This window comes from Zeus faber (genome assembly GCF_960531495.2).
Source record: "Zeus faber genome assembly, chromosome: 11".
Lineage (NCBI taxonomy): Eukaryota > Metazoa > Chordata > Actinopteri > Zeiformes > Zeidae > Zeus > Zeus faber.
Genome location: NC_137205.1, coordinates 31,041,483 through 31,113,571, shown reverse-complemented (window position 1 = coordinate 31,113,571; position 72,089 = coordinate 31,041,483). Strand labels below are relative to the sequence as shown.

The window sequence follows — 72,089 nt, the reverse complement described above, 5'->3', positions numbered from 1 at the left end:
TCATATTTACATGGAAGTCTTATGTACATTTATTTTGTCATATTACACAAGTGGTGGTATAAGTAAATATGTACTTATACTTCAGCTGTAAAGAGCAATTTCTCTCTTGCCTTCGTCAGTGTCCAAACGCCACTGAAGTAAAACCAAAGTACCAGATATTTTACAATGAAATGACATTTTAATTATATTTTGCCTTCATTTGGCACCAAATCATTATATTCTAAGACATCTTCTGTAAAGCACTTATAACCCAGTTTACACAACACAACAGTGAAGCATGGTCCTTCCCACACATCACTATAATTTGTGTATGAATCAGGAAAACAGCTGAAACAACACTGATGGGATTTGAGGAAGAGCACAGCAGCAGCTTCCTTTTGGGTTTTACACAAACTGATTCACTTCAAGTTCCTCCTGCAGATTTATCTGATGGCGCCTCAGAACAGAACGGTGCTCATAGGGACTCTGAAATGATCAACCCCTCCAGAGTGTGCACCACCCTTCCACGTTCTCTTGCGTCGATCCCTCACATTCCCTAAAAGTAGTGCAGCGCCTCAACAAGCCACTGAAACGGTTCCTCTGCGTGTTTTTCCATTGAAAGTGACATTTAACACCGGTTGTATTGAACGTTCCCACTTTGCCCGCACGCCTCAGGCTCCTTTGAAATCCATGCAAAGGATCTCATCCCTTGGAGCCTCACGGGTGTGAGACCGTGTCAAGGATCCAGTTTACCAGGACCCTTCAGTTTGTAAAGCAACCGAGCTCTGAGGGTTTCCTTTTAATTCTCTATGATTCCAATTTCACTAGATTCTGTACCGACACTATTGTCCTGATGTAAGAAGCATGGAATGCATATTGGATTAGTTGTTAAACTTGACCTCATGTTGCCAATTCTATGGAGGAAGAGTGTGAATGGGATTTAATTGACACTTTAATCTCTTCATGTCTGCTTTTATTCTATATCATGCATTTTTCTGTAAAGCACTTGTGCATGAAGCGTTAACCTTGCCTAGAACTTTGTAAGTACACCACCCACCCACACTCCAAATGTCACAGTTCTGATTGAAGGTTCAAGAAAACCACCATAAAGTAACAGGAATTGATCAGCTGTGTTAAACCAGGAGCCTGGTTCTCCAGTTTCAACAGCGCAGTGATTTCTGCCAAAATCGGTTTTGCAGGGGATCATTCCAGGTCCGGAAAGTTAAAAACCCCGTTTCAATGCAGCCGTGTCCCACTGCGATAAATCCACAGGGCCGACTTGAAACCCCGAAGTGAATTTTCCCCTTCTGAACCTAGACCTTCTACTTGTATGAAAGTTGAATCTGATGAACACACTAAAAATCCCACTCTTTAGATGAGGACTCACCTCGTTTGAATGAAATGAGACTTCCTGTCCACCATGTAAAAATGATCCAGATGGATTAAAAAAAGCAGCCAATACTGCTTTAACCTCAAAGTTCCCCACCAAATAAGTTAACACCAACCGGGTTTGGTTTAAAAAACACATTTATTCAGCAAACCTTGAACCAGGCGACTTGTTTTGGATGGTGACTCGTTCTTTTACTTTCCGGGATAAACCATGACGGGCCCCAGGGTCACAGAGCCACAAAGCCCCTTTCCTGGAAGAGAGCGGTCAGAGGATCAGGGCCCAGAGCGCCGTGCCCGGTCCGGTCGCTCGGGGCAGAACTCACCTTCCGGGGCTCTGTTCCGCAGGCGCTTGGTCAGGCTGCGCGGCGGAGACGCGTCGTCACAGGAGCGTTGGCAGCAGCGACACGCCTCGTCGCCACCGTCCATGTTGCGCCACCTGGAGACACAGTGGCACTGAACCAGATCTTGCAGAGCGTCCGTTCCACTGTTGTCACTCAATAACAAGTAATTGCCGCCGCCACACTCACTCATTAAATACCAATTTTATGCATTTCACTGAATAAACTTATATTCTGGAGTTATTCATATTGTTCCCATATTCATGTACATGTGAATTCTGAGCTGCCGCAATGCCTGAATTTCCCCAGGGATCAATGACATGCAATATCAGTCACAGCATTTATGGTTAGTTGTCTGGTGCATAGAGCACATTCAGTGTGTTGTATCATTTAGATATAAACACGAGCGCTCCATTACCTTTTATATGAAAATGTACACGACCCAACAAAGTCAGATTCCACCTCAAGTTGTAAATACTTAAACTGAATGTGATCATTTGTTTACATTCCTGTGGATTTTCCCCTAAAACCAAGCCTCCCCCGTAAAATGAAGTGCAAAATGTCAGAGTGAAAATGCTCCTTATAGGAAGAAGGTTACCAATCCACTAGGAACCAGAACCTGCATCGTTCCAAACTCATGTCAATAAAAACGTCCAAACTACCTGGACTGGGAGTAGTTGCAGGACTTCCTGTTGGGGCCGCTGGTCTGTGCAGCCACAGCAGCTGTAAGCTCACATGTGATGTAAATCTAAAATAAAAAAGGGATTAAAACCTGCTTTTGAAAAATACAAAATCATTGATTTGCTGATGTGACTGATTTTAAAAAGTTTGCTGACATTGTTGCGCGGATCCTCTCCAAACAGGAAGGAGTCGAGCTGCAGCCTCCGCACGTCCACCCTGGTTTGGTGCAGAAACAGGGAGTTCGACCCCGGCTCCGTGGAGTCGGTCAGGCAGCTGAGGAGGTGGAGCGCAGCCACGGAAAAAAAAAAACGGAACAGAAAAATTGAACTGAACTTTCCTTCCAAGAAAAAATTTTTTTGCCACAATGAATTTGACTCAAATTGTACCTGGACCCAATTACAATGAAGTCAACATTCAGCGCAATGCATAACATACTATATTAAGAAATACAGCTGCAGGCAGCAATGCATGGAGTCCAGCTTAGTCGCTTCAGTCACAAATGAGTTTTCAGAGTTTCCATGAAACACATCACCTCGCTCTGCAGGCTGGACCGGTAATAATAATTCATACCCGTGGTTCTCAACAAAGTAATATCTGGGGGTGGCTGCGGTGCTGGGCTCCAGAGTAGCAACACAGTTGTCGATGAAGACCCTCCTTGGGATCTCGTTTGGGTCCACGTACGAGGCCTCGATGTGCAGCATCTCTCCCAGGTAGTAGACATTGGAGGAGCGCACCGCCGTCCAGTCATCTGCACAGGAGTAGAACAGCAGCAGATTGACGGCCATGATGGCCCAAACTGCACAAGGACAGACACACACACACACACACCAGTCATCAGCGCCAGGAAGAAACCGGACTCCTCCACGGTGGCGCTGGGAGGGACGGGCAAAGGCAGTGTCTGGACATGACTGGTCACAAAGTGGTTTCTGTTGTGAGGGTTCAAATCAGAACATTTAAAAAATTAGCATGGGAACTCAAACCAAAAAACCAAGCAGTTCAATCCTCATGAAGAATTAAGTGAAACTGAACATCCCTCTTGTAGTGGCAGGACACAGGCACCTCAGCACTGGTAACCCTGACAATGCTGTGGTCACCCTGCACCGGGGAGATCATCAGCTTGTTGGCGTAGACCACCGAGTCCCCAGAAACCTGGAGGTTGGATTTTAAAATGAGATGTTTGGAAGTGACCATTGTACACAACAGATTCACCTTCTAACCCATCATCACTCACAGAGAACTGGGAGCCACACTCGTGCAGCGCAGCCCTGATGACCAACTCCCGGTCGTTCAGTGCCACAGCTCGGCAGCGGGGATCCGCCGCATTGCCGGCCGCGCCCAGGAAGAGCTCATCCGGGGAGACGCGGCGCCCATTGCTTAACAGGTCAGATCGTATCAGGATGGTCATCATTGACTCGCTGCACTCCACATGGACCACTGGCTCTTCCGTGTTTTCGGCCTCCAAGTCGAGGTTCTGGAGACCGGCCTTGTATTCCCGTCCATCAGGGTCAATCATGGGCCCGCCCTTTAAAGACCTGATGGCATCTACAGCGACATACACCGACGCTAAAAGCAACACCACAAAGGCCACGCTATCTACCCGCACCATCATACTGTTATCAGCTTTTCTGTTAAACACCAGGACGGCGTTTAAAGAGATCCTCTCTTCACCAGACAACTGTTGATCTTTAACAGGCCAAACAGCCTCAAATCACCGCTGGACTGATTTGCTAAACAACTCCCTCCCCTGCATCTGGGGCTTGGTGACTCAGGCCTTTTAAAGTCACATGGACAAGGCAGCTGGAGCCAATCAACCATCAACTCTTCTGCGGCAGAAAGAGTGAAAAAGGGCGTGGTCAGATAATAGAAAATTTCAGAGAGAGCTCATCATTGGTCCATGTCTCCACCTTTAAATAGCAGGAAGTGACCGCTGGAAAACACTACACAATAGAAAATGGTGTCTTGAGAAATATCCACAGAGGCCATATCGACATAAGTAGTGAGGGCTCTGCAGAGCTCACTGGATCCTGTGTGTTCAGCATAATTCAAAAACATCTGGGGAGGAAGATGCTGACTCTGCCTCAATTTTGAAGCCAGTTTATGGAGGTTCTGTCCTGAGACTTACAGTAAACCAAGCTAAGCATGTGTAGTTCCCATCAGGCTTAAACACTAAATCCTATGGATTTAAGTCAACCACATGTTCAAATGACAAGGACTCATCTTTATCATGCAGGCAAAGTGAAGGTTTGTTAGAAATATTTTGCTGAATGCCCTGTTTCCTAATAAGCAAAGAGGAAAAGTTATTGTACAAGGGTTGGATCAGAGATGTGCTTAAGAGCAGCACTCTGAGTCAGAATATTGTCAGTTTGGCATCAGAGTCAAGATAAGGCAAAGGAATGAATGTTGCGCCCCTTTAGATGGTTCAGTTTGTACTGTGTGGGAATTAACACTGAGCTCATTTAGTTCCATGATTGAGTTATCAAAGCCTGGACAAGCATCCCCCAGAAGTTTAATACCATCATCCTAAATGCAGGTTGTTTGCTTTACCAGGTAAAGTTATGTGCAGTGTCAGTTGTAATGTTGAAAAGCAATAAAAGCTTCAAATATTAAACATTTAATGATGCATTCAATAATGTGCAGCCAAGTTCATGCCATTCAGAACACTGAGCTACTTTTCCAAACTGAACAGATGCCTACAGGAAGCCACGAAAGTACAGCGTTTAAACTTTTATTTTTTGGGTGCAATTTCATTAGAAGAGTTGTCGGTGGTTTCCTCGGCTGTAGTCATGGCAACCTCCGCTCGCTTGTCCTCGTGCGCGGTGGGATGGACGTCACTCGCGGACACGTCAGCCTTGGCTTTGAGAGACAGGACTTCAGGCGCCGCCAGCTTCTTTGCGTTGTCGGTCGACTCGGAAGCCGACGCCACAGACTCGTGAGCCTTGGCAGCGTCGTCTGTCACTACAGGAGGGAGAGAGAGTTACACTAGAGGATACTACATCGTGTTTATACACCCCTCCCCAAAATAAATCAGTGACATCACCTTTAGGTTTACTTTTCAGGCCTTCCTGAGTCAGATCAGTGATGTCTCCAGCTTCTGGGGAGGGCAGCAAGGGCTCTGGTACCAGGCCTTTCTCCAAGTCTAAAGATACAGGAAGCCGTTAGTGTGATGCACCGTGCCCATTTGTTTTGATATATTTAGACTTATACCGGTTTTAACGGTCACGCCGCTACCACTTTTAACGGTCATGCCGCTCCGCCATTCGCTGCCATGGAACATTGGCCGGCCGATCTTGGAGAGGATGGAAGGGATCTCGTCATCGGGTATGATGCCACTTTTCTTGGCGGGTAGAACCAGCATAGGGCCCAAGCTGGCTTCCTGGCCTAATTAGTTAGCAGCACACACCATGTCACTGCATAATATCAATAAAGCCTTTTAGTAAAGATCCTCTAGGCCTTGCGCCACCATACCTCCCTTCCAGGAGGCTTCAGGCTTTCCTCGGCTGCGAGGGTGAAGGGCGCTGTAGCTGCTGGTTTTGCTGAGTGTTTGGGCAGCCTCATTCTGATCACCACAATACCCACACAGGTAGTCATGTCCGTCAGCTGACCGCCATCTGTTTTGGGTGGGGGAAGAGGAGATTTTAGGGATGTCTCAACATTTGAGCACACCTGGGGAAGGGAAGAGAGCAACTTGCCTCCCGTTGATGCTGGTGCAGGCCTTGTTCTGTGGCTCAGCTGCCATGGTGAGGGGAGCAGCGGTGAGCTCGCAGGTGATGTAGAGCTGTGGAGACCAGTTTGACAGTGTCAAGCACAAAGCCTTGGGCTTCCAGATAATATCAATAATAGGGGCCACCATCCACCCTCACCTCTCCCCTTTCCTCCTGGTGGAACCTGAACGCGTCGATGACCAGACGGAGCTTGTCATCCTGTGTCCTCGGCAAGAACTGGGAGTGGGAGCCTTGGAGCTGGGAGTCAATCAGACACCTGAAACAGAGAAGGGAACTCAAGACGTCAGGCGGTGTTCCTGGGCACTTTGTACGTCAAGCTGCAGCTGAACATTGAGAACCTTACCCATCATTCTCAATAAAGACATATCTGGGGACTGAGTGTCTGTCTGGGTAAAGAGTAGCCACACAGCGGTTCATGAAGACCCTGAGCCCCATGTGATGGCCAACCCTGACGGACGCCTCCATGCAGATGGGTTCCCCGAGGTAGAAGATGTTGGAGCTCCTCTCATACAGCCAGTCGCCTACATAGGAAACAAGGGCATCAGAACATAAGCAGTATTGAAGCGCAAGAACAAAAACTGAGTTTAAACAAACCCACTTGTCATGATCCTGAAGTTGAAGTCCAGGGTTTCCACAGCAGCCTGGGTGGAGGTGTACTGAATCCAGGTGGGAGTGAGGGAAGCACTGGACAAGCTGTATTTCCTAAGAACCAGAACACACTCAGGTCAGTGAGGAGACTTCAACATGCAGCGATACTGAACCGGGAGCGTGAAGGCAGACCTTCCATAGTGACACTCAATTGGGATCACCGCCTCCTCCATCCGGATTAGTCCATCCAGAGAGGCCACCGGGGAGTACATCAGGAGGTTGGTGTAGATCAGGGCATCATCATTCATCTGTGGACAGCGGGGAGAGTTACCAGCAGAACATGTACACACAAAAACAAACAACACCCCCAGCCCATTACATCACCCAGTGTTTGGTGCCACAGTCTGAAAGCCCAACGACGATCCTGAGCTCGTCCTCCGACACCGTGGCGGCACGGCAGAAGTCATCATGCTCCACGCCGAGCCACAGCTCGTCTCCGCTGATGGGGGCTCCCACCTCAAACATGTCGGCTTTCACCACAATTTCCATGAAGTCATGGTGGCAGAACACAGCGACCGTGTTCACTTGTGCCGGACGTTCAGACGCCGGCCTGTACAAGGCCTGTGCGGAGGCCTGCACGCCGGGCCAAGAGGGAAGCGCCTGGGCGTAGCAAGGGGCCTGACATCCCCACAAACACAGCAGCACAAGAAGGTGACGCGAGCGCAGCGCTGAGGTTCCCATTATGATTGTCCTGCTCAGAGCTCTTCTCCGACCGACCTGGCAAGCCTGGCTCCCAGACCCAACTTTTAAGGCTGGATGCAGCCTATCACACCCTGCAGCCGCACACCTGGACCCAATTGTCTGGTAATCAGGAAGCAGCGCGTCGATTGTTCAGACTCTGGCGCTGATCCTGATCAACATCCCTCCGTGGTCAGTGTTTGGGACATTTGGGGACATGTTGGGGACATTTTCTGCGGATGTTTGGACCCGGATGCTGCCGCCGTACGGATCCTTCATCAAGACATGTAGAAGTTTTTTTTTTTTTAGAAGTTAAGAAAATAGAAAAAGAGAACTCAGAGCATTGTTTTGCTTTTGCTTCCTAATAGATTCGGTCTCATGGCATAAAACTGAGCAAAGTCACAACAAAACAGCCCAAAAAAAAGTTCACGTCTGTAACATGATTAATTTGTCCAAGTCAGCGTTCAGAATGATTCAATTACTTTTTATGTGAAACACTGAACATGAGAAGGAAGAGTTTCAGAAACAAGTCTTTAAAATTGTTTTTAAATCCTCAATCGCAGACAGAACTGAGGTCAGAGGTCAGCTCAGTGGGTGGGCGTGGCTCCAAATGTGCGTGGCGTGGCAATGCTGTGCTCTGATTGGCTGTATGTAAATGACTTTATCTGCTGACATCATGACAGACGATGAACAAAACACTGAAAAAAGAAAAAAAATATCATTATTATTATTATTGTTGTTTAAATTATTATTATTATTGTTGTTGTTTATATAATTATTATTGTTATTATTATTATAAATGTTATTATTATTATTCTGAATATTATTATTGTTTTGCGGTCCACACATCATATATACAACAGTAAGCGTTTCATTCATATGAAACAGTTTTCATTGTCAGCAGTTTGCGGTTCCACCTCCACGTGGTTGAGCCGCTGCTCGTTCTTCCTGCTCCGCAGAACAAAGAGCGGAGCAGACTCCACCGCAGGAGGCAGAACAACAAGCATGGAGGACGCTGCGCTCTGACACAACCAAGCACCGGCACCGAGGGAGCATGAAGAACCAGCTGGCCTGCTGCCTCATCCTCACCCACACCGCCGTGGGTACGACCCCTTCATCCTTATTTTATTATTCTTATTTTATATGTTAATTGTCTGTCTGTCTGTCTGTCTGCCCGTCTATGGCTTTGTACTATAGAAGTGTTATGTGTCTTTAAACCCCCCAGTGTTTTCGGAGGTGGTCTTCCTGCATGAGGCGGCGGGCGGCTCCGTCCAGCTGTCCTGCTCCCCCGGCCGGGCCTGGCCCGCCCTGACGGGGCTCCACCTGTACCACAGTGGGCGGAAGCACCTCCAGCTCACCCTGCTGTCCCTGGAGGCGCAGGGGTCCCCGGGCGGCGGGACCCCCGGGCGGCGGGGCCCCGGGACGCCCACCCTCAACACCGAGCACCGGGGACGCCTGCTGGTGTCCGGAGGCCTGGACGCCCGCCGGGTCAACGCCACCCTGACCCGACTGGAGCCCCAGGACACGGGGCTGTACACCTGGTGGGAGACCACCGAACCCTGGGGCGACGAAGGCTCCCAGGGGCCCTCCATCTGCACACAGGTCTTCCTACTGGTGGAGGGAGCAGGTCAGTGGTGGAGGAAGTTCTCAGAGCTTTCTACTTAAAGTAAAAGTACAAATACTCCTGACGGTAAAATGACTGAAAAGTCAAAATGCCACGTTTACATTTCTACTGAAGTAAAAGTATAAAAGTACTTGTTGTTAAATGTACTTAAAGTATTAAAAGTACTTGTCATATACAGTGTCCTGATTATAATTTACAATGAATTATTATAGATTGTTTCAGATATAATGGAGGTGAGTCTAGGAGTAGAACTACAGTATTTCAAACGTTGCTCTAGAGCTTCGTCCATATTTCACACGTTGGTTCTGTGGTTTTTATAAGTATTTATAAATATTTAAATATTTTCTAAATACTTCTTCATATTGATTTCTCTGTTTCCGTCTCTGCAGACGGCGGCTGCTCCGCCCGGCGTCCGCTGCTGCTCAGCTCCATCTTCACAGCCGCGGGGCTGCTTCTGCTGCTTCTGCTGCTTCTGCTCTGGCTTCTGAGGCTGAAACAGGTGAGTTGAGCTGCTCCTGCTCCACCCGGATCAGAGGCACCATCCAAAAACAAGAACGCAGGCTCCACGGAGGAAAGCTGTTTTTCAGGAAGCGCATTGAGAATCCATTGTTTTATTATGTCACTGGACCCATGTAGCGTCTTTAATGTGTTTTTATTATCTATCAATATTAGGATCTCAGTGTATTCTGCTCCGTTTCATTGTTTTAAACGTCGTGTTGACGTCACGTTTGTGGTTTGTTGTTTCCTGCCCCAATGTCCTCCACATTTGGTGGCAGGAAACCATTGTTCCGCTCAGTCTTCACGGTCGGGACAATGAAGACTTTTAGAAGAAGAACAGTTTCAAAGCTGTAACAACAGTATCTTCGTCGTTTCTAATGTTTTTTCCTTTTCGAGGCCTCCTTCTAACAGCCTGTCGTCCCTGTTTCACCGCGCTTTGCTTGTCGTGACGTTGCACCGCTCCGCAGGCGGGGCCGGGGCGGCGCCTCAAGCCACAGCCTGCGGTTCCCATCTACGAGGAAATGAGCGGCAAGGGGCCGCGTGGCGCAGGAAGCCCCCACAATGAGCTCCACGAGGGGCCCGCACCCCTGCAGGAAGCCGCCCAACCCATCTACGCCAACCCCGGGACCAGGCACGTGCCGGAAAACTACTACGCCTGCCCCCGGCAGATCGCCCACCGAGTCTGAGCAAACAGGTGGCGGAGCTGCAGGGGGCGGAGGTCCGGTCTGAGGAAGTACGATCTGAAGGTTCTGAAGCGGGCGAGGGGCCCCACAGTCCCGACGCAGGGCCCCGCTGATGTAGTCTGCCAGCGGGGTCCGGCGTCCGGTCCGGGACCGGGTGGAGTGCGGGCCTGGTCCAGTCTGAGGATACAGAGTGCACAGCAGAGGAGTCCACTTTGGGACGCCGCCACTTTGGGAAACCTGTAGCGTAAAGCCGGCTTAACACCGAATCCGTAATCGCACCAGGGAGTTGGAGCGTCCCCCTGGTGGCCAACGGATGAACTGCGTCTGGGTTTTACATCCAGCAGAGAAACAGGAATAGTTTGAACAGTTGAACATCTCCCATGTTCCCAAACAATCTTTATGAAGTGTTTACAAATAACGTACAATTCACTGATATAAAAAGAGACACTGAATTTGGTGAAAGGAGGCGGAGCTTATCCCGGCCCGTCACAGTTTCCCACGCACGGAACCCGACTCTCCACAGGACGTCGGTTGTCGTCGTTTGTCGGATTCGGTGTGAAGCGGCTTTAAATGTGACACAAACCCTATTAGGTCAGTTCACGGTGGAAAGCCGCTGTGCTGCCACCCCGCGGAACAAGGACAAACGACGAGCACAGCTTTTAACAGAGCCTCGGTTCCTTGGTGCAGGGTCCCGGCGGCATCGCTTGGTTTCCTGGATCACGTGACTTGGGTCTGAAATGATTTTAAGAACCTGTTTCTGAATGATCTTGGCGGCAAAACATTGACAAACTGGCCCGTTATTAAAAATGTGTTTCCTCAGTGGAGTTGTTGCCTCATTGTTGTTGAATTCATAAAAACAAACTTGAATAACAACAGATAAATAAAAAGCTCCACAGTAAACGGAGGCGCGACGACGGCGGCCGCTGTGGTGGCTTCTCTCACGGTGACCGACGTGTGTCGTCATCGTAAAGTTGAATCTAAAGGCGGGCGAGCTCCTCCTGGGCGTGGCCCCGGGGTAAACGACAACTCTAGAGCTTTAAGGAGGCTGATCTGAGAGCGGGCGGCGTGGAGCCGCAGCGGGGCGGTCGTCGCCCAACCGACGGATGGAGAAAACAATGAAGGACAAAGAACGCAGAGGGTTTTGTTTTTTTAAACAGCCAAGAAAAAAACTGCAATTTTATTTATATTTGAAAGAAGCTCCATAATCCATGAAAACTTTTTTTTTTTTTTTTTTCCGGTGCATGTCATTTAACAATCACATTCTATGAGGAGAAAGAGATATACAGAGAGAAAAATAAACATTACAAGCCACTGAATTTTTCAATAAATCTCAGTACAGACGCTTTTTTTTTTTTTTTAGTATTTAAAAAACAAAAGACAGAAAAAAAAAAACAAAAAAAAACAGCCCTAGTCCTATAACCCCCCCCCCCCACCCAAAAAACAAAAACAAACTGGAAAGACAAACAGAGCAAAGGGAAGGAAAAGAAAAAGGAGAAAAAGACGGGTTTGAATCCCACAGTGCTTTAAGAGTGAGATACTCATTGGTTTTTCAGGAATACACAGCATGGCGATGCAGCGCTATAGGTCAATCTGAATCAGGGAGGAGGCGGGTGGAGGGCGGGGGTGGAGGTGGGGTGGGGGGGTGGGTCCACACCAGACACCCCCCCCCCCCCCCCCCACACACACACCCCTCCACCTCCGTCCCCACACGGACACACACACACACACACAAACCTAAAAACCAGTCCAAGCCCACAGCCCTCCCTCCCTCCCTCCACCCACCACCCTCCACCCACCACCCAGACACTTGTGCATAGATTCATGATCCTTCCCAAAGAGGCCGTGTGAGAACGCTCCTCTGCGGATAAACACAACCAAGAGCTTTCACCAAAAACAAGTCTGATTTTGCCATTGATCTAATACCCGCCATGAGAGAGAGAGAGAGAGAGAGAGCGAGAGGGAGAAAGAGAATAATGCACAATGCTCCTGATCGCGTCAGGATGGGATCTCATTAAGAAAATACAATAAAGATTCAAACATACAGCACGTTTGCATGTTAGTCACTCCTTTCTGCTTCTGACAATCAAAACCTTTTGACCGCTCTTTTTTTGTTGTTTTTTTTTTAATGTAAAGCAATTTCAATATATAGATTTATATATAAAGCGCTCAATTTTCTTCTTATTTAAAGACTGTTATTTGGTTAATATGTATCTGCTACGGATTTAGAAACAAAAGGGATTCTTCTCTTCTTCTGAAATCCATAACTCTCAGTGCTTAGAATTGTAGTTTTTTTTTTTCCTCCATCATCATCTTTTTTTTTTTGTTTGTTTTTATTTGTTTTACTCATCAAAACATTAAAATGGCGTGGAGTTGGTACTCTGGAACCCTGGCCTGCCTGAGACGAGATCCACTTTTTACTTGTGTGTGTGCAAGATTGTGAGCATTACGTCTTCTTTCAAGAAGGAAAAAAATAAAAAATAAAGTATATATATTTATATAAACAACATAAAAACGTACAGGCTTCTCAGATAGTCCATGAAATCCATATCGACAAAGAACAAATAGTCAAAAAGGTAAAACAGAAAACGACAACACTGTTCCATCCCAGAGTTCTTGAAAGTAGCACAATAAATCTTCATACTTTATAAATGGAAGCATATGTTCTTTTTGACTTTTTACGACATTCCCGTGGTAGAATTTCCTTTTTTTTGTAATTTTTTTTTATTTAACATTTTTTTTGTATACTTTTTATTTTTTATTTAATTTTTTTAGATTTTCATTTTTTTTTTTTTTTTTTTTTTTTAAACACCACAAATAAAAATGAAACAAAAAAAGTGTCTGTAAACCGACTGTGGCCTCGCAGGAAACGAACAACACGAGAGTCTCCGACGTACAAGTGAAAGTCAAGGAAAAGCTAACAAACCCAAAATGTAGGCACCTCTGAGGCGACCCCCGGCCCTCTGCACCGCTACGGCCACAGCTCTGCAAAAATACTTTTTCGCTTTTTTTTTTTTTTTTTGTTTCTTTTCTTAACCTATTTAAATGGTTTTTTTTTTCTTAATTTTTTTACGTTTTTTTTCTTTTCCTGGTTTATAATCTGAAAAATGGTGCAATACTCATAATAATAATAATAATAATAATAATAATAATCCGTTTTTTATCTCGGATTATTTCCACATTGAAAGCCACTAAGGTAGATTATTACACGTCCTTTTCTTTAAAAAAAAACACACTTATTTTTAGTCCTTGAGTAAACATTTACACGTGAACTGTCCCCGTCTGCCCTCAGTACTTCTCTCAGGTTGTTGGATGAGCGGGAGGAGGGTCCAGGCCGACGCTCAGTGCAACCAACGCTAGAGGCTACGACCACAAACACCAGGATCTACTGTCTGCTCCACGGCAACGAGAGAGAAACACCAAATAATAAGAGACGACGGGAGCAAGACCATGGAGAGAGAAACGACACAGAACCTTCCACACACACACACACACACACACACACACACACACACACACACACACACACACACACACACACACACACACACACACACACACACACACACACACACACACACACACACACCCTTGTGCAAACACTCAAATACAACAGACGTCAATTTGCCTTTATAGTGCTCATGGTTTGTTTTTTGTTTTTTTGACAATGCTCGTATTTCAAATTCAGTTCTTCTCCGAACCGACGCGATTAAAAATCTCAGAAGTTTTATGAATTCAACAAAAAGAGAGAAAAAACAAAAACAAAACAAAAACAAAACAAAAGCAAAGCAAAGCAAAAGCAAAACAAAAGCAAAGCACAGCACAGCACTATATGAGAGTGTTCACATTACATTATTGGCGCTTCTTTTGATTCAAGTATTTCTTTGTGTTGTATTACTCTGATATGTTCATGTGGAGACACGGGGAGGGGGGGGCGCGCGCACACACACACACACACACACACACACACACACACACACTCTTGATTGTTGACGTGTATAAACCAGCGTGTGCATGTTCCCTCCGTACGGTTGGGGTTACTCCTGCTCCACCCGTCCCCAGAAACACACTGTTTGCTGCGGCTCCAGCCGCTCGTGAGTTTTGCAACAAAACAAAGAGAAAAAGGCGCAGAACAAAAAACGGGGACTCGTAATTCCAACACTAGACACGGCAGAAGGACCGGTAGATACGAGGAGGGTGGAGGAGGTGGAGGTGGGGCAGGGGGTCTCTCAGTGCTGGTGTTGTGCCAAGTGTTCATGGGGGGGGGGGGGGGGGGGGTCCGTGAAAAGCATAACAGAACAGAACAAAGTGAAACGTGTCTTTCCAGAGAACAGTCTGAAGACGCTGGAAGAGGTGGAGGTGGAGGTGGTGTTCTTAAGACTTGGTACCAGACGTGAGGCTCATCCCTGTTTCTGCCGGTTGGTCGCTCCGCCCGGGCGCGGAGGTCCACAGGTCGAGAGGAAGCGTCCCCGTCGCCACCTTGAGGCCGGAGGAGAGGCGCCCGACGGAACCCCCACCCCCACCCCCACCGGCGGGAACACCACCCGACATTTCTTTTTTTTTCCAAGTTTTGATTATTTTGTTTTGTGAAAAGCGTCACGATAAAAACGTTTTTTTTTGGTTTTTAAAAATATGTACCCGACGTGACCCCTGTCCACAGTGCACAAAGCCACATCGTGTCATCCTCCATTCGCCCAAATGTAACCTTGCTCTCCACTGTAGCCTCGGTGCCCATAACCGATAAGAGCAGCCCCGCCTCTTCGTCCTGCCCCGCCCCTCGCAGAGAGACAGGGTGTCGTCGGACTGTAGATACAACGGGAGGATATGACGACCCCCACCCCCACCCACACGTAGTGTCATCTAGTCCATCTCCGGCAGGGAGCAGGGCTCGACAGCAATGGTTGCCAGGTTGCCCCGGGCAACCAGATTTGGGCCATCGTCAACCATCTTGTGCGGTCTGGTTGCCCCATCGCCAAACCCTTTCGATATCTTAAAAGAGGCGTGGCCCACTGCGCCCGCGCTTCACACGCTGGGACGTTGGAAAACGGCAGCAGAGCAAAAGAGCTTTGAACTTCAACAAACAAATGAGATTTTCGGTCCAGATGTTGATGGTGGCATCTCATCACACTGAAATGTAGGTTTCGAATTATACAGGATCAATATCACCCGATTACAAAATGATTGAAATTTGGCAACAGTCCCTCTTGGCAACCAAGCGCTGATGCCTAGTCGGCAACTCGGCAACCACTGGTAGGAGTCAGTGTCGGAGCCCTGAACCGCGGTGTCTCAGCTGAGCTACTTACATGACACCAAAGCGAAAGGAAGCAGGTAAACAGAGCGGGTCCTTCTGGAGGCGGGGCTGAGAGGTAGCAGGGGAGGGGCCCATGCAGAGTGTGTGTGTGTGGGGGGGGGGGGCCTTCTTTCCGGATGGCGGGAACGCGCACCTCCCCGTCGTTGCATAGAAATGGAGGGCTGCGGTCCGTTGAGGCGGCTTCTTACTGCAACTTGAGCGCTCCCAGAGTTGAGAGAAAAAAAAAAAGAAAAAAAAATCCACAAAATAAAGCACCAGTGTGAAGGAGGCGGAGCTTCAGGAGGTCGAGGCGGCGGGAGCGACACGGGGACATCGGCTGCACCGGTTCATCAATCGGCCAAACGTCAAACCACTTCTACAAACTATTTGCATTTCGGGGATATTTGTGCTCCCATAAGCCGACATGGTTCATTAACTACATACCATGGTGCATTTTGGGTAATTCATAGTGGGCGATGTAGTGTATACACTTTCAAACGAGTCAGAACACCTTACAAAATGGCCGACACACTTAAGTCGCCGGCGGCGAACGAAGGATTGAGCCGGAACGCGGAGCGGCGCGGACGCAGCACGACGGTGCGCACAGACTCCATCAGAGTCTTTAAAACGAGCAGAAAAATAATCAACACCAGAAAACAACAAAAAAAAACAAAAAAATAAAAAACAATGAACATCAACTACATCTTCAACAATAATAACAGCAAAGTGGACAAAAATAAAAACAATCAATCGATCCAATAACAGATAAAACAAAAAAACAACAACAGCAACAAAAAACACTGGCAATACCAGAAGTGAGACCAAGAAATTTAAACACATCTTCCAACTCTGGCTAAAGTGATCCTTGCATGAGAGAGAGAGAGAGAGAAGGACAGAGAGACAAAGAGATAGATTGCCGAGGACACTGGCGCAGTAGTAAAAGCGTTAACACAGGTAGGCCAGTTCTGTAGAAGCTGCACGAGGAGCAGGGGGCCCCCGGGGTGGAGCAGGAGGCCCCCCAGGGTGGAGCAGGAGGCTCCCGGGGAGGAGCAGGGGTGGAGCGGGGTGAGAGCTGCTGCAGAGCCCCGGTCTCCGCCGCAGGCAGGCACTCAGTGACCACACTGTCATACATGTTGGCAGGGACTCCGAAAAAGAGAGAGAGAGAGAGAACGAAACAAAAAATAAAGAGTTTAAGAAAAAAAGAAATAAATAAGCGCCGACAGCGCCCCCTGGCTGTGGGCGTGGCCGGGCGTGTCAGAGTCGGTAACAGCGATGTTCACTCTGACGTAGGAGGAGGAGCAGGAGGTGGAGTCCTCCGTTTCCCTAACGCATGCGGGTGTGTCCTCCCCATCCCTTGGCTTTGCTACCGTTTTTTGTTTTTTTTTGTGTGTGTTTACGTCCTTCCTGCTCCCGTCAACTGGAGGGAAGAAAGGATTCAAAGAAAAAAGAGGAAAAAAAGGTTTGTTTTTGTTTTCACATCCATGTAAAGTTCAAATCATAAGTGAACAGACGTCGCTGAGCAGCTGCTTTCTGTCTTTGCTTGTTCAGTTGGGTTCTTTTCCCCGTTTTTTTTTTCTTTTCCCTGTTTCGTTTCGCCAGCGTCTCCTCCTCCTCCTCCTGCCCCTCCTGCTCCTGCTCCTCCTGCTCCTCCTCTTCCTCCTCCTCCTGCTCCTCCTCCTGCTCGTCGGAGGCGTACGCTACAAAAGTGCTTTGATAAGGATCCGTCCAATCAGGATCCAGTATCCCCTTCCACACTGTGGTACCAACACAGAGCAAAAACAAACGTCGACTGGGGAGAAATGGAAAACCACTGCCGTGACTTTTGGTTTAATGCCGCCACGCTCCGCCCCCCCCGCACACACGCGCACGTTTGCACGCACACACACAAACACACACACAGACACACACACACACACACACACACAAGCGCAAACACACACACACACACACACACGCGCAAACACACACACACACACACACACACACACACACACACACACACACAAGCACACACACACACACCGTGTCCCTCCGACCAGTCAGCAGTGGGGGTGGAGAGTGGACTGGGGAGGGAAGTGCTCGGTTTGAACGTCCTTGTGTCTCTCAGACGGTGGATCAGCGGTTTAGTTGGGGGTGCGTGTGAAATGATTTATTTGTCAGCTCCGTTTGGCCTCTGTATTTGGACGGTAAAGAGTCTGTGGCGTATATTGCACATCACTTGAAATGGTGTTTTGGGGTCGGGCGGCAGGGTCCATCGTCATAATAACAATAACATCGATAATAGCAGTGGTTAGTGTTGCTGATAACGCACCTCGTACAGGATTGAATAACTCTCAGCTTCGTCTGCAACCCCCCCCCCCCCCCAAGTCAAAGTAAAACACTGCAAAAGTAAAATGGCTTGAACAAGGCGGGTGGAGCTGCATCGTTCCCTTTGAGCGTCACCTGCTGCGGCTCATTCTGATTATGCTGAAATGTGGGCGAGCTGCAGTGGCGTGTGCTCTCCCCCTCGCGGGGTTCGCTGGCTCAGAGGTGAGGGCGTGCACGGTCTCAGGTGGTGGGGGGGGGGGGGGGGGGGCGTGCACGGTCTGAGGTGTGTGTCTGTGTGGGGGGGGGGGGGGTTAAGGCTAGAAACAGTGCGGAGAGAGTTCTAAAACCACCGTTATGATCTGGGAGGGGAGGTGGGGGGCGGGGGTGATGCGTTTCCATAGATCTCTGAGATGCACCACAGAGTAGTTTCTCAGGAAGTGAGTTTCCGTTGAGGTGTCGTCCTCCCTCACGACAGACATACAAGTGAAACTTCTGACGAGAGAGAGAGAGAGAGAGAGAGAGAGAGAGAGAGAGAGAGAGAGAGAGAGAGAGAGAGAGAGAGAGACAGGTTGAACAGCAAACAGGACGCAGCTTGGTCCTCTCGTTCTCCCTCGCTCCCTCCCCCCACACTGATTATCTCCACGTTGGGTTGCCAGGTCTGGCTCCTACATGGACTCCCCACTCAGCAGGTCACCGGGCAGCAGCGTATTGATTGGGGTGGGACTCCCCATGACCCTGCCCTCCTCACCACTCGGGGGCCCCCACAGGCTGGAGTACTGCGGCACCCCGCCCCACAGCAGCTCGCCACCCGGCTTGGCTCCGCCCCCTCCCAGGCCGCCGCTGTTGTTGTTGTTCCAGTGGGGGGAGTGGCCGATGGGGTGAGAGGACCCGCCCATCCGCGTGTGATTGGTTCCTGGGTTGGCCTGCCAGCTGGTGGTTGCCCCTAGCGACTGGCCCTGTGCAAAGAATCGGTTGACGTCCTCCTCCCCGGCAAACTCTGCCAGGATGGTGGTGTTGCCCAGCACGCACCTGGAGGGAAACCAGAGTCGGTCGGTCACTTCCTGTTGTGATACTAATTAGGGTTGGGCCGGTGTAAAAATGTACAAACCAGTTTGTCATGACACGTCTTATATTCGGGTCAACGCCGTCATTTGCCAGAACGTCTCATAATGATTAATGCCGGCTCGGTCGCTTTGCACAAAATCAAACCGGTTCAGGCTCGTACACCGGACCAGACCGGCAAAACCGGAGGTCGAGCCAACGCTGATACTAATAATCAGATGAATAATGAATCTATTATGGATCAAAACACATCAAATGGAATTTTCTTGTTCAGGCAATTTTTTTCACTGCCGTGTTCCAGCCCCGCCCGGAAAATGCGTCTGCCCTTCAGGGTCTGGCCTCCGGTAGCTCCAGGTTTACTCGGCGCGACCAGAATCTGCCTCTCGCCAATCAGCGTTCTCGGAGGCGGGACTTGAAAATGTGACGACAGAATCAAGATGTGTGACCAACAGAAAACAAAATGGCGACTCCGACAGCGAAAGGCTTGAGTCTGTTGTCATGTACTGGTAATAGTTGCAGCATCTTCAACTTTCCCCAAGTCCTGCATGACTTTACTCTGGGTCTAGATGGCAGAATTATTCCGACGTCACAAAATCTCTCGTACGAAGACTTTTTTCGTCTGGATAACATATCTTGGCAGACAAAGTTCTCCTTTTAATCTCTAAATCGAGTAATAGAGATACTTTGTGTGGAAGTTATGAAACCATTTTACGCTTCATCAAATACCCCCGTAGGCCCAAATGAGTATTTAATTCCCGTGCCCGTTTGCCAGGGTGACTTGGGGGACCTACATGTGCAGGGACTTCTGGGCCTTGGCAGCCTCGTCCTTGGAGCTGTAGCGCACCACGGCGTTGCCCTGCGTCAGGTTGAGGTGGAATGTGATGAGGGGGCCGTGCTGCATGCACAGCGTCCGCAGGGTGGAGCCGTCGATCTGCATGGGCACAGGGGAGCGAGCGCAGGGTGAGGCAAAAAACAAAAAAAACAAAAACAACAAGACAGACAACAAGATAAAACTGTTTTTTTAAAGATTGCTGCTGCTCGTGAGCGTGTGATACAGAGTACTCGGTCCAACAGTCCAGTATCAGAGACTTGGACTGTTCGTTTTAGCTCATTACAACATTATGATTTATATTCGGTTCACTGGGGCTGTCAGTCAATCAACAGCTAATATTACATTAACATGTGATGAATTACAATTAACAATAGAATTGTCTTTTTTGCCACTATCAGCGTACAAGATTATAATTGTGTATATCTCTCCATATCTAGAAACACCTCATTCACATTTGATTTGATGCAAAATTTTGAAAATTAGAATGTAAAGATATGATTGTGGAATCTAATGGTTTTACAAAAATCTTTTGATCAACTCAAATAATTGCAGATCACACGCGGTTATACCATAACTGTGATAGCTGTTGGGGATGGTAGCTCAGGAGGTAGAGCTGGTGGTCTAGTGATCTAAAGGTTGCTGGTTGGATCCCAGGCTCCTCCTGCTAGCATGCTGTAGTGTCCTTGAGCAAGACAATTAACCCCTAATTGCTCCTGATGGCTGCGTCCGTCGGTGTTTGAACAATTGTAAGTCGCTTTGGATAAAAGCGTCTGATCAATGACTAAAATGTAAATGTAAATGTAAATAGCTCTACAATTACCTTTACTCCATTACGGCCTTGCAACATGCAAGTACCTACTGTACTAATGCAGGGATTCTCAAACTTTTTTGGCTGGCGACCCCTTAAAAAAAAAAAAAAAAGTCTGGCAACTCGCCCATATTGATCTAACAACAGCATAGTTAAGACCGTGTCCGAATCTCCATGTAGTTGGCACCTCAAGTGATTAGAATTTGAATAAAATCATTGCCATTCGTGCTACGTTTGTGCTGATTTGCGCAGTAAAAATGATAATTTGTGATCCTTCTCTCTGTCCTCATTACGGAAAATGTAGCCTACTGAAGTTATTCATTATGCAACTACTGGATAGATTCGCTGAGAATTATAAAAAGAAAAAATATTTTAATTGATAAAAATAAAAATTGAAACAAACAACAACACCAAAAAAACCCTACTACATTTTCCTTATTTTTGTGCATGTTTCAGAAAATCATCTGGCGACTCCCAGAAAACATTTGGTGACCTGTCACCCTGTCTGAAAACAGGCTGTTTCAGTGGGCGGAGCCACCCTTCCGAGGCCCCTAGTTATGTTTATTTACTTGGTAAACTTTAACTAATTTCACCTTATCATTCCACCAAAATCTGTTTCAGAACAAAAGGCAAGAAATTGCTGAGTCACTCATTTTACGTCTACAAGGCCTCATTTAAAAGTTTGCTCCCACTTTCACTACGGTGTCCGGAATGGCGCGGAGCTTGGAGCAGCGCGGGATAGGGCGGGGCTTGGGGCTTTCCATTCTGTTACGGAGAGGTCGGAAAATACAATAAAATAAAAGCGTCTTTGGTTTTGTTCGGAGAAACGCGGAGCTGATGACGCATCGTAGCCTACAGCGAGCAGAATTATTTTTTAAATTCTCACATTTCCCTCGTCTGCAGTTTTGTCACAGACAGTTGGTACTAATTCCACTTTCTTTCAAAAGATTTGTGCTGGTTTCTACGGCCAACAACAGAGCAGTTCGCGTGCTTAGCTCTTAGCTTCGACGCTAGTGGGTCCGGTCGCGCTCCAGCCGTGGGTGGAGTTCCTCGGATGGAGGGCGCTTCTAATTCTACTCAAGTCACGTATATTACTGCGATGACATCTATAAGGGCGGCAATGCTGAACGGCTCCTTTTAGGACGTGCTTTCTGAAATACACAGCTCGCAAAAAACCGACTGGGTTGTCTCTTTTGACAGTTTGTGTGTTAGTCGGCCCATCACGGAGCCAAATGGAGGGGCCCACGCACTGACAAAGTGAGGTTTGCATAATAGGTCCCCTTTAAATAAAGACAGAGAAGACGCACCTGTGGCGTGAGGTTCCTCAGCACCAACCAGCTGCTGGTTCTGGCGGAGCTGTCCGTGCTCCAGGTGGTTCCTGCTGTTGGAGCGACAGAGCAACAGGAGGAGAGAGGAGGTGGGATTGAGTTCAGTCAGAGAGTCCACGTCACCAACGTGTGGCCAGGAACAGGGCTGGGCCGTCTGACATCAAGATAATATTGACATCGCGAGATGAGACGAGGTATCGTCTGGGATGTTGGTCATTGTCATTTCTTGACATAGAAATGTTAATACATACATTTATTCTGTGTAAATATCTTACGAGAGCACCGATAGCCAGCCCCAAAAACCTTTATTGAGGTGTTGGTAAAAAAGATATGGTGGACTTTTATTTGAATATGACAGCATGTGCTGAGGTGTAAAAACCTTCCCGACCGAGGACACAGGGGTTTAAAAAGCTAAGTGAAAAATCACTAAATGTCAGTTGGTGGAGGGGATGACGTGTTGAAACATAAGAGGCTGTGCCGTGGGGCGGCATCACCTTTCGCTGGTGAGACACTCACCACTGTCGGTTGCTACAACAGGCCGCACCCAAATACCACTGATCATCAACGCCACAATGTTCCACGAGCCGACACCTACGTCTGAACCAAACTCACCCCAGATCAAGGCTTCTTTTTACACCTTTCATGCTTTAAAAAACAATAATAAAATAAGCACGGTATACCTCCTATCTGTTTAGAAACATCCACCAAGGAAAATGAGTTGTGACTATTGAGATAAAATAAAATGAGTAATGCTCAACAACCATTTAGTCAATCTTGCCTTGCAACAGCTGAGGCATGGTTGCCAACTTGGCAACCACTTCCAAAACTTGGTGTCAGGCTCTGAATAGATCGATATTATAATATAGTTAGATATTAGTTATGTTTTTGCCAGCCCACCGCAAAACCTGAATGAAATTTGTACACACGCAAACCAGCGTTTTTTGTTCGTTTTTGTCCCATCTATCACTCGCCCTCACGTCCCACGTCCCCTCTTAGGGCTCAGTGTGCAGCTCACCTGGCGAGTAGGAGCTGCTCCACCCTTGAGTGAGGCCCAGCGAGGTGCCCCCCCAGGTGGAGGAGGGCTTGGTGTTGGTGAGGCCCGGCGGGGGGCGGGACGGGGCGGTGCTGCTGCTGCGGCTGGCCTGGGGAACCTTCCACAGCTCGTGGGACAGAGGGGCCTGGCTGTGGGACCAGGTGGACTTCATGTCCGACAGTTTACCTGGACGGAGGGGAAGGGGAGGAGGAGCATGGGGAGAGAGAGGTTGTTGTCACCACGCACTCAGAGAATGGACGTGAGGTCCTACATGAGAATAACCAACTCTGCCCTCCCACAATCGTAGGGTCCGTTGAAATGGACGCTGAGACTCCTGTCTATCCAAACAGCCAAGTCACCAAATGATGCACAACGCTTCCTTATTTTAATTGAAGGTCAACGACTCTCAACCCCTTTCACATGGCGGACTCTCAATTTGATCTGCATGAGGCAGCAGAGCCCATTTGACTAAGATCTAGACTCTGCGATCCAACCGGAATAGATTTTCATTGTCAAATCGGATTTAGCGTCTCTACTCTAATTTAGGGGAGTGAAACTAGAATCATCGCAGTGGTCAATGGACATTCTGTAACAGTCCAAACCGTGCCAAGTCTTGAAAATGAAATATTGGTGGCGTCTAACTGTTAATCATTTTGCTCAGGAAACCCTGGAACCAGCTGAAGGACCCCTGGGTGTCCTCGGAGCACATGGTTTAGAGCCACTGGTTTAGGTGGTCTTGTTTCAGCTTTCAGGTGGAATTTGAGCCCCGAAAAATGACGTATTTGTCTTTAATTTAAGCCACTGAAAGACAATATTAAATGATTGTCCAGACCTAAGTGTGTGCTCATGTGTGCGTGTTTGTGTGTGATTCAGGGAGCACGGCAGACTCTTATGAGCACGCTTGGAAACACCCCACCCCAGCAAACATTTTGACCATATAATTGATGTATATTTAACCATATACACCTCAAAATGTCTGCTCCGAAAATAACCCATTTACACACTCGTTTGGAGCAAGGCTTCACTAAACACAGTGAGATAGTCCACCGCACAAATCAGCATGTTAGAGCTCAGGTCCATGCTCACAATACAGCAGGAAGGAACAAGGAACCCACAACAAACAGCTCCTCTGGACAGGGAAGGCTCTCCATGCTTCACACAGGCAGTCGGGAGATACACTACCTCATACCACCGGGGGGGGGGGGGGGGGGGGGCGGACAGGGAGACTCCCAGGACAAAGATCGTACTCACTCGGATGCAATGTCTAATGGCGTTTTTCCACCGCAAGAACTTACTGAGTTCACAATTTTAGTCTCAAAATGCTGACATTAATCTCTGGACATAAATATGTACTTTTTTTTTCCCACATGGCCCAAATCCTCTTCCGTAGGTTTTGGATTGAGCTTAGATTAGTGCCAGTTGCTGTATGTGCATGTTACACACTAGTTATCACTTACATGGTGGTATGGTTACATAGAATTCTCCAATTATATTTTACTACCCTTGTCTTTAATTAAACTGTCAATGGTAGAGAATAGAATATCTCTTTATTGTCATTGTACATGTAGGATACATGAATTTGTCCTCTGCATTCGACCCATCCTACACCTGGGAGCAACATCTGCAGGGTAGCACCCGCGGACCAACTCCCGCTCTTGTGCACTTTGCTCAGGGGCACCGACAGCTGTGTTAACCCTAACATACGTACATGTGTTTTGATGGTGGGAGGAAACCCACTCAAACACGGGGAGGACATGCAAACGCCACACAGAAAGGACCCGGGATTCGAACCCAGGACCTTCTTGCTGTGAGGCAACAGTGCTTGCCACTGAGCGTCAAAAAGAAGACCATTTAACCCCTCTACTCTTGATTTCTACAATCCTAATTTAGCCAAACCACATCAGGAATGCACTCTTTAGGGCTGGGTATTGTTGAAAAAAAATGACGATTCCAGTACCAGTACCAGAACTCTTAAAGTGGTACCGATACCAATGGAGTAGGTATTCAATACCTTTATTTTTCTACAATACCCATCATGTGAATGGAAGCATTCAGTTGGGTAAAATGCTAAAACTCCTCCCCACCCAAATGATTTTTACACAAATAAATGTTGAAAGTGTTCAAATTATTGGAATATTTATTAAATAACTGTACAAAACTGTACAATATAGTGTTTGGGCAGTGTCATTTTAAACAAATAGCCAGTACAGGAGGAATGATGACTGCGAGGAAATCCTCTTTCACTGTTCGTATGGACACCTGACTGTTGTTTTAAGACAGACTTAAAGAAATGTAAACCTGTCCTTTAACAGACTGTTGTAGCTGCTGCTGAGGTAGGGAGCCAATCACACGTCACATTAAAATGAAAAACGCCTGCGGTGATTGGCTGACTTGTAGCTGCTGCGGTATAAGCCGGTGACACGTCGCATTAAATCAACGCTTGCGGTGATTGGCTGGGAGCACAACCATACAAAGCCATTTTTTTTCTAGATCTGGGTCTAGAAATGTTAAGAATCCCATTTCTAAACATTCCATGTTTAGAAAAAACATGAAACGCAGACATCGTTTGACCGGAGAAGCTTCCATACTACTTGGTATTGGGTTATTTCGAACCCCGGCCCTAGTAATAATAGGTGTTTCCAATCTGTGTTTTTTGGAGATCCATGGAAACACACGGCAAGCTGGTGAGCTTGCAGAGGTTCAGCACACCTTTCCAAATTCCTGCGGTGGAAAAAGGGAGCAGGGAGGTCTGGGTTTCACAGAGAATGTTTGATGTTTTGGGGAGTCGAGGGGTAGGGGGAGGCTGTCGTTACAGGGATAACCCACTGTGATGGCGGGGTGGAGGGGTTCAGGGCAGGACGGGCACGAACTAGAGTACCTGCATCGTCCGTCTCCGGGGACGACAGACTGAACGAGCTAGAGTAGGCACTGACTGGCCAATCAGTGGATGGAGGCAGAGCCTCGTTCTGAGATGAAGTGGGGGAGGAGCCTGAGGCGATGTCGACCGCACACAGACAAAGATAAGACAGAAATAAATAAAATAAAAGAGAAAAAAGGCAAAGGAAGAGAATGGGGTGAAGAGAAAAGAAGCAAAACCAAGTAATGACAGATAATTAAAAAATAAGTATAAACTATATAATGACTGTAGAAGCAGTTCAGAGTAAAAAAAAAATAAAGAAAATTAAAGAAATAGCAAAACATAAATACAATAAAGCAGTGTTAAAACAAAAACAAGCCCCTTTTCAGAACTTCTTAACATCTTAATCATCATCATCCTCAGCCCTAGACACATTAAAATCCTCACCTCCACTCCGGTCCCGCAGCAGGTAGCGGTTGACGTCCTGGATGTTGGTGTTGATGGTGGGCCCGCTGGGGACACTTCCCGGGGTCACGTTGGGATCGGTCTCAGGGTCGATGTTTTGGAGGCCCTTCCAAGGTACACCAGGGCAGAACTCTGCGAGCAGACGTGTCACACACTTAACTCTACTGAAGGTTTCCTTGGTTGACCTGTGCTTTCATTGCACCTCGACCCAAGCAAAATTCTGTACATGAGACCTCAAACAAAGCTGTAGATTGTTTCTGACTTTAAAGTGGTAATCTATGAGATTGATTTGTTAAAAAAACAAAAACAAACAAACAAACAAAAAAAACCACATTTCATATTGATTTTGCTGGTAACTTTGCTGCTAAAGAATGTACGGAACGGGCAAGCACAAGAAGAGATGCCATGGTGAATTTGATAAACCAAACTAAGAAAATAAAATGACCTTCTAAGAACGAAGATGAGGAAAATATGTTGCAGTTTAAAATGGAATTCTGGGACTTGTTGTGTAATCCACCCAAAACGATCTTGATGGATCGACCCCCACGCATTCCTGACCTGGTGGCCAGTTGATGTTGGTCCCGTTGGCCATCTTGTCGTTGCCACTTTTACCTTGGCCCCAGCTGTCTGGGGGCACAAGGGGACTGGTGGGGGATTCAGCGCTGGACATCAAGTTGTAGGAACTGTACGAGTCCTCCAGCTGGGGGGGCTTCCCTGGGTGGCCCAGGCTGGCTGATGAGGGAAAACAAACAAACATTTTTGGTACGGTTCCTAACAATGCAACACATACAGTGAAACAAGTCAAATGTTGAATGTGTTTTTTGATACATTTGGGGAACAGCTGTGTAGGTCAGTGGTTCCAAAACTAGTTTTGTCCAACGCCCCTTTGAGTAGAAAACCTTTCACATCCCCATTCCCCCGCCGATCCATTTTCTTATTTTTTATTCTTGCCATTATTAAAGGCAAAACAAGTTGTAGCAAACTTAATATTTAAAACAATAACATTATAAAGGAGACAAACATCCACGTTTTCATCCAGCTTTATGCAATAGTTTGTTGACAAATAAAACAATTAGCAAGTTAAATCCTGCTCATTGCAAACTTTATAAGAAAATAACATATTTTTCCCATTTTGACATCATTGCTCCTTCAGTTCCTGCAATATTTTGTGGATGTAAAAATATATAGTTTATTTTTTCTCTAATATGTGATATATTTAGTCATGAAATTTTTGTTCCACTCTTCATAATTTACCCTGAGTCAATCTACTGCACCCCTGCCCCCTTGGAATACCTTTGCGCCCCCATTAGGGGAAGGGCCCCACACTTTGGGGCCCGCTGGTGTAATTCAACATAGTCTCTTATGTTTACCCTGAGCTTGGGTTCAGTTGAGGAAAAAGAAAACGGTTTCATTTTCAATTAAATGCAACAAGATAAATGCTCATATTAACATAATTCCATGTTCCTGCTCACCGTGCTTGCCGAGGTTGGGCTCCAGGGGAGAGGAGCTGCCAGAGAGGCTGTCCATGGAGTTGGGATGTGTCCACTGGGACAAGCGGGACTGGGGCTGGGGGGGCTCCTTCAGGGACAGTCCCCCCACCTCCATGCAGTTTACATTCATGTTTGGATTCAATCCAGCTGTGGACGTCATTACGACAGGTTAGTTAAAGCGCCAGCAAACTGGGACAAGGGCTGAGTTGAATGGATTTACCTTTGTATTTTGTAGGTATTTAAAAATAGACAATGTACACATCGTTTATATTTTCAATCCAGCAAACTACTATTCATAGGAAACCAACAATATGATCTATAGCAAACTATTATTCAAATTATTTGTTATTATTCAAGACAGGCCTTTCAGCTAGCACAACCTCTTTGAATGCTTTACTATTGAGAATCCACTCTGCTGAAGCTTCCCGCTGTGCTTCAGTGCAGTCTAATGGGGCAAACGATTTAGCTTTAAGATAACATAAAGGTACTTTATTAATCCCCAAAGTGAAATTCTAGTGTTGCGGCAGCAGTGACAAACATGACAACACACATCATTTCCAAAAACACATGTTTTTGAATCAATTACCACACACACACACACAGTATATATATACAGATACACACACACACACACACACACACACACACACACACACACACACACACACACACACACACACACACACACACACACACACACACACACACACACACACACACACACACACATATACATATGTGTATAACTATATACATATAAAATAACATAATAAATAAAAAAGATAGAAATAATAACAATAGAAATAAACAGAATAAAAGAGAATTTAACTTAGTTAAAGCTAAAGCTTAAAAGTGGAATTTAAGTGTGAAGTAAAAATGTTCCTTGGAGGAGTTTCCTCTCCTGGCACAGGGCGGAGTCATTGTAGGTGCTACTACGGTGCAGGAATGAGCTCCTGTAACGTCCTTATTGAAGGAGCCTCTGGCTGAACACACTGTTGTGTGAGCAGCAGGTTGTGTAGGGGCTGTGCAGTGTTGTCATGATGCTGAGCAGCAGGTTGTGTAGGGGCTGTGCAGTGTTGTTATGACGCTGAGCAGCTTGTGCAACATCCTTCTCTCCACAAGCAGCTCTAGGGGCCCCAGAGCGGCCCCTAGCACAGAGCCTCCTTCTTTATCACTTTGTTCAGTTTCTTGGAGTCTCTGGCTTTAAAGCTGCCGCACCAACAGAAGACTGCAAAGAAAACTGCAGGAGCCACAACAGACTGGTAGAAGATATGCAACATCTTGCTGCACACATTGAAGGAGCTGAGCTTCCTCAAGAAGTAGGGTCTGCGCTGTCCCTTCCCGTATACAGCCTCAGTGTTGCATTTCCAGTCCAGTCTGTTGTCCAGGTGAACGCCCAGGTACCTGTAACCCTCCACCACCTCCACCTCTTCTTCCAGGACGGAAATAGTATTTGGCTTAGTCCCGGCCCTCCTGAAATCTACAACCATCTCCTTCGTCTTGGTCGCATTTAAGAGGAGGTGGTTGTTTCCACACCGTGCCATAAAGCGCTCCACCAGTTGCCTGTGCTCAGTCTCCTGTCCACCAGTGATACACCCCACAACTGCAGTCATCCGAAAATGTCTGCAGATGACAGGACTCTGAGTTGTATTGGAAGTCTGAGGTATACAGTGTGAAGGGGAAAGGTACAGTCCCCTGCGGTGCTCCTGTGTTACTAACCACCGGCTCAGACACGCATTCCCTCAGCCAACTGCGGTGTGTCTGTCAGGTAGTCAATAATCCAGTAGGTTGTGGAGGCCTCCACCTTCATCTCTTGGAGATTCTCTCACAGCACTGCAGGCTGGATCGTGTTGAAAGCACTGGAGAAATCAAAAAACATGATCCTCGCAGTTCTGCCTGCTTTGTTCAGGTGAGAGTGGGCTCGCTGAAGCAGGTAGATGATGGCTTCTTCACCTCCAACCTTGGGGCAGTAGGCAAACTGCAGTGGGTCCAGAGAGGTGCTCACCTGAGGTGTGAGATGTGCCAATAACAGTCTCTCCAGGACTTTCATGATGTGTGATGTTGAGGCAACCGGTCTGTAGTCATTGAGGACAGATGGAAGGGATTTCTTAGGCTTCTTAGGTACGGGAACAAGGCAGGGTGTTTTCCACAGCACTGAAACCTTCCCTTGGCTCAGGCTGAGCTTAAAGAGGCACTGTAGAATCCCAGAGTCCCTGGGGCTGATACCATCCTGACCCGCAGCCTCGTTCTGGTGCAGTCCCTCCAGCTGCCTCTTCACCTGACTACAGGAAACAGACAGGTGGGTGGTATAGGGGGGCTCTTTGTTTCCTGACGTGGGGGATGTGTATTGAAGTCCATGGTGGGAGTTGGGGGGTGAGGCACAGTGTGAGTTTGTGGTCTGGATCACTGAGGAGGTGTGAGAGGGAAGCAGCTGTGGGGGCAGGGAGGGTGTGGGCTCTGAGTGGCTGGAGGTAGGGGGGAAGGCAGCTAAGCGTCCTGTGCTGAACCTGTTAAAGAACAAGTTCAACTCATTGGCTCCATCCAGGCAGATCCCCCTTCACGTTGAAGCCCGTGATCTTTTTCATTCCTGACCACACGTCCCGCACGTTGTTTTGCTGGAGCTTGCACTCCAGCTTCTGCCCATATGCCTCCGTGCTCTCTCCCAGTCTCACTTTCAGCTCCTTCTGCACACTCATTGCTGGAGTACATACAGCGAATATTGTTGGCTACAGCGGGTTGCCAATAGGAAGCGATGCAACTTCCTGTTTCGAGTCTCTTAGTTTAGCGCTGATGTAGCCCAAATAGCTGATATGTGCAAAAGAATCAATAATCTGTGAAAAACCTGATGAAATGCACAGTTTGATGATACATTTATTTTCAGTATATCATACTGTATAAAGACTGAAAAAAATGTGAGTTTCACCGAGCAGCAGTAAGAAACTGCAGCAGAGTGGTCAGTTTCTGAATAGTAAAGTGAGGTTATGACCAGATACTGTATAAATGATAAGAACCAGGCCTGGGTTGAAAAACAGAAAACCTATCCCTGAACCCAGAGCTGTTAAAGTGTCACTCACAGAGAGGGTAGGGGCTGTAGGCGTTGGGGGACGACTGCGGCTCTTTGGTCTGCAGGTCGGGGAGGCTTGGGGCCTGGGGGTGGCCTGGAAAGGAGTCCAGGGCTGATTTGGCCGGGCCGGGGTGCAGGCCGGCGTGAGAGGGAGGCGGCTGCTGCTGCTGCTTGATCAGCAGGGCCTGGGCCAGCTGGCGCTGGTGCTGCTGGATCTGCTGCTGCATGTTGTTGATTGTACGTGCGACCTGAAAAGACACAAAACAACATCACGCTTTGTGTGATATGGATTTTTTGACATCTTCTAATACTGTAGATTACATTCAGGTTTAAAAAAAAGAACTATGCCAAGCTTTTAAAAAAAACTTATTTTAAAATACCTTTTGGAACCAAGTCCTTTTTTTGTTTTTATTACCAGGAATACTTTGTAAAAGGTGATTTAGACATTTTAACAAGACAGAAACGGCTCTCATTGTACAAACCCTGATCCTACGTGTTATTTTAGTTTTGCTGATAATGAAGAGCAGAACTACTTTGGTATCAAAGTTTGCCACCGAATGCCAAAGGAATTTTTTTTTTTTTTTCTTAACCTGTGCTGTCAACATGCAGGACGTACAACACAGAGTATTTGTTCCATTGCATTCAGGACAGAGTTCGTCTGCAAGTGGAGTTGAACTTGTCAACCTGCAATGAAACTCTTTATTCATTCTTTAACCATCAACAACTGCTGCAACAACTCTGTCCTGTGACGAGCTGTAGAATGACAAGAGCACACAACCACCAGCAATCCCCCTCTTTGGAGAACTGTTTATCATGTTTGGGTCTATAAACAACTGATCACTACTCCAAGAGGGAGAATCACCACGGTGAGACAAATAAACATAGAAACAAACAACATTTACACACAAAAACATCAACATTGGACAACAACATGTTTTGAAAAACAGTGAATTAGCTCCAGGAAAAGTGGAACTACAACTGAGCACATGGCCTCTTCCTGTCATAGTTATGGCAGCAAATGAGGGAGGAAAGGTGTGTGTGTGTGTGTGTGTGTGTGTGTGTGTGTGTGTGTGTGTGTGTGTGTGTGTGTGTGTAAGATGTCCACCGGTGAGTGTAAATGACTTATCCCCATTGGTTCTGGTGTAGAAGGTTGGTGTTATGTTGCGGCGCCTCCAAGCAGCAGAATGTGCCCCGAAGCCCCCCCAAAGTCCGCGCCCCTATAGACACCCTACGGCTGCAGGAAAGCCCAGAGTACCCTGCCCTGCGGCCACAGAAGACCCCGGGGCCCCCAGAGAAGCCAGAGGGCCGTGGAGCAACCCCAACACCCAGCCCTGAGGAGCATGACCCAGTCCCAGGGAGCACGACGAGACCCCGCACCCCAGGGGCGCACACATACAACCAACCACCAGGTGGAGGCACAAGACGCAGCCACCGGCACAGAACCCGGACCACGGGCGCAAGGCACGGACCAAAGGAATTTTTGGCCTTTGTCAGTATTTACCAAATCCATCAGGAACACTCACTTGCTGCTCTTGCTGTCGGATGGGGCCGGAAACGTTGCGCTGTGCCTGCAACATCTGCTGCTGAATTTGTAAACGCTGGTATGCCTGTGAACAGATGTGTACATGAAAAACTACAGGCGACTGAAGCGGGTGCACGTGCTAGAGGAGCGGTCAGCCAGATGACACGTACCAGTTGCAGCTGGTAGAGTTGGTTGAGGAGGGTCATATGCTGAGGGTTTATTGGTGAGGTTAAAAGTGCAGGATTCAGACCAATGTTTTTTGCAGCGAACTGTAAGAGCTGTGCTTGAACCTGCGGAGCGGGAACACGACACCGTCAGCCCACACACACAGGAAAACGATGAACCAGCAACGGTAGAGCTGTGACAATGATCACATAATCACTCAATCACAAATTAACTTAGCATTTAATATTATGGCAGATTGTGGTGTTGTTCGATCCTTGGAAAATGTCTCAATCATATGCATCATGTATATACACAACACGGTAACCCCACAGTGCAAGTTGCCATTACTCTGGTTTAAATAGCAGAGTCAGGGGCTACCAAATACAACCAATTAGGATTGCATTATGAATTTTAAGGATTGATAACACGCGCCTTATCGCTCCCATCTCAGTCCACTTCGGATAATTGGTGATATTCACGGAAACATTGGTAGAGACTACTATAAACCTTTTTTTCCTGATAATCCAAAAATAAATAAATAAATAAACAAACCACTATAAATGGCCGTTAGCAAAAGAGGATTTTGAGTAGAGTTAAAGTGAGACTGTGTGTTTTGTACCTGAGGGGACAGAAACTGAGGCACTTGAGTGCGTAAGCTCGGCTGGGAGCAGCCGAGGGGCGGCACTGGAGGCTGAGGAGGAGGAGGCTGCTGCTGCTGCTGCTGCTGCTGCTGCTGCTGCTGCTGCTGCTGCTGCTGCTGCTGCATCTGCTGCTGCTGCTGCTGCTGCTGCTGCTGCTGCTGCTGCTGCTGCTGCTGCTGCTGCTGCTGCTGCTGCTGCAGGGCCCGGGCTTGTGCTGCCCCGCCACTTCCAAACATTCCACCCTGCATCTGAGGGAGGGAAACAAAGAGCTATGGATATAGAATATCTATAGTCTGCTGAAATAGCAGTAGTTATGAAAATAATCACAATACAGTACAGAGTAAGACATCTTTGTAAAGAGTAGCGTTAACCCAGTCCTAATATCTGCAGTATATTAAAAAAAAAAAGACGTTACTATAAAAGCAAGAACAGTATAGAATAAGGTATCTGTGAATCATGTGTGAATGTCTCCTCTCTCACCTTATCCATGAAGGGCGAGCGGGGGTCCGACGAGGGGTCTTTGGAGATGAGCGGGGGCCGCGGGCAGCCCATGGGCTTGCTGATGAGGCCGTTGTTGTAGTCGTGGCTGGCGACGCCCATCCCCCTCTTGTCCAGCTCCATCTTCTTCTCCAGCAGGACGCTCATGGCCTGGTCCAGGTTCATGTTGTTGCTCTTCAGAGCCTCCTCCGCTGGGTCCCTCTGCCGACACACAGAGCAGGGAAACCCGCAGTCACACACTGTCATGTAATATATATCATGTCGGGGATGGTAGCTCAGGCGGTAGAGCTGGTGGTCTAGTGATCTAAAGGTTGCTGGTTCGATCCCAGGCTCCTCCTGCTAGCATGCTGTAGTGTCCTTGAGCAAGACACTTAACCCCTGCGTCCGTCGGTGTTTGAACAATTGTAAGTCGCTTTGGATAAAAGCGTCTGATCAATGACTAAATGTAAATGTAATGTAATCATGTGATTTCAGTATCGCTTGAACGCCGATTTGACCACTGATGACAAATGTAATTATTGTTCGTTGGTTTGAACAAAAGTGTTTGCGAAACGCTGTAATGATATACAAAGTTAAAAAGAAAAAACATGAGAGGCAAAGGTAAGTGGTGACTGTTACCGGCTGTTTAAACTACAATGAAAATAACAGTCAGCTTTAATGAAGTGTTGGGAGGCTGTTACTTCGCTACTCACAGGAAAGCCCATGTCAGTCAGCTGCTTGATGAGACGATTCATCATCCAAGTGTCTTCCTGCTTCCCCGGGACCTTCCCCTGCAACTGGAGAAGAGGAGAAGAGAGAGGGTGATCAGCAAACTGGTTTGATATGATGCAAAACATCAAACAATAGAACAAGATTATATGTATAACTATATATATATGATATCTTATTAATTTGGACTTCAAAATTATGTGTGATAATATGACAATGCCCAGTCCAGAATCCCATTATAAACGGCAAAGCTGTTGTGGTGTGGGGGTGGTTTAAGCAGCCACACCCGTCTTGGGTCTAGGTAATTGGGCCCAGGATCAGGGGTGGCTGTACGCCTGTTGTTCGTCAGAGCAATAAATGAGCACAGGTTAAATCACACATCCCCACACACATACACACACACACACACACAGAGGAGGAGCACTTGTCATCACATGTTTCCATCTGCTCCGGGTTGTTCCACCTCTTATGGAACTGCCACAATTGTTTTTTATTCGGATTTACTTTCTTTTTTTTTTTTTTTTAATCAAAAAGAAAATGGCTGTTTCATAAAATGTGCCAGCTAAAAGAAATACTGTAATTTTGTTTAAAAAAATAATCACATTTTCGGGGAAACGGGTAAGCAAAGATGTGACCACCGAGCCCTCTCACCTTCGGTGGGCCCTTCTTAGGTGCGTTTCCCCAGGAGTTGCATGAAGAGTTACTCTCCTGCGAGGTGGCGCTGTTCCACATGTCTCCCTCATCTGCATCCCACTGGCTCCTGGACAAACTCAGCTCTTCACTTCCGCCGCCCCAGCCATCTTGCATAGGTTTGGGAGCTGGACAGAGAGGGGAGAGAAGATTTAAGGTCTGTATGAATCACGCACCGTAAAGAGAATGTACAATAACGACTGTTTGGATCATAGTTTCACTGCTATCTTCCTAACTAGAGTCACTAAATCATATCCAACAACAGGAATTCACAGATAGGGCTCCCTAAATCTAAATCGTATTAAATGGGATCTGTGACCTAATGGGTACCAGATTAAGGGTCCTGGATATGAATAAGGTTGAGAAATGTGTCTACTCTGTGTGCAGAGACTGCCACCAGGGGTCAGTGTGGATTTGTGCAGCAGTTCCAATGCCCCTGCCTCCATGTCCTTGACACATCATACGATAATTAATCCTATTTCACTGGTGGAATACAAATGAAGCATTTTGCCAATGCTCAACATACTTAAGAAGCCCGTCCATCTGTCTGGCTGTGCCCAGACAATGTCATGCTACTCACCGGGTTTACAGGATGCAGGTCCCATCGGTGGGTTTCCCATAGAGGGGTTGCCCCTGACATAGCCATCGGGACCGCCGTCTCCCCAACCCCCAGTGGCCTTTCCCCAGGCGGATGTTCCATTGTCCGCACTGACTGGAGGCGCGGCTGGCTCCCCCCAGGAGCCCTCTGATTTAGCATGGGAGCTTGGCAGATCACCCCAACCTCAAGGAGATACAAGGATAGGGGCCAGTCAGCAATAGTATTAAAGGTAAAATCTGCTTTTTTTTTTTTTAAACCTAAACCCTATTTTTCAAGCATTGGGTGTCAACCTGTAGTGATCCAGAATAGTAGAAAATAATGTTTTCGTATTGAATAGCAATATGCATGCTATATATATATATATATATATGCAATATGTTAGCCTGGGCACCAGACGATCCACAGCTAATGTTTCATTTTCTCTGCAGAATATGTCCGGCCACCCTCCCATCCGAACTGATTTCTACCCGACCTTGCCAGGGACGGACCAATCACAACCGTTGCGATGATGATTCAGAGGACAGCCGTTGATGCACCTTACCAAGATGGCTGCTGCTGATGCAGAACGATCTGTTGAATCCACTATTGCGACAGTATTAAACCACTGGATGGTACATGGTACTAAAAAGCTTCTGTTGATAAGAAAGACATGTTTGTCATATATGCGATAGGATTTGGTAAAAGTTTAATTTACCAACTCACTCGCTCAACGCTGCGTTACATGTTTTGTTGCTCCGAGTGGTTGTAGGTCTATCTAATTGCGTCCAGAGACATTTCGGTCTGAACGGAAACGGAAAATGAACGGAGAGATTCCAGACCAATACGCATTTGCGAATAATAATCAATAATGATTATTATTATATATTATTACAAAATTGATAATCAATATAAACAATTATAATGCCAATCACTCGGGTTGATTCCCAATGATCTAAAAATAAGGTTTAGGTTAAAAAATAGTTTTCCTTAAATCGTACTGAGCAGCAGATGCACCAGTAAACAATTGGAAGGTTGCTCTTACAAACACTACACACACACACATACAAGCAGCAATCACACTTAAATGGTCCAGTTATATTACCTTTCGTTTTTCTAGAAATTCCCCTTGGAAAAGAAACGTCATTCTATTGAATCAAAGCGTTAACTCCCCTCACATTGGGGTGTAAATTGCCAGCTTTGCTTAGAGGGAGAGGTCCTAGGCCTGACCTCAGCAGGGTGGGGGACAGTGGAAGAGAAAGCCTGTTTATGATTTGGCCCAGCTCGATGGCTCTCGGCATGAGAGAGACCGCGGGATCTCAGAGTCTGTGGCAGTGCCAGTGCCAGGTCCAGTTTAACACTTTCTCCAGGGAGAGTTCTGGATTTAAAGACCCTGGTTAACACCCCGTGCTGTTAACACATTGAACCAGAGAGGAGAAGGCAGACATGCAAGAAGACGCATTTTACTGATATTTTTTCCTCTCATTCTCTTCATTTACTGTCATGCAGAAAATGGTTTCAAGGAGTTCACACATCAATTTTCAAACTGTAAAACCCAGCTAGAATTCAAGGGGAAACCATTGTAGACTTTGTTTGCTCACCACTTAATTTGCATGATGTCGTCTGAATGTCTCTTAAATGGAATCAATTTCTAAGGAATTATTCCAAAAAGATTAGTATTGCCCAGAAAAGGGATGCCAATCAATTAGTCAACTGGATGCCAAATTTCACTCCTATCAACCAGCCATTAAGAATAATGCTTCACCTGGAGTCAGATGGGTTTTTCTTGCGCAGACATGCAGTTTCAGATAAGAGACAGCAGGGGGCTGGCCCTTCTCTGCTCCCCCTTCTCTCCCATCTAGTGACAGATGGCGGCTCCCCCTATAATAATACACTTCCGCTCCAGCTCAAACTGTTTGCGGTACATCGCTTTTTTCCACAAGGTGCTTTGTAAACAGCATTCTCTAGCTTCCGGTACCCGAGCGGGGTTGCCAGGGGTACCCTCAGACGGGCCCCAGTGTTGTGAAATCTGAGGAGCTTTACGCTGGAGAGGGGGCTGGCGTTGCCTGACTCCTAGTTATTCAAGTAGATGAAAATCCAAGGAGGGCAAACGGGGTCAAGATTTTACCTTTAAGTGGATCAACAGCTTTGAGCTTAACATTGCACTGCACTAACAACCTTTCCTGCTAGATAAGACAGACCTGATGTTTGACGCTTTTTGCTTCCATTCTATGAAGGCAGAATAAAATACTGGGGCAGATCTATTCAAACCCTTTTCACCATATTACTTTTAGTGCATTCCAAGCCACATCCTTCTAGAGAATGTGATGCAGTTGCATTAGCACTGCAACTAATGTTATTTTCATAACTGCTTAATCTGTTGATTATTTTATTTTTGTACAGTTCAACGATACAATTACTCTAGTACATCTCAGTATTCTGTCAGTATTCTGTCATCTGAAGCCACATCTTAGAATTGCATAACATGTTAACTAGGCAGTCAAACTTTCCATTTCACAAAATGGAGCAAGCACAGGCGTACAGAGACTTTATGTTTAGTTATAAATATCACACATAACTTTTACCTTTTACTTACATCACTAAAACAAATTATTTTAATTACTAAAACTGTAATCCAATAACACTTCTGTTGATTGATTAATGGGGTATTAAATTAAACGTACAAAAAGAAAATGAAGCCCTAAAAGGAAAAAAACTCCCCTGGTTCAGACGGTAGATATGCAGTCGTCTTACCTTGAGCCATGAGAGGTGCTCTGCTGTGGGACGGCCCAGGCTGGTGGGGCAAGGGTGGCTCCATCGGCACGCTGGGGGGGGCAGGGTTCTGGGGGCTGTGGCCATGGCTCGGTAGTGGGGGAGGTGGGCCGTGGTAGGGGTGAGAGTGGGAATGGGCATGATTGTTGCTGGGACCTGGGGCATTATTGCCTCCCCCAGGGGCTGCTTTACCTTGAGACTTTCCTGGGTTGTTCCTGTCCCACAGGTTGACTGCTTTGCTGTAGGCACCGGGGTCTCCCCAAGCTGAGGTACCATCGTCAATCTCCATCTTGCGTCGGATTGAAGGTGGGGAGGGCTCTTCCCAGCCAGTTGGGTCTCCTGAGGACTCCTGTTTATTCCCACTCCAGTTCCCACTCTGCTTAACTGGTCCTGAGCCACTCCACGAGCCCATACCTCCTCCACTGGGCCCCTCCGGGGGCTTGCCAGCCCAAGTTTGTGCAGGCCCAGTGGGGCGCTGGCTAACTGGCTCCCCCCAGCCTCCAGGACCTCCAGATCCAGATATTCCAGGGCCTGGGGCAGGTTTTCCCCACCCCCGGGCATTCTCCTTCCATCCTCCTGCATCTCCCTCCCAGCCAGGGTGTGTGGAGCAGCTCTTTTTGTTCTCTTCGGGCTCTCCCCAGTCCCCTCCTCCTCCACCCCCATTGTTTCCCCAGCCATGGGAGCCTTTGGGTTGCTCTCCCCAACTCTGGGGCTTGATCTTGTTGTGAGGCTCATCCCAGCCAGCAGACTTCTCCTCTCCCCAACACTGACCTTCATTCTTGGGCATATTCGTAGAGGTGCTTCCTGGTTGGGGATTTCCCCAGCCCCCAGGACCACTGGGAGTTTTTTTGTTGCTAGGTGGATCCCCCCAGCTTGAGCTTGTCTGGTGGGTAGCAGCCATGCTTCCACCCCAGCATGGGGCTCCCTGAGGACCAGGCCCTTCATTTTTGCTCACAGAGTCAGTCCTCTGCGGGGGGGCAACATTAGTGCTAGGGGGCCCCTGGAGGTCACTGGAAGTTGGACCAGTGGGCCCAGAACCCCAGGTTTTGGGGTCTTTATCAGCCTTGCGGTTCTTCTCGTCCATTTCCCAGAAGGTGTGCTGGCGGACTGGGGTTTGGCCCCAGCCTGCGTTGCACAGCACCCTGGGGTCTAGGTCAGGGGCAGGCAGTGGAGGGGCCGGATCATTCCTGGAGGAGTGGTCCCTGCTGCGGGGGTGTCCATCCATACTGTCACTGCTGCCTTCACTGGCACCAGCTGTGCTCAGAGCTCTGCTCCATGAGTTGGCCTGCTGATCCTGGGGAGGAGAGCCTGGGGTGTCCCAACCTGCCTTAGCCTCACTCGTTTTCTGCTTCCCCCAGTCTCCACTTGGTTGATCGCCCCATCCTCCAGAGCTTGCTCCATGGCCCCAGTTTGAACCGGAGTCCCATCCAGTCGCCTCTTTAGATGAGGCTGCCTTTGAGTCTCCATTGCTGCCCCACACAGAGCTGCTATCTTCGCCATTGAGTTGTGGAGCACCAGCTTGCGACTGGCCCAATGAGCCCATGCCCACAGGGGTGTTGCCCCAGCTAGGCAAGTTGCGGATGGGGCTGGGAGACTCCTGCTTGTTAGTGTGATTTGGTCCGTCAGTGTTAAGGTTCTGAGGTTCGGAACTGAAAGACACATTCGTGGACGAGGAGGGGTGTGGCTCTGAAGGGTCAGAGGGCATCATGCCACCCCAGGCACTGCCACTCCCCAAGGGATCGCCATTGGCGTTAGCTCCCGTACTGGCGTTAGCCTGAGCTGGTTGGGCACTGGCTTGGTTGCAGAGGTTGGATGGGGATTGAGATGGGGGGTTGGAGTTAATTCCCCCTGAGCTGCCTCCCCCTGTACCAGTCACGTCGTGCCCCAACACAGGCCAGGCTGACGGGTTGGCATTAGGGTTCAGATTCAAGTTAAAGTTGGAGGTGGAGGAAGAACCCCAACCCCTGTTGCCCCCCAATAATGGGCTTTCACTCTTACCATCACTCCCCAATGAGGACTGAGGAGGGCAGTGGGCAGGCCCTGGTCCTGATCCCCAGCTGCGATTGGCTGCAGCCTGGTTGGACAGCATGCTGGCCCCAGTGTGATTGGCAGGGCTGGGGCCAGAGCTGGCCTTGCTGCTAGGGTGGTTGGCAGGGAAATGGCCTGCCTGACCATTAGCCCCTGTGGCCATACTCATTGTCGTTTTAGTGCTGTCACTGTCCAGAGAACCTGGGTCAGCATCCAAGGGGCATCCTCCTGGAGAGTCCTGACTCTGGCTGTGGTTGATTGAGGGCCACACCTCTGTGTCCTTCTGGTCAACAGTCAATTGATCCCAGCCGCTTAGACTGGTGGAAGGTGATGTGATACTGGCACTCCGATTGGCTGACAAGTGTCCCCAGAGGGGATTTTCATACTGGGCTCCTTGGCCACTCTTTTGGGGCAGTTCTACAGGTGAAAAACGAGAACAAATGGGAAAGAAGGGGAGAAGAGAGGGATGAGTTAATGACCACATTACATCCACACCTAAACATTGGTATTGATGTGATACAAGGGCAACATTCAAAGTCTCTAAATACAGTTAACATTACATGACACCAGGCAGTAAGAACACTCTAAACTAGTGGATAAACGAAATACAATTGCCACAAAAAAAAAAAAAAAAAATCACAAGAACGTAGATAAATATTAGAAATCTACGTAAACAAGCAGAGAAGATACATTTAAATATCATGTCTCCATGGGACAAAAGCATGCCCTGCAGTTCCATAATTATTTGGCAATAAAGATTTAATTCTACGCAATAAAAATATACTATTATACTAAATGTAATAAAATTCTTCCCTTGAAATTGCTGACATAATGCTGCCCCCTCCTTCTTTCCTTGGACTAAAATACGTTTCCAACAAGCAGGGCAGCCTTTGCAGCAACCTCTAATGAGACCATAGAGGAAGCATCCAATGACAGAGGGCAAGCACACACCCCCCGATGCCCCCCTTGCTCCCTGACCTCCTGATCGCTGCAGCCCTGGCTCTGAGCAGTCCCCCCCCCACCAAGCCTTTCACCTGTGGAACTGCTACTTAAATATGGAGCAAAGGCTGTTAAAGTCAATTTTTTTCTAAATCAAAGCCCAGACACGAGGCGAGCGTGAGCGAGTGGGAGAGACCTCAGTGAGCTCCCTTGAGTCCCAGAGTACATAGAGCATGGGATGGGGATCAAGAATCGGGATCAAGCCATGATCCTGATTATGATCCTGCCTGCTGCACTAATCACCTTGGCACCGTTTCAAGTTTTTTTGTTCCCAGCTTCTTCTCCTGTTGTTGTTGTTGCTTTGGTGTTGACTTAACATGCATGCTCCGTGTGTGTGTGTGTGTGTGTGTGTGTGTGTGTGTCACAGCTAAACCGCATTATTGTACTTTGCATTTTACCAACCTCAAACGTCAAACGTACATATGCCTGCAAAAGAATGCAGGAGAGGGAAAAAGATAGAAGGGGGATGAGAGAAAAAGCAATGTGTTTTTGACAGACAGACAGACAGACAGACAGACAGACAGACACAGACACACACACACAAAGCTCTGTCATTCTGTTGCGTCGCTCCAGTTGGGAGTGCAAGACCGCCATTTTCTCAGACCTGAACTGGAGCCAAAAAGGCTCTGAATTACCATCTCCACCGCTTACCATCATCGCTGAAACAACATGCAAGCTTTTCTAGTTCGTACAGAAACACAGCAGAAAAAATAACAACTTGTGCACAAGTGGCGATGCACTGCCGCTGTAGCTTAAAACGCTAGCCAGGGCTCATCTACGCAGGGAAGAAAACCAACACGGGACCAAAACAATGCAGAGCAGCGGAGAAGTCTGCTGAAACGGAGAGAGAGCAGAGCCAAAGGCAAAGCAAAAAAGGTTGTTTGAAAAAAAAAAAAAAAAAAAAAGGAGGAGGAAAAAAAAAGGATGCAATAAATACCTGTGGAGATGTGCCTTCCAACCATCCTGTAGCGCGCTAGGTTTTGTGCAATGCAATGGCCATTCTTGTCTCAATATGTCTGCTTGGCTCACCAGGCTTCTGAGGCTCATTTTTGAAATGCTGCCAAGAAGCTGCACAGCTCTCGCGCAGCATGAGAAGCACCACCATCCCCCCACCCTCCCCCCGCTTTCGACGGGGTCCCTCCCTCTCCATCGAGTGCCTCTCTCTGGTTTTATTTATATCGCACTCTATTCCTATCCTGCCAGAGGATATTCCCCGGCTTTCTCACCCTGGGAAAGCGCTGCTAGCAGGCAGGAGAAAAGTGTGTTTATCCGAGCGTGTGCTTTTGCATGTTTGTGTGTATAGTGGGGTCTCGGTTAACAGCATGTGTTTAAGTGCTAATCGGTATCTATTTTGGTGAAAATAATTATTTACTGAGCTGGTAATTTTTTTAATAAAAAGCCATTCAATGTTGGCTGTTTCCATTGCTGGTGACGTGGTCCGCCTTTCCCAGCAACAATGTGAATATCATGAAATGGGCATCAATGGGCATCATAAAGGATTGACACATTTCACACTCACAAGATATGAGATATGTTGTGGCAAAAAGGGAGACTCTTTAATATAGTCACTAAATATTGAGCCAAGACCACACCATGTCCAGTTAGCACTGCCTCTCATAATGGAAGGTTGTTGAATACAACGTGTTGGAGCGAGGGGGAGAGGGAGACCTACTGCAAGGGAAAGAAACAAGAAGACTGACGCACTCCTGCTGGCGCTATGCAAAGGCAAATTTGAGGCGATCTCAAAGGACAATACCCTGGTTAATTTTAAAGAGTGTGACAGACAGAACTGACCCGATGAATTCACATAGCTGCCAACTATGGAAAGACGCATATAAAAGGAGGCATCAAACATGCAAACATATACATGGGCCACCAAGCCATGGCAGGGTATCAGCAGCTTCAGCAAAGAAGCAGAAATAGTTCTTGTTCTTTTTAACCATAAAATGCCTTAAAAATTAAAATACTTTTCTAAACCTACACCTGGTTTGGAGTCACAGGGAGCAGCTAAACAAGGGGGACGAAATGACATTGAGTATGTTGCTAAAGAAAGAAAGAGTGGAAAAAAACAAAAGGACAAGGTAAGGGACGCAGCATTGAATCTGTTGGATGAAGGCTGGTATTGTTTACGAACCATCCTGGCGCCTACAGAGCAACACAATAAGCAAAAGTCTTGCAAGAGAACAGAGGCTTATTGTGGGCTGAGGTTCAGCCTGTGCCTCTCCACGGACGCAACCCAACATGCAGTGAGGTCACTCTGTGCCACTGTACAGCCACTTGCTCCTTTGTCTGCAAATCAAAAGCTTTAGGGAAAGCATCTCGCCCGACATCCCACTCCATCGTGCATGTGAGCAGGGCCCACACATGCACACATTTACACTGATCAGCCACAACATTAAAACCACCACTGATAACAATAATACTGTGTGGCTTCCCCTCCTGCCGCCAAAACAGCTGTGGCATGGAGGCATGGACTCCACCAGACTCTGAAGGTGTCCTGTGGTATCTGGCACCAAGACGTTAGCAGCAGATCCTTTAAGTCCTGGAAGGTGGAGGTGGGGCCCCCATGGATCGAGCTTGTTGTTCCAGAACATCCCACCGATGCTCCTTGGATCGGACCCCAACACCACCCATCCACATGATGTAGAAGAAAAGGTGATTCATCAGACCGGGCCACCTTCTTCCGTTGATCCATGGTCCAGTTGTGACGCTCACGTGTCCATTGTAGGAGCTTTCAGGGGTGGACAGGGTTCAGCATGGACACTCTGACCCCATACGCAGCAAGCTGCCTTGCACTGTGTGTTCTGGCACCTTTCTATCATAGCAACATTCACTTTTTCACCACTTTGTGCTGCAGTAGTTCTTCTGTGGGATCGAACCAGACGGGGTAGACTTGACCCCCCATGACCCCCTGTCGCCGGTTCAGCGGTCGTCCTTCCTTGGAGCACGTTTGTCCTTGTCAAAGTGGCTCAGATCCTTACGCTTGTCCATTTTTCCTGCTTCCAACACATCAACTTCAAGAACTGACGGTTCACTTGCTGCCTAATATATCCCAGCCCCTGACAGGTGCCATTGGAACCAGATGATCAATGTTAATCACGTTACCTGTCAGTGGTTTAAATGCTTTGGGTGATGGCTATATTCCTAGAAACCAAGATTACATTACATTACATTGATCAGACGCTTTTATCCAAAGCGACTTACAATTGTTCAAACACCGACGGACGCAGCAATCAGGAGCAACTAGGGGTTAAGTGTCTTGCTCAAGGACACTACAGCATGCTAGCAGGAGGAGCCTGGGATCCAACCAGCAACCTTTAGATTACTAGACCACCAGCTCTACCGCCTGAGCTACCATCCCCAATATCTTGGCCCCCAGATAAGGGGCCAATGTTCCTGCTTGATTGTGATATCTGGTCTTTCATCCTTCTCACCGCATTTTCTTTCCCATTTTCCCCAAAAGGAAGTAAGCATCTTCAACTAAGGGCAGGCTACCACCTGCCCTTACCGCCCTACCACCTACCAAGCATTGCGACAGAAATGAACCCATTCCACGGCAAGAGGGAACAAGGGGAGGGAGGGAGCAGGCGGACATAGAGAATGATAGCTCGAGCGGGTTTGAGCAGAGAGGACACCTCGAAGGCTAGTGTAGGACTCAGCTGGGCTTATCCTCATCTAATGAAGTCCCCGAGGGGCGATGGGGCTGGATGGTACAAAGCCTACGATGACTGCTGCCAGCCTGACAAACGAGCCTGCTGACACGCATAGACACACATCCCATCCATCTCCCTTGTCCGTAATACCTCTGTGTTTAATGATAACGACAATACCAATACCCCACTGTTCGCTGATTTGCTGCATTGATAACAAAGCCAAAATGTAGAGCAGTGACAGTGAATAGTGGTCTCACTGGCATCGGGGAATAAATGGACTTCCGATGTTTCATCTATCATGTATTAATGGTTAATATAAAATCTCATCTGGATGTCTTCGGCATAAGTCATGTGGTTTTTTAGTTAACATTGACTTCCTATTTCGCTGTGGTGGGGATTTTCTCACCACAGTGAACTAAATGCAAATGGAAGAACCGGACGGGCGGTGCAAATGGAGTGGCAAATTGACAGATTTTGACCGAAGTGGAAAGGTTACTTTAAAGGAAAATGGGAATTTTTTGCATAAACCTTACTTATCGATGAATTGGATTAGTGATATCGAGTGATATCAGAATCAAGATGCAATACGAACTAAAAATTATTGGGTGACTGATTGCCCCCATTTTGCCCCTACCAAAGTGCAAATTATGATAAGAAAAAAAAATGTATTCCAAAACAAGCAGCGAAAAGACCATAAAGTACACTTTTACGCATGTTTGTGATTCAGCCCTATTGAGAATGGGTGTTTTTGTGAATGTTTGTGTGGTCGACGGTTTGTATTCATGCCTCCGTTTATTATGCCAGTTAATTAACCGGTTCAAATACTTGAATAGTTGAAGAGTACTGACAATTGAAATATGTCATCCCAAAAAATGACGACAGAAGTGACATTAGGTGAAGCTTCATTGCTATCGTGAGCAGCTCAGAGGTGTCTCAAAACTGTAAATCTCGAGCAAGGTAGCTATGAAAAAAAAAAGCACAGATTTTGAGGATTTTAATCTGGAAGGGTGCTTTTTTGGGACCCTTCCGGGAATTGGTTTGCAGTTAAGAAAGAAAAGCTGTTTAGCATCCAACCCTTTCAGCCCACCCTACCTTTCAAAAAGTCAAAGGGTAGCAAATGACAAATGTCAAACTTTTTAGAGGAGTACACATGATGTGAACCACACTTTGAGGGCTGACCAATCACAGCCAAGGAGGCATGATTACATGGTGTGTGGGCAGCTGACATTATCATTGCAATATCGGTCTCTGCAGTCAGTACCAAGTTTCCTCTACGCCAGAGCTACTACAAAACACACACCGTGAAACCTTGCGACATGCAGACCTTGTTCCATTTGTTTACACATCCTATATGTTGTTGCACGTCATCACCGACTGGATAGTGCGTGCTGTTGTTATGGTAACACTTTTTCATGTCTCCACAAAATGTGGCTCGAAGCGCTCCACTTTGAAGAGATAAATGGAACAGTGTGAGAAATGCCCTGGTGCAGCCACCTGCGCTGTGCACTATGAGAAACAGTGTCATAGCTATGGGGCATGGACAGGCAGAGTGCTCCACTTACTGCCACCAGAGGTAATGAATAAACTGCCGACCCTACATAGTAGCCATAATGCAAGCAATATGATGAGAAGAAGCGGGTATTTTCTTTGTTTCATTAAAAAGATATACAACAACTTCCTTTTTAATGGACGCCTTCAATCGAAGTGTTTTTTTTTGTGAGACCGTATTGGCGGGAAAAAAAAACAAAACCCTGCTGCAGGGCAAGTGGTACAAATGAAATATATACAAGCACACATCGAAACAAACTACAGCAGGAACAGGGAACACGGCTGCCTCTCTTCCTCCACTGTTAAGAATAAATCAGGTCAACGCTTCCTCCAACATACCAGTCTTAAAATAGCTCTCTCACTCACTCTTGACATCCATGCAAAGGCTGTGGGATGTGGACTGTTAGCCACCGCCAGTGTAAAAAGCGAAAAGGAAGCGTAATAATAGGCGACACACCACACGTAGCTTCAATGACCCCGACTGCCCTGTAAAGATATTTCCCATCGGAGCGGCTCGGCCTGGGGAGCGGCGGCTGCGTTGAGTTCAACCCATAAGACAGAGGGGGGAGTACTGCGCTGTGTAGCTGCAGCGCGCGAGGGCGAACCAAAAGCTGGTGTAGAATGACACCCCAACCCCGGAAGACATCCCACCGCTCTGAGGAGATTCCCAAGGCTTCATGAAAGCATCATCAGCGGAATGAAAAAAGTAAAATAAAATAAAAATACAGAACAAAAATATTTTGTTTTGCCTACACACTGTTTCCTCAGCCCTGAACAAACTGTTTGTGGATTCACTGCGCTGCTTCCCTCACAGGCCAATTCTGATGAGGGTTGTAATTAGTGCGTATACAGGACAAGAAGGTGCAAATGCTTGACCCTCAAATGGGAACTAGGAGGCTCAAATGCAACCGTAATAAGGGTGACCCCTGAGTGTATATACTGTAGGGCTGTGTTTTGGGCACAGTCCCACAAGTCGATTTCAATACAAAGGGTCATCTCTCGATTCAAAATCAATTCCATCAGCAACGTCAGAAGTTCTCTGTGTTTGACGGACGCACCGAATGGCATGTGATCGGGGAAGGAGCCGCACTGTGCCAGAGCAGGAAATATCTGTACCTTTCAAGTAAACACGCAACCAGCTCGAAATCAGCACACGCTACGAGGTTACGTGTTCTCACAGCACGAGAGACCCAGATGTGACCGGGCAACCGGTGTGCTGCCCTGGACACAGGCATTCAAATGAAGACATTAGCGCGATTTTATAGCAACACGACTTTTTACAACGCCTTCCTTCGCTCTTGCCAACTTAAATCACATGGACATTATTTTACAGTAACACTATTTTTTTTTTCTTCACTCCAATTAACTAGAATTACCAAAGTGATAGAAATGATTCCCCATTCCCTGCCAAAACACACCGCTTCACCTGTGAAGGCCTTGCTCACATGGTTTCCATAGAAACATGGGTATGGTAGCAGTCACATGTAAATAATTTATGTACACCACATGGCATCATGCGTAACTACAATATTCATACACACACATAATATGCAATATAACATTTTGCTCCTGTGTTATGATTACATTACATTACATTTAGCAGACGCTTTTATCCAAAGCGACTTACAATTGTTCAATCACCGACGGACGCAGCCATCAGGAGCAATTAGGGGTTAAGTGTCTTGCTCAAGGACACTACAGCATGCTAGCAGGAGGAGCCTGGGATCCAACCAGCAACCTTTAGATCACTAGACCACCAGCTCTACCTCCTGAGATACCATCATGATATTATGCAAGTCTTTTGCAATTGTATTTGGGCTGGGTCCACTCGAGTCTACTTGTCATGCATCTGATTTACTGTCCTGTGGATTCAGGCATCCCAAAAAGACAGCCAATCGGAGAAGAGCTTGCTGGTGAAAGGGCGGAGCAGTGGATCATCTTTTACCGTAAGTCATGAGTCACTTCAGCCCACAACACTGGACCTCTGCCACTCCGGCTGCCTCCAGCCCTCGCTATCTGTTCCAAGTCAGGCCCACTCGGCTAGCCGGCCAAGTAGCTGGAGCTCTGCATGGCTCCTCCTCCCCGTGCAGAGAAATAGCTCTGGTCAGCAGAGCTCCGAGGCACATTAAAAAGCCAGAGCCAAGAAGATGAAGAAGAGATTATAATAAGTACGGAGGAAAAAAAACAAAAAAAAAACAAAAAACTTTGTTCTCCCTCCAAAAACAATGTATGAGTGCCAAATGGCCCGAATTGACTTGTAATCATTGTGATTCAACTACAGAGAATATCTTCGCATCCGAGATTAGCACCTTGCCAGCGTCGCTCGGAAACAAACAAGGCCTTGGCTCACTCAAGCTGAGCTCAACCGAAGCAGGCTAGCGGCTAGGCTAACAGCAACGAGACTTGGGAAGAGCCAGCTGTGTTTACTCTGTCCCTCAACCCCTCTGTTCCCCCTCTCTCTGCCCCCCAATTCCCAGCCAGGTAGAGGAGAGTGAAAACAAACAGCACAGACAGACAGACAGACAGACAGATAAAGCTCCGCAGTGGCACCAGACTGTTTAAACTCACAGCTCGCTACGCTCTCTCCAGGGAGGCGCTGCAGCCTTGTGAGAATGCGAGAAACATGCCGACGCCTTTAGGAGGAGTTTCGATTCAACTGCTGTTGGCTGCAAAAGTAAGCCAGCTGGGAGGTGAGCAGCGGGGCCTCGCCGTGCATGAACAACTGAGTGTGGGGATATTTGACTTAATGATCACACCAGTGTGAGGAAAGGGGCCGATTTCAGGGATGTAAGCCTTCCTATACATTTGTACCTTTGCCATGCCACAAATGACCGATGGTGTTTATATATATATATATATATATATATATATATATCCGCCCCCAAGAGAAAGCCAGATCTGGCCGGTACACCCGACAGGGCGTCGTGGCTGACCTGTGTTGAGGCTGGCTGCAGAGGAAGCGGAGTGTACGGTGGCGGCGGGGCGCCCCGTGGAGGTGATGGGCAGGGCGGCGCCGGGAGGCAGAGGCTGGCCCCTCTTCAGCAGCTGCTTGTGCTCGTGCTGGCGGAAGCGAGGGGGCACCTCTCTGGCTGGGTAGCGCTGCTGCTGCTGCTGCTGCTGCTGGGGGGGCTGTGTGGCCGGCGGCGGGGCGCGCTTGCCATCGCCGCTGCTGGGGGGCGCGGGCGGGACCGCACTGGGGCTGGCGGGGAGAGGAGGAGGGGCGGGGCCGGGCTTAGCAGAGTCTGGCACTGTGGAGGAGGAGATAATGGCAAGGTGAGGAGAGTGTGAAGGAAAGGGTGGAGGAGCAGGGGTCGAGGATAAGGTGGAGCAGACTGGAAGAGTTACACACCCGGTCTGGTTGCTCATTAGGATACTTCCCAGGTAGCAGGGGTGGACCATAGTAACTAAATCTAACATGACAATATTTTTCTGACATTTACCTCTGGGCTTTCATAATATATTTATACACAAGAAAAACTTTAGAAATGATCATTTCTATCAAGGATATTGACCCCGCATGTCATAATATCAGAGGCATTAGAACAGTCTTTGATATTCAGAAAACGTAACATCCTTAAACAACATTTAACTACATCAGCAGATTACGAGAACCAAAATCGCAAAGGACCTTCAGGTCTCATGTCACAATATCGATATTATGACGATATATCGCCCAGCCCTACTCGGTTGGACGCCATCTTTGGGAAATATGGTCACAGAATAGTGAAATATTGGGTAGTTACTTTGTCAGCAGAGGACGTCTGTGCCGCGCAGCAAAACAAGAACAACCCTTCTAGTCCGGTGTAGCACTGACATTTTAGTCAGAATAGCTGTGGTTGTCGGTCTTTTTATTGTAGTCGGTTGGGCCTGTTGGAGGAGACCACGCGACCGGGCCCATAAAACACGGCAACTCAGCATTTCCATGATGCGACGGAGGCTCCGCGCCGCATCAAATGATGATACAAAATCAGGGTTTTCTTAAACCGCACGGGGTGGATAATTTCCTGAAATCTGCTTCTTTTTATAAAGCCATACAAACGTTTTGCAGGCGAAAGTTGTATTCAGAGAAGGAAATGAGTGGACGTCTACGAAGAAACTCAAGTCTCAGTCTATACCCTGGCCCTGGAGACCTCTTTGTGGAGCTGGTGGTCAGTGTATACGCCGGGCTACTCCTCAGAGACACTGACCCTGAAATAATCCCAGGGTGCTACTGTCATAAAACCTCACCCATTAAGATGGCCAAGAAGTACACGTCTGTGAGTCAAAGAGCTGCCGTCGGGACTGGCCACAGGATGAGCGCGGAGGAGGTTCAGACTCAGAAAACATCCCTCTCGCATTGTTGTGGCCATAATGACCATCAGGGCAACTGTACTGAGACTGTCCACAAGGGCAGCGCAACATGGGCAAACTGTGCAGGGAACTTCTCAGATATTAAGAATGGGGATATCCAATAAAACCAATGAAATAATAATATATTGTGCTCATAAATTCTGCCATGAAAACTAAAAACTTATTTTCAACATAAAAAACCCCAAAATAAAGCCATTGCGACACTGCTTGATGCAGGCAGGACAACAGAACCTGTCTCACCATTATGTCATGCAACTGTGACTCGGAATAAACCAATCGGCTCAAATCTTCTTTTCCTTCCTGGGTGTGTATTGGGCAGAAAGAGCTTTTTTTTTTTTAGCTAAAAGGAGAGACTTGCATGAGACACTTTTCAAAGATATTTCCAATGCAACGAGAGAAAATACCTGTCGGGTAGAGCCTTATTTCCCTTTCAAACAAAACAGTGCGTTTTTAATTCCCAGCAGGCTAAACAACTCCTACCTAGAATTAAAGCACAATAACTTATTTGAGGTAATCACTTTTTTATTTCATTTTTTAAAATAATCGTTAAGACTCCAATCATATACTTCCAGTATTGAGCCAAATGCTGCAATAAATAAAATTTTTCCATTAGCTCGGTTGAGGCAAACTAACAGTCTGCCCGTATTTTTATGTTCCAATATTCAAGGCTTTTCTTCCCAAGGTGTCTGTGTATTATTAAAGCTTTATCCTATCATAGAGGCATAACAAGTAGACCGTAGCCCGGCCCATGGCAAATTTGTGGGTCCGATGCCAATCCTGATTTTTGAGAGCCCTAGACCACCGATTACCAATGTTTTGACCGATATTTTGCCCAAAAAAAAACCGCGCAAACTTATATTTTATTAAAGTTTTTATATTTGAGAACATTTAACTTATAAGCAAACAAATAAATAAAAATAAACACACAAAGAACATTTAGATAGATAAAAAATTTAAAAGATTATACCAAATTAAATATATATACGGGAGCAGCCGAAAGAAGAACATATTAAACTCCAATATATGAAGAGAACATTTTAAACTTTAATTATACAATAAACAAACAAACAAATAAATATAAAATACACACATGAACTGAACTTTTTTTTACGTTAACTGCTATTTTCGCAGTCTGGCAGCTCGGGAACCATAAGCTGTTTTCTACGGCGTCAGGTTCAACGTCACCGACGTGCCGAAAAAGGGGCGTGTCGGCCCAAGTGTCATGCTTCCCATGCGGCTAGGGAAAGAAAAAACAACAGTAGACCAAGGACAGTGCCCGAGCCGTTTTGACTGTTACCAGGGTTCGTGACAGGCTGGTAACAGGGCTTCACATGCACACCACGGACGTGTCTTTTCTTGTATATTACACCATTTAAAAATGGGGACAGATCAGCTGCACAACTGCCGATCCAGATGTCCCCAAAAACATCTAATAATGTATTGGTCAGGCTCCGCTAACAAGAGCCTAATTACTTGTATGACAAATAATCTCCAGCTAAAATGTCAAAATGGTGACCATGATCGTCGTTCCATCTACAGAGAGATAAAACTGCAAAACGTTGAATTATTGGCAAGTAAAACAGGCAGCCTACTACATTTGGGGCGGATTGTGTCGGAGGTCAAAGGTCATGACTAAGTCGCTCGGGGCCACAATGCCACCACGGGCAACGGACGCAAACGCGGGACATGAAGCAAATCGGGTAATGGTCTGCCTTACATAACCGACCAAGCATGTGGCAGACCGGAAAGTAAACACAAAGCAAAAACAAAAACAAGCGTAACCTACATACACAGAGAAGACAAAACCCACAAAACATCAGCTGATGGCACAAAATGAATGAAGGCCAAATTAGCAACAGTGCAATGTGAGATCCTTCAGTGAATCCCGTAAACGAAAAGAGAGGAGGAAAAGAAAAACACAGTTTGGCCTTATGAGTTTTAAGAGCGCCGCCTTCCCATTGGCCGCCGTCACAAGCGTATGCAGCGGAGCGTCAAACACACGCGCACACACACACACACACACACACACACACACACACACACACACACACACACACACACACACACACACACACACACACACACACACACACAGAGTTATGTAATGCAGAGGCCCACGCTAAGGAGGGAGTGGATAGGATGGTGTCGTGGAACATACAGTCCCTCGCTCATCCAGACGCAGACTTGTTCGTGCACCTTAAAGTCATTTCTGTTTCCTTTCTTCCTCCCGGGGGGCGGTGGGGCGGCGGAGGGGATGCAGGGTCAGGCTTAAACAACCAGAAGCCTGCGCCGCCGCGTGTCTGTTGGCTTATCGGTCCGGCGGAGGGCTGAGAATTTGCCTCCACTCCTCCATTTTCTCTCCGTTTCCCGCTCTCCGTCACGACCCGCCCCCCGCAACCCTCCTCCATCCCACCCGCCGCGCCCCGGACACGGTGTGCCCTCCAGATGCCAAAGAAGGTGATCCTGTCTAAAAATACGAGAGGATTTCAAGGCCCGGGCGCTCAACTTAACAATAATAACGGCAGCTTTTTGTAATGGAACGCGGGGGGGGGGGGGGGGGGGGGGCTGTGTGTATGGGAGAGCATGTGATGTCGATTGTTCTGGAAGCTTTGGGGGGAGGGGAAGGAAGGAAGGTCTTTCCAGACGGTCCCTCAGCCAATCACAGCGGGGCCGCAGAACCAACGCGACAGAGAGAGAGAGGAGGAGGGAGAGCGAGAGGAGCAGGAGGCAGGAGAGGGGGGAGCAAGCGCCTGGGGGATCGGTCTGTGTGTGTGTGTGTGTGAGTGTGTGTGTGTGTGTGTGTGTGTGTGTGTGTGTGAGTCTCTGCGCCCTTTCTAACAAGCTTGGGATGAAATCCTCTTACATTTAGCAGCAACGCCGCTCGCCAGCCATCGGCGACCAAGCGCCGGACTGTTTGTTTGTTTTGTTTGATAGAAATTTCCTTGAAAACGTCATTGAAGTTGCACTTGGAATTGGGACGCCTTAAGTGCCCTCATGACTGCGATGGTGAAATGCCAAAGTGTGTCCGAGCGTGATGAGAAACACTGGGAATCATCTATCAATTTCATTGTATCCTTCTTGTTGATTCGTTAAAAAAAATAAACTAAATAAGGAACAACAGGATACAGGAACGTGCAGATGCAAATCAGCTCTAAGTTTCAAGTTACTCTGGTGCAATCACTTTAAAAAAATGTGCATGGTCCCTGTAAAAATAACCAATTAAATAAACAGAAGGTGGGTGGAGGGTAAAGAAATGTGTAAAGCAAGAGTGAATGAGAAGCACTTGGCTGTGATAGAGTATGTCACTGGAAACAAACAAGCCCCTCAACTTGTCGTGCTGGCTTGATATTTGCGATGTTCATTCAGTCGTTACCACATCCACCGGCTCCGCCATTATGCAAAGTGGCTGCAAATCAAACAGAAGACACTATGTAGTTCCTTTCATTTGACATGGATCGAACAAAAGCAAAATCAACAAGCAAACAACACGAGAAACCCGGCAAACGCCCGGGGGACCTCGCGCGGAGCCAAAATCTCACGGCGCCGAGCTTTGAAGCTAAGAGGGTGAGATGAAAAATAAACAAAAGAAGAAAAAAGAAAAAAAAAAAACTAAAAAACAAACGCTCCCTTCCTCTCGAAACGACAGCCCATTTGGAAGAATATACTGTCCTCAGATATAAGTGCCCGGGAGGCTTCCACGTTCATCAAAGATGCACATCAAACTGCGGCCTCGGGGCCGTGTGCGCCGCACGCCGGGGGAGAGATCCATCTCTCCACTTTGAAAAAGGAGCTCCTAATTTTCTGTTAAAGACGATGACAGCACGCTGGCCACGCTGCTCAGATACACGGGGGGTGGGGGGCTGGAGGTGGGTTGAGGCGCGGGGGGAGTGCGCTCTCTCAGGTGAGAGGATAGAAACAGGGCCTCATGCTGCTGAGACAGACGTACCCCACCGAGTCAAAGTACCGAGTATTTTCAGGGCGAGCGACACGCAAATTGTGCATTCCACTGGTGGAGATGAGTCTCCCACGGGCACACGCGTACATACATCTGCTGGCGAGCGATTACAGGCTTACCGCAGCTGAGCTTTTAATCAGCCCCATCATGAACCCCGAGCGGAGCACTTACATATTACATATGATTAGGGACTTGAAGAAAAAACGAGAGATGCAAAGACGACTGCCGGCGAAGGCTGCGACGCAGGCAACCGTCCGGGATGTTTGTTCAGACTCGTCTGTTTAATATCATCCGTGACCAATCCCAAACTCAACTCTTTGTGCGGCCCGTTCTGCTAGTGGCAACATGGCTGATTAGTTTTGGCCTATAAACACTTTACTTCCAGCTTGAGTGTTACAGATGAGAAAATATGGTGAGATTATTTTGTGTTTATTTTTTTTTAGCTGACACTTTATAAGAAAAGTATAATGTACAGTATGTATAAATGTAATAGCGTTATGCATGTGCTCTTCTATACGCCGTTTCCGTGGTTGGTGGCAGGGTCCGCCACGGGCCACAGTGAATTTGCTCACACAGCATAGCTACTTGTGGTCAGTAAACCGTCGATATGGAGGAACATTCACAAAAAAAATGAACAGAAAAAATAATCCCACCAGCTGGAGTGACCAAGAAACATGAAATCATAAAGTTTGAACAGAAGAAAGTGACCGTCTTAAAGTAAAGACATGGGCAAATACAGATGCTGGAGAAAAAACAAAAACAAAAAAAAACAAAACATGCTGTGTCCCGTGACCTGCAGTGTAATCCACCGACGCAGATGATCTTGTGGATCGCCACTTTAGTGAGGGACATCCCCACCGGGGAAATTTGGATCAGGAACAGGGAAGCAGTGGTAAAGGTGATTATGTGGATGCTGGACTGTACCAATCAGTCACATAAAAAGTAGGGCTGAACAATTTAGGAAAATAACCTAATTACGATTATTTAGACCAATATTGCGATTGCAATTTAATATGCAAATTGTGTATTTTAAGTTCCTTATCTTCTGTATTATTCACTGAACACAAACAATAAACCCTTCTACATTATGACCCCCACTGGATACAGTCAACATATAAACTGCTCTTGTCGGCCACGCCCCAAGTGTGACGATGAGAACATATCTTTAACTATTGAATTGTAAAACGATAAACCTTCAATCACAGTAGAATGTTGACGGATTGGTTGAAGTTCAAGCTTTGTAACTGCTAGAATCTGAAAAAATTCCATTTAACACAAATGTATTTATTACTTTTGATAAAAATGTTGCGTGCACCCGTCCACATACATCCTCTCTGTGCTCGCAAGTGAATGAGCTTGTCCGAGCGCTCAGCGACAGCTTCATGCTCGATAAATTCCAAAAAGGTTCTGTTCTGGGGGAGACTCCGTCCGGACTCCAAAACAATCGTTCAATTAGGCGGAAGAGTGTCACGAAGAAACTGTCTCCATAACGCACGGTAACATTCGACACGCGCGTGTTTCTTTCCATAATGAAAGGTTGAAAATAAAAACACGCTGTTCTGGCGCCGATCGCCAGCAGCCCAGCCCATCGCTGACACGCCCGTCGCCGCCGCAGAGGCTCAAAGCTTTGATTGTGTAAAAAAAAAAAAAAAACATTATTTTTTTTTTCTTAATAATCACACCCAATCGCGATTTGAAAATTTGCGTTCTATTAAATTGCGATGTTGGCTTGAATTCGATAAATCGTTCAGCCCTAATACAAAGAGGCGTATAAAGATGTCTAGCTCCCCCTTCTCTGGGCTCCACCATGTGAAGAGCGGGTCTCAGAAGGGAGAGAGAAGATAACAGGGATTAATTAGGACTGATTAAATACAACGCTGTAGTTAAGAAGAGCTCTCTCTGGTGTCGTCACATTTAACGTGGAGCCACGTGCACACACACAAATTATCTTTGGAAAACTACAATACGACTGCACAATGAAAGGTTGTACAGGTCGGGGATCGGGAGGAGGCTCTCCTACACGGGCTTTGGGGCTGGGGACAGTTAGGGCAGCCTTTTGGACCGACAGCTGTAAGCGTCCCAGAAATAATTATGCAAATTACGTGTGAACAACATGCAACCGCATGTGCGAGGGCGGTAAAGTGCACCCAAACATTAATATTGGTGACTCAATGCTCGGTATTAATGCACTTCTTTTCTCAAAAGTCATGTGCCTTGATGATTTAATGTAAAATGTAAAATCATAAAAAAATGTATTGGCGAATTCTTTTCATTCACCGTTTTTTTTAACATTGATGGCCAGGAAAGGCACTTGAAAGAAGACATCCTACATGTATTTGAAATTCAGAAAAATCAAATGAAAATCCAGAATAATTAAAGTTGTTTAAAACAACAACAAACATTTTTCATTTATTTATTATTTATTTTTACAAACATAAGGCCCTTTCACACACTGACAAGCGGTTCTATTGGTAAGGCCCAATCCAGGAATGTTTTTCCACCTAATGGACCTCCTCACTCACTCCATCCATCATACTGCCATGGGACTGCCACCTCAAACACACAGAGACACAAGCTCAACCCAAATCGGACTCCTTGACACGTAACTGCGTTCCTGCGGGGGAAGAGTGACTGCCTGGTGCCACCTTGACCACATGCGCCAACCTCTCTTTTATGCATTGGGAGTAAGAAAAACACAACTCCATCACCCGCTGGAGGAAATGCTCATGGCACACGAGCTCCCCCAGGAGAACACACATTTCGTTAAGGTTTAAATAAAGTTAAAACAGTTTTGTTTAAAAAGCACAGTCAATATCAGATCTAGGAAAAAGCCATCGGGCTGGGTGATGTTGACCGGAGGGTTGTACTGGGCCCGCAGCGTTCTCCACCCCTGCCTCAGGTCACAATGCTGAACCGGTTATTTAACTTTAGTCTAAAACTCACTTCTTTCTTCAAGTGCAATTTGTGATGATTCCAGAAAGCGGCTCGACAAGCGCAAGAGGTGATGTCAGGATCATATGGGCCAATTAAAGTACAATGAAAACACACCATCCTCAAACATTACTCCACACACGTGTTTCAAGATGTGGCTTCATGAGCATCCCCGCGTGAGGCTGGGAAGAGACGTGGTGACAGTGACGGGGTGATCTGAATTCCCTCCTGACTGCGCGGCAAATTACCACTCCCGAACGCAGAGAGAGGGGGGCGTAATTATAGCGATGTGGAACTGCAAACTAATCCGTTTCAGAAGGAAGTAGCGACACAGCGGCACAGGCTTGGGGACGAGCCCGCCGGAGTGACGATGGAAGAGATGGCCATGTCTCTCTACACAACTACATGGCTGGAACTGGTGAGATGTGTCTAACAACTGCCCCTGGACTTTCCTTTCTGTTGCCTTTCAGACTTTAAAGCCATGCATCTACAGCAGTGGTTCTCAACTGATGGGTCCCGATACCAAAACTGGGTCATGCTTCCATTTCGAGTGGACCGCAGGCAAAGCAAAGCAGGTTTAGCCGTTTCCTGATGTTATCACAAGGCCTCGTGTCATTAGTGATAAAACAGTATTCAGGAAAATAGACGCAACAGATTCAATCGGCGTTTTCAGCCCTTACCGCACTTTTTTTTATTGAAATGAAAGGCTTCATTTTGCAATTTTATGGCAATTGTATTTATTTTATTTTTAACAGTGCACAAAGCATTGTGCACTACTGCATTGTTTCTGCAGAATATTTTAGAATGGCTCATTTTTTTTAATTTTTACATTATCTTTGAGTAGTGACTTAACGAAGGTCAAAAGTGGCTCCTGCGGTTGAGAAGCAGTGATCTTCAGCCCGAAGGCCGGTCATGCACCGGAAAAACTGCAGTTCAAAGCGCCGCACAACGTTTGCATTATCAAAGGAGGAATGTATGTCACAAAGGGGAAAGTGTCAAGGTGTGTGTGAACGTTTGTGCACGTGCAGAGATCATGGTAGGAATGGAAACTTCCTTCAGAGGCCCCTCGGCTGCACCGAACAAACAGGAAACTGGAGCACAAACTCTTTCACACGGCTCTCTTTACTTCTCACATACTCTACAAACTTTCACACACCAAAATAATGAGAACTTTGTTCACTCGGCCCGACGGATGCTGATGAATTCCTGTTATCATTATTATATAAAATAAATACACCGATCCACCACAAGATTAAAACGGCTTGCCTAATATCGTGTAGCCCCCCCGTGGAGGCATGGACTCCACCAGACTCTGAAGGTGTCCTGTGGTATCTGGCACCAAGACGTTGGCAGCAGATCCTTTAAGTCCTGGACCAAAATTAGCGGGTTGACCTTTCCCATTGGCAGGAGAAATGCATTTTTTTTTACTGGTTCGACGTCATGAACACATCAGTAAAGGGGTGTGTCATGGTTCCAGTATTTACAATTTTCAGGGAACTATTTTTCAGATTCGTTCAGAGAATATGAACAGCAGGTGGTGTAGTGTTACACTCGCACTCTGGCTTGCCCTGGCGCTCTCTCTCCATGGACCAGGGATTACCTGAGCCTCCGCACTTGCCCTGTTCTCCTCATTAGCTCCCAGTCAACACAGCACCATTTTCGCAGGCCAGTGGGTGGAACATCTTGTGCTCGAATGCTAACGAGACTATTAGGGACACGAGCACGGCAGAATGCACAATTGCTGCATTTCAAAACACCGCAGGAAGGTAGAAAATGTCAAATGTGACATCTGATAGGGCCAACCGTCGCAGTCAAATCAGGTCATACGTCGAGGAGCAGATGAAAATAGTAAAAAAAACAAAATAACAAGAAAAACAAAACAGGCTGTTGAGTGGAGCTGAGAAAATAATTCCGCACATTGCGGCCTACTTTGAAGGTGGGGGAGAGAAAGAGGGATAAATAGGTCAATTTACGAATGCACTGTACCAACACAAAGTGGATGAGTGCGATGGGGAGCGTGCAAGCAAAGCTAACCCAGATCATGTTCACTGGCACAGGGAGCTGCGAGGGGCTCATTAGATTCCCTCCAAAAGGTGGTCTGCGGGGATATAGCAAATTCATAGTAGTACGCACTACGTACCACAACAAATAAAAGTGGACAGTATTTACCACTCAAAGGCATTTATTTATAATCGTACAATGCTCTCAAAGCGAGCAAAAATGTATCATATCGGATATTGTCTATGCACAAGGGTGTTAACGACAGTGTTGTGATTTAGTCGACGTGTCGGAGGCATTCACCTATTAGTTGTTTTTGTGGTTTCTCACGGGGCTTTTTTGTTTCATTCAATTAGAAAACACAGTAAAAGAAATAAATAGACAAAAAAACACACTATTTTCATTCGCTTTGCTTGGAAAAAAGACCGCTGCGATCGGAGATGTGGACCGCCCGCCTGGTGGCTCCACCGCAGAGCGTGATGCTCAGCGTAACGGTACGGCCCTCTCTGGGGTCCACCCGCAATTCTGCTTTTTCCACACTTACTCAGCACAGCAGCGTGTCTGCGTTGCGTTTTTTCAGCACCACAGCGCGCAGCGGAGACGGATGTTCGAAATTCTTTCTTGACCATGTTTCGGGCTCGGCCTTTAGCCGACACCAACATTTATTCGACAGCTTTGTAACACACGCAGCAATCGCCTGTTATTATCGAAATAATTGAATGAGTTGTTTTAATGCGACTTGAAAATGAAACTATTCTGCTGAATCAACAATGCACTTCTTCTCGTGCATTTGCGAATGGAGGCAAAAATAAATAAACCAATCACGATTAATTAGATATTCAGCGATAAAAACGTTAGAGAACTGCGTGGTCTGCCCACACGTGATGGCAGTCTGACATAGTGAGATGATGACAAAGCGGAGTCTGAAATGAACTCCTACGTGCGATGTGCGAGTATTATGGATGCCACGGTGAGACATTTTTCCCACGGGTTAATAAACTCATGACAACACCGGTGGAACGCTGGACATTTTCGCGTTGATGACGCTTGATATCTGTAGACTCTGCTGTGCAAAACTCCGGTGCCGGAGCCAGTAGAAGCAGTGTTATTTTTGGAATATCACACTTAATGGCTTAAATAAAAACCGTGCATTGATATAAAAGTTATTTTTTTCTATTTATTAAGTGCATGGAGGCTGTTTGGTGGTTTTATTTCTGCTTAAAAAAATGGTGTATGCCCGAACACCATGTAACACAGGTAACTGCGGACTACCGAGCGTGCATTACGGGACAGGACAGGAGGCATTTGACATTGCGGGCACAAAAATAAATCTCTATGATATACCCGCCCTAATTATCCAGAGAAAGCGAAACTCCAACGTTTTATATAAAAATAAATAAAAAATTAAAGATTTTTGATTTTTGAATTACCCGATATTTAGTCTGTTAGTTCACACATCTTAACATCCCTACTATGCGCAATAAAAATACACACACACAAACACGCATGCGCACACACAGTATATTATATATACAGTATATATACACCGCGTTCAAAATTATTATGCAAATTGGATTGAAGTGTCCTAAACATTACATTTTTTGTTTTTCAATTGAACTCATACATGGTATTGTGTCTCAGGGCTCTTTGGATCACTGAAATCAACCTGAGACACCTGTGATAATTAGTTTGCCAGGTGAGCCCAACTAAAGGAAAACTACTTAAGAAGGATGTTCCACATTATTAAGCAGCCACAGGTTTCAAGCAACATGGGAAAGAAAAAGGTTCTCTCTGCTGCCGAAAAGCCTCAAACAGTGCAATGCCTTGGACGAGGTATGAAAACATGAGATATTTCACAATAACTTAAGCGTGATCATCGTACTGTGAAGAGGTTTGTGGCTGATTCAGAGCACAGACGGGTTGGTGCAGATAAAAGGCAGAATGAGGAAGGTTCCTGCCACAAATTCATAGGATGGAGAGAGCAGCTGCTAAAATGCCGTTACAAGGCAGCAAACAGGTATTTAAAGCTGCTGGTGCCTCTGGAGTCCACCCAACCTCAAGGTGTAGGATCCTCCAGAGGCTTGCAGATGTGCATAAAGCTACTATTGGGCCCCCCCTAAGCAATGCTCACAAGCAGAAAGGGTTGCAGGGGGCCCAGAAATACATGAAGACTCGTTTTCAAACAGTCTTGTTTACTGATGAGTGCCGTGCAACCCTGGATGGTGCAGATGGATGGAGTAGTGGACAGTTGGTGCATGACCACCATGTCCCAACAAGGCTGCCACGTCACCAAGGAGGTGGCGGAGTCATGTTTTGGGCCGGAATCATGGGGCGAGAGCTGGTGGGCCCCTTTAGGGTCCCTGAAGGTGTGAATATGACCTTGACAAAGTAGATAGAGTTTGTGACTGAGCACTTTCTTCCAGGGTACAAAAAGAAGAACCGGCCTTCCATAGCAAAACCATCTTCATGCAGGACAATGCACCATCTCATGCTGCAAAGAATACCTCTGTGTCATTGGCTGCTATGGGCATAAAAGGAGAGAAACTCATGGTGTGGCCCCTGACCTCCACCCTATTGAGAACCTTTGGAGCATCCTCCAGCAAAAGATCTATGAGGGTGGAGGCAGTTGGCATCAAAACAGCAGCTCTGGGAGGCTGTTCTGACGTCCTGCAAAGAAATTCCAGCAGAAACTCTCCAAAAACTCACAAGTTCAATGGAGGCAAGAACAGTGAAGGTGATATGAAAGAAGGCTCCTATGTTGACATGGAACTTGGCCTGTTAAGATGTTTTTGATTGAAATAGCTTTTGATGTCAGTAAATATGACTCCTAATGCTGCACATTCAACAAATGACCATTTTCAGTTCTTTACAACCTATAAAATGTTTTGAAACTCTGCTGTGCATAATAATTTGGAACAGTGCATTTTGAGTTTTTTATTTTTGAAAAAAATACTGTAATCATTGGCAGGTTTGTTCAATAACATTCAAATTATAGCCAAACAGTATAGTGACTTAAATTAAACTTTGCATCGACTATTTAGGAAAATCAGAGAAAATTACAATTTGCATAATAACTTGGAACGTGGTGTATATACACATTTTTTTATAATATCTTAATTTACAGTGATTTCGACACAGTAGAAAATAACTGTCTGAAATGGACAATAATGCATCATATGTGCTTCACCACATTCCATTCTCTTTTTTTTCTGACCTAGTGGTGAATACTGCCACCGTCTTCGAGGGGCTTTAATGAGATTTGCCCCTGCCTATCCCTTCCAAGACATAAGCTCCGCTCCCATCTGCTTCCCCACCTCGACTTGCTGGTCGTCTCAGGAGATCAGCAAGTGGGCCGGCTGATCGCCCTTCCCTCTCCATACACCCTGCTCTGGTTATTAGGAGCTTTGGCACGGACACAACGAGGGAGAGAGCCGTTTCAAGGCTCCAACCATGACAGCACACTGTTCGCTTTGTCTCTCGCTTTATTGCACTTCATTCTTGGACCTTCCTCCTTGTAATTTTCCTCTCTGGCAAAAAAAAAAACAAAAAAAAACAACAACAACCTCACTTCTGCATCGTTCTCCCCCATTTCTTGCAGCACTCTGGTGCTTATGTTTCACTCGTGGGACTCCTCTTCCGCACTTTTGGCTCATAGACTTGAGGCAGCGGCCCATGGGGAGGCCCGACAAGCACCTGCAACGTCCCTATGCTCCTTATTAGTCTTCTACTGACACCTGACCTCCATTTTGGATCAGGATGTTAAAACCACCTGGCTGCCACGGTTCAAATGACGCCTTCATCCAACCGACTGCAGCAACAGTTTATAGGTTGCTTCATAGCTTCAACCTCACAGCCGATGAAAACCCCAATACAGGACACACACTAGACCAATACATTTGATCTATCAAGGAGGCCACCTAACTAACAAACTGCGCAGTGGGCAGTGTCGTCGTCCCCCCGGCCCCCCCTCCAGAATTGACAGGGATTTTCTTGGATTCCTCTCTGCGGGTCAGTACGAAGGTAGGTGTGAAGTGCATTAGGATCATCCAGAACATTTGTAGGTATAAGTTAAGTACCCGGTTCAGGGGTAGCTTTAGGGGTTTCTAACATCAGAAAGGATGACTGACGCAGAAGGACTTGAATCATTTTGAACAAAAATAAATATATGGATAAAATCCGACAAAACAATGAAGTTGAAATTAAGATCTCATATCAATTATTAAAATTCAGGAGTATTTCATGACTTCTAAGGCCTAATATTTGTAAATGTATTCTATATTTATTTTATATTTGTGAATTTAAGACATTAAGACTTTTTAAAGACCCTCATCACCTGTGAATTATATATGAAAACTTCTGAATGAGGCTAACTTGGATAAAGACAAACAAAGCAAAAAGCACTTTCTTTGCCCAGAAGGTTTGCTCAATATCTGAGTGTGTGCAAGCGTAATTTCATAACGCTCCAGTGGAGGACTCATTCCAGTAGGGGGAGCAAAAATAAATAATAATAATCAAAAAAAAAAAAAAAAAATAGCACAAACTCACCTTTGGTTTTCTGTTCAGTGGCCTGAAAAAGACAAAACAAACGGAGCATTAGTAAAAAAAAAAAAAAAAGAATCAAGCTTTTAAATAACTTCTGTGTGTGACACAGATCTCCAAAATGGAAATGTAAGGCCACAAAGTCAGTGTTAACAAGTGAGTGCTCCCGGGTTGCAGCAATGGGGTTGCCGGATTAAGCTGCTGGAACAGATTGTTCAGAGAGTCTACTGTTATGCTAAATCATTTCACATTCATCCAGATTACACAGCACAGAGGTGGGGTCCACGGAGGGGTCAGCTGGGGGCTGATCTTTCTCTGCCCTTCCCTGCAGACGCTGCCGCAGTGTTACCTTCTTCGCAGCAGCTTCCTTCTTTTTCTTCTCGTCTTGTCTCTTCTTTTTCCTTTCTTCCATCAAACGGTTCTCTCCGTGTATTCCCTGTTTCTTCTCGTGGCTGAGTAATAAAGGAGAGATAGACAAACGCGGCTTTAAATCACAAACACCTATTGTGACATCAAACATGAAAAGCACCATCAGCGTAGAACTCAACTGCCCGAATGCGGTGATTACGCTTAAAAAAAAAATTCAAAACCTACTGGAAGCGATCCCAGAAAGGGTCCAGGACTGAAGTGGAGCCTCAGAACCATAATTAGCCAAACTCCGGCGACAGAAACAGCCAGAGTAAGCACACAGTGAAGCTACAGTACTGGTTAGCCTCCAGCCACTGCCAATAAGCAGCGTTTCCCACAGTACTTTACAACAAGTACTGTCAGCCAGTTTGACTAAGAAATGCCTCCTGAATATGATTGTATCCACTCTTTATTCATTTATTGTATTAACCTAGACATTTCCAGGTCAACGCATTCCACAACGAGAAATGGGCCCACTCCAGTTTACAGCACCAAACCAAATGCAGATCTGATCAAGACTTGGACCGTTATTATGGGATCAATAAATCATATGGATTGACATGAATCGCTCCATTACAATTACCCAACACACCTTTCCTTAATATTTGAAAGATCATTTTGATTAGGGATATCCTTCTATAATGATATTCTGCCTGGAGCTGGCTTTCAACCAATACCCAGTACCAGCATCTGTATCAATACTCAAAGCTGCTTTAATTATAACAACCATCATTTCCGCATTGCATCGCTATTCATGTGCATCCACCCTTGTTCAGCGAAGCTAATTATACATCATCTGAGTTTTTCCACCCGAACTTAAAGTTGTCCACAATGCAATTATCCTCCATTGATCAAAAAGTGTTTAAAATACAGAAGAAAAAACAAATATTTGCAGATAATTAAAAGCACGCACGCACGCACGCACGCACACACACACACACACACACACACACACACACACACACACACACACACACACACACACACACACACACACACACACACACACACACACACACACACACACACACACACACACACACACCCCCCCCCATCCTCTGGCATGCGGTGTAAAAAGCCATCCAAGGTGAATGCACTGACTACTATGGCACAGATACAATCACTAGCTTCCCTGACCATCTACTTCCATTCAGGACAAGATTAAAAAGCCCTCATTGTTTACAGCTTTTCATTATATCTACCTCGCGCGACCTCCCACCGGTTGCTGATGGTCCATGTTGGCAACATTCGTTCCACAGTATTAACTGATTAAGAACAACCAGGTCTGAACTACAGAAGTGAAACTGCAAATTTAAAAACACCCGTCTGCACCAATATATTTGCCGTCAACACAAGTACGGTTTGATTGCCAGGCAACAGGCATGCCCTGGGGCTGGCTGTTCAGCCAGGTAAAGGTAGAATGCCCAAAAGGCTGAAATCAAATCAGCTCAGTTGCTGAGGTTTAGGGGCGGAGTTCTTGCGACTGAGAGAACCGTGGAAATAATTAGTTGGGGCGAGAGATTAAGTAGAAAATCTAAATGTTTGAGCAATTTTACCAACTTTTACCAAAATTTACCAACCAATTTTCAGTAGCTTTTCAAGCAGAGAACATTGCTGACCATCTGCCGAAATTTGAATGGAATCCATGTGCAGCTGAACTTGTTTCATATTTTAGGAGGGTTCGAGTCAGGCTTGGCCTCATTTTTTATAGATTTAGGTATTTTAAAATATGCCCTTTATTTCAGTGTATTACTCAACTATAATCCACAGAAAGTGTTAAGACTAAAACAATCACATACTGTGACATATTAAAATTACTACCAATGATGAATAATCTAACAAATATTAGATTTTACAAATACACACGCACACACAAATAAATAATCTAGCAAATATTGGCTTTTACAAATATAAATAAATAAATAAATAAATAAATAAATAAATAAATAAATAAATAAATAAATAAATAAGCAAACAAACAAATAATATAACAAATATTAGACTGAAGCACAATTTATTTTAAATGTCAGTAACTTTCATAATTATTTTTGGATCCCTGCAAATACTGTTTTGTTGTTATTACAATTTGAAGAATAAAATCAAACCATTTTTTCCCATTTTCAACCATTTGAGTTTGATCAATTCACCTAACTTTGCTTATAACGTTGACAGAACGTCGTGTAGTAGCAGACATCGACTGTGTAATGCTGTGGGAATAGGGTGTCCCACTGGGTGGATGCACTTGGCGGTTGAATGTACTTTTTTTCCTGGCCTTCCTGGTGTGTTAAATCCAACAGGCGGTGACCGCGAGCCACTGCCCAGCGACGTAGCGAGGCTCTACAGTTAGCCTTGGAGCTGTGCCTATTGATGCACTATATCCTGTTGCTAGCACAGCGAAGCCTGGAGAAGGGAGCTCAACACCTGCCTTCAATGTGTGGAAGAGGGGAGAGAAAACCAAGGCCGCACCATTCTCCCTCTAAGTGAGTAGGTCCCACCGGTGAGCGGGCTGGGACGTGCTTCAAGTGAAGCCACCGCAGCGGTTGACCTATCTGCCGATTCTCACCATAAATATTCATTTTATTTATGTTTTGGGTTTTTTTTGCCCGAAGCAAAGAGATGGGTCAAAATCCTGCTGGTGCAGCTCCCCTGCTAAAAATAGCTGTGGGTTCTGTAGTGACAGGCTTGAGAGGGGCTCGTGTCACGGTAGATCATAGGATAAGAGAGACGCTCCAGTTAATGTGAGCTGCTGTCGGACTCCCAACGCAGTGCGGGTAAAACGTCAAAATGAAATGATATCAGTTGAGGAAACAGTTGGTTCCACAGCAGCGCCTCTCACACTGCGCTGCCCCTTTCCAAACAGCTAGCTGCTTTGTTTACACCTGCAGCTCCCAGCAGCAGCATTAGAGTGTTTACTGGATATGAAAGGCAAAGAGGTGCTTTTTCTTTTGTTGTTTTTTTTTTACAAAAGGCTTTTTAATCCATGGTCATTCATCCTCTTTAAACTTATTATGGATATCTGCATATTTCAGTACTGATTGTTGCTTTAATGGACTTCCAACTAGGGCTGACCGATAGAGATATCTTGACATGAGACAAGATATCGTCTGTGATTTTGGTCATGGTAATACTGTGATATACTGTAGTGAAATGTAGGCTTTGGTCATAATATCAAAATTCAAACTTTCTATAATGTTTCATGTGTGTAACTTGTGTGTGAAAGCACCAGTAGTCATTCCCAAACATATTGTCAAATTATAGATATAGTCATAAAATATTGCGATCTTGTAGGAATCCAGAAGGAGTTATTCTGGAACAGGGGAGCCCTGCCAGCATGGATTTGAGGGATGGCTGCGTGATGACCTCACCACCGTTGAAGAACTGCTCAGGTTGGTGATCCTCATAAAAACTTGATGCTGACCCAACTCAATGCTGCTGACCCCAGAAACCCAACAAAAAGAGGGCATCAGCGGCTGGAGCAGCAAGGTCAAGTCAAATAAGTTGACGTTGTATCCCATCGTAAACACTTACCCTGGGATGACTGATAACTAGGGCTGCAGATATTCCTCTAGAATCACATTGAATTTGTATGCTTTATTATTTTTAATATCCAATTATATATTCCAATTTTTAATGCTCAAATTTAGTATGCATGGTTACTCATCTCTGCAGGGTCAATCAGAAATCTTTTCTCCAAACAAAGCAAATATAAATTCTAGATGTATTTTATTTACTCCGTTTCCTGCTGCGCCGCAGATCACAGATCGCTCCTGAAAAAGTCACGCTCGTGTTCTCAGGGTCAAATGCCAGGTGGTTTGGAGCCTCTGCACTAGAGGACATTCCGTCGGTGATGGTCGGGTTCCTTTCCCACCTTCATTGCCACATCTGTGGAACTACTGGATATTCTGGTCAAAGTTGCACTCTACTCTGCCTTGTACACAGTGAAACGCCGGAGGAGAGGGAAACGCGCCGGTGCGCTCGTGCGTCTCCGCCGACGCGAACTGAGAGCACCTACAATGGACACGTGAGCGTCACAACTGGACCATGGAGCAACGGAAGAAGGTGGCCTGGTCTGATGAATCACCTTTTCTTCTACGTCATGTGGACGGGTGGGGTTAGGTTCCGATGGAGCATCTGTGGGATGTACTGGAACAACAAGCCCGATCCACGGGGGCCCCCCCCTCCAACTTCCAGGACTTAAAGGATCTGCTGCTAACGTCTTGGTGCCAGATACCACAGGACACCTTCAGGGTCTGGTGGAGTCCATGCCTCCACGGGTCATAGCTGGGTTGGCAGCACAAGGGGGAGCTACACAGTATTAGTGTTATTAATGGTGCTTTTAATGTTGTGGTTGATGTTATTAATGGTGCTTTTAATGTTGTGGTTGATCGTGTAGATGTTGTTGTCTTTAATACGGATGGTTGTCAATTTTAACGGTCCTACCACTATTATAGCACGGTCACAGGGCTCTGCAAAGCGACAAGCTGCAATGCATTTCAAACGGAGCTCAGCTTCATCCACCTGCAGGGGACGGAGCGACAACTGCCGACGTGCTGACAGCTTCAAGGCCGCAAGGACAGTTGAGCAGGTTTCAACTTTATGCAAATGAGCAGCGCTAAGACAGCCAATAGGAGGGAAGATACGCTCTCAATGGTGCTGAGCCTTGGAAAATGGACGCTCGGACCACCGCATCGTTCCTATTATTTTAAATGAAAAACGTCACTTAAACCACAGATTAAATAAGAAACAAACATTTCATGTTTCTTCAACAAGGACAATTCTTTATTTTAAGGGACGAATGGCAACATTATTTTCGTATTTTTTTCAAGAGGTTATTTATTTCGCCAAGTAAACAAACTACACCATTTTAATAAAAAAATAAGTACACATGGCCTCATCTATCTATATAATGTATATCAAATATGGAAAAGGAGAGAGGTTTGAAATGTTTGGCGCGCCCACAACAGCCAGTCGATTTTGAGCCGACACGCCCACAAATAGCAGGGCGACAGAAGCCCCATCACCGGTGGTATGACCCTACCATTACGAGACTGCTTATCGCTCCACCACAGTACTTCAACAGTAATCTTATCAGTTCTTTTTTTTTTGCTTTTTCTTTTTCAAGAGAAAAAAAAAAGTAAAAACGAAAACAAATTAAGAACAGAATTAACACTGCTTTGTTTTCTTGTATAAATCAATTTTCTTGAGCAGCAATCGCAACAGCACTGTCCACCCCGCTGTGCGCCGCCACCCCCGGCAGGAACATAAATCGGCGCTTATGGTAATCCACACGCGTAGTTTCTATTGTTTGTTTTCTGACTGGATTTGATGTTTAATTAAATAACATTTAATGCAACGTTATGGGATAGAACGTCATTAACGGCTCTAACCGCTAGCTTGCAACGTACCTGAGGTGGAAGGGGCATCAAGAGATTAACTTTAGCCAGTCTCCATAAAGACTCTTTGAGGAGAGTTACGGTAAAATAAACGTCATAGAATGTTCTAATCAACGTCTCTACCCCCTTGGTCATAGTATCCACTTTATGAAACATAATGATTGTTTCTCAAATATTTATTGTATGTAAATATCTTATGAAAGCATCACTAGTCATCCCCCAAGATATCCTACAATGATTGATATCAAGGAATTTGTCAAAAAATAAATGAGGTGATATTTCATTTTGTTGATATCAACCAGCCCTGGCACCTCACAGGGTTGTGGAACTTGTATATTACATCTGAGGTAGGGGGCTGTGTGTGTGTGTGTGTGTGTGTGTGCGCGCGATGGTTCCTGGCACGGAGCCAGGAATGCCAGCACTGCAAGATAAACAAGAGAAGCGCACGTCTGGCCTCTGGGAAAACGCTGGCTAGCAACCAACCACCCTGGCAACGGTACGATGTGCACATCAGGATCATCAGGATGATGGGAGGGAGAAGAAAATGCTTCCAAACATGTCACAGTACACAGAGAGAATCCAAACAACTTCATCTGCATTGTTACAAGAGACACACGCTGCTGACGGGGTTCAGGCGGGTTTCTGGGTTGCCGGGTGAGTTGATGACTGTGAGCTACGACGACCAGTTTACTGTGGGACCAAGTTCTGTCCAGGCTCCCTGACCGTGATGGACCCCGTGTCAGCGAGCGGAGCCCCTCTTAACGGAACGGCCGTTTCTTTTGAGCACCGAAAAAAGCCCGAATGTGGTTGTATTTTATTTTTTTTTTTTTGAGCAACGCAGAACATCACAAACATTTTCTACGGGACTTTCTAGTAGCGCCCTTAACATTTCCATTTGCCATCATAAAGAAAACAGCGAGCAGCTTTTTGGAGTAATCGTCCGTACCGAAGAGAGAGCTCATAATTCAGGCGCCAAATTTAGACTGATTATTTTCTGCAATATATTATTGTTGCAATGGGCGATTAGGAATGTTTCCACAGTCACATTTCACAAAATAATACTGCCAGTCTGAAAGCCCAATTATTGAGATTAAAATAATGTGCAACACGAGATGTGCTGAGTGTTAACAGATCTTATTATTTTTTATTTTATTTTTTAAGACGACTCTTCTCATAAAGGCACCATTTGACCTACATGCAGAACAGGACAAATGGAGGCGTCATTCAGGATCATGATCACTCCTTTTCAACTTGAAAATCAAACAAGTGTTTGTTTGTGAAAAATCCATACGTGCAGCAGTGGCACTTAAGACTCAAGTCAAGCATCTGATCTCTGACACCAAACAAACCACAAAAGGCAGCGAGCGCTCATTCCCGCAATCTGGCGGAAAAAAGGTTCTTGGGAATCTGGACTGAATGCAAAGCTATGACCTAAGTAGTACAGCAATCAGAGCATTAAGTGGCCCCTTTTTGTTAGCGAGCCCCCTTTGGTGCCTCCCGGTGAATACACTGCTCCTTTCAGAGGCTTGGGTGCTGACAGGGGCTCCGGTCCCAGAAAGGGGAAGGAATAACCCCCACGACCCCCCCCCAGCGTGCACGCCAACCCCTCTCGACCCGGGTCCCCCAGGCCAGGCCCCGAACGGACTCTATCACACGAGCAGAACCAGGGAGACTTGGGGACTTGGATGATCTCATACAGACACAATCGCACATAAAGTAGACGACCGTGCAATGAAGTTTACTGTCGACAATGAAGACGGCGGCCGCATACAAACACAAAGGTCTCGATCATCCCCAGCACGGGGGGTCCACGCCCCAAACGGGAACACATAGCAGGGGTGCAGAAGAGGTCATTAACTACCAGCACACACAGTTAAATGTGACCAATCACACACGCAACTGAGTCGCATGGAGGAAAAACAACTGAGCAGTACCAATCTGAAC

General features: G+C 46.5%; 1 protein-coding gene across 1 annotated transcript; it reads right to left on the bottom strand.

Moving 5' to 3' along the window:
- Nucleotides 1-18,226: 18,226 nt before the first annotated feature.
- On the bottom strand, nucleotides 18,227-64,787 carry tnrc6c1 (trinucleotide repeat containing adaptor 6C1). The gene is made up of 20 exons (XM_080010143.1): nucleotides 64,694-64,787; nucleotides 64,351-64,372; nucleotides 49,505-49,819; nucleotides 38,326-40,788; nucleotides 35,578-35,778; nucleotides 34,959-35,125; nucleotides 34,292-34,369; nucleotides 33,582-33,800; nucleotides 33,080-33,349; nucleotides 32,466-32,585; nucleotides 32,297-32,380; nucleotides 30,784-31,021; nucleotides 27,692-27,856; nucleotides 26,778-26,951; nucleotides 26,202-26,351; nucleotides 25,776-25,886; nucleotides 22,880-23,083; nucleotides 21,844-21,917; nucleotides 19,688-19,827; nucleotides 18,227-18,863 (listed from the first exon to the last, which is right to left on the bottom strand). Exons 1-20 carry the CDS (start codon nucleotides 64,754-64,756, stop codon nucleotides 18,500-18,502), a joined length of 5,622 nt encoding a protein of 1,873 aa, XP_079866269.1. The 5' UTR covers nucleotides 64,757-64,787; the 3' UTR covers nucleotides 18,227-18,499.
- Between the last annotated feature and the right edge of the window lie 7,302 nt (nucleotides 64,788-72,089).

Bases quoted from the DNA above. Each gene is read 5' to 3' on its own strand.
- tnrc6c1 (XM_080010143.1), bottom strand. From the start codon at position 64,756: ATGGAAGAAAGGAAAAAGAAGAGACAAGACGAGAAGAAAAAGAAGGAA. The intron at 40,789-49,504 runs GTCAGCCACGAC...TTTCACCTGTAG, and splicing joins TGCAGCCAGCCTCAACACAG to AACTGCCCCAAAAGAGTGGC. The intron at 19,828-21,843 runs GTGCGTCTTCTC...GTGCCCATGCAG, and splicing joins TGAGGAACCTCACGCCACAG to ATCGACGGCTCCACCCTGCG.